At 38.4% G+C, this 72,089-nt stretch overlaps 1 protein-coding gene across 4 annotated transcripts; it reads left to right on the top strand.

Moving 5' to 3' along the window:
* The first annotated feature begins 26,355 nt into the window (after window positions 1-26,355).
* On the top strand, window positions 26,356-71,521 carry tmem150c (transmembrane protein 150C). Of its 4 annotated transcripts, XM_039758799.1 has the most exons (9): window positions 26,379-26,501; window positions 28,668-28,827; window positions 30,852-30,936; window positions 44,275-44,328; window positions 50,975-51,007; window positions 54,012-54,079; window positions 60,307-60,434; window positions 70,351-70,528; window positions 70,725-71,521. In XM_039758799.1, exons 3-9 carry the CDS (start codon window positions 30,863-30,865, stop codon window positions 70,919-70,921), a joined length of 732 nt encoding a protein of 243 aa, XP_039614733.1. In that variant the 5' UTR covers window positions 26,379-26,501; window positions 28,668-28,827; window positions 30,852-30,862; the 3' UTR covers window positions 70,922-71,521. The 4 variants fall into 4 exon arrangements, with proteins under 4 accessions (XP_039614735.1, XP_039614733.1, XP_039614732.1 ...); XM_039758801.1 differs by lacking the exons at window positions 28,668-28,827; window positions 70,725-71,521 and adding an exon at window positions 65,242-65,348 and having other exon boundaries at window positions 26,356-26,501; window positions 70,351-70,522; XM_039758798.1 differs by lacking the exon at window positions 28,668-28,827 and having other exon boundaries at window positions 26,380-26,501.
* The last annotated feature ends 568 nt before the right edge of the window (window positions 71,522-72,089 follow it).

Below are 72,089 nucleotides of genomic sequence, written 5' to 3'. Positions count from 1 at the left end.
TACATGCCCCTATGAAGATCTTAAGGATGCTAATGACGCTACTCTTACCTGGATACAGCAGTGGCATGATAAGATATGATAATCAGGGGAAAATTAGGAGTTACTGGAGAATAACTACTGGGAATGCAACCTTTTTTTTTACCAACTTTTATAAATTATTACATTTGTGAGTGAAGGATGTGAAATTTTTATCAGTCTCATTGTACCCCATTTATTTGTCTATAGAGTTTCCACACATATTTCATTATATTAGTGAATAATTCACCTGAGGAAGGTGGAAAATGAAGCTGTTGATATCTCCAGAATGATACAGAGACTGTTGTGGAGAATGGACTCACTATAGCTTCAAATCAAACACTCAATGTCTCAGGATGGACAGGCAGAATAGACTTTTAATTGCAAACATGCATAAAAGAAATCTCAGTTCAACGAAGTGAGCACTGGGCATTCGGCAGTACCTTGTTTTAATACAAACTCTCATCATCTGACTCCTTCATTCATGTGTTTCTGCCTAGCCGCCAATCTATACTAATAAAAGGCAAAGCCCTCACTGACTCACTCACTCACTCACTCACTCACTCACTCACTCACTCACTCATCACTAATTCTCCAACTTCCCGTGTAGGTAGAAGGCTGAAATTTGGCAGGCTTATTCCTTACATCTTACTTACAAAAGTTAAGCAGGTTTCATTTCGAAATTCTACACGTAACGGTCATAACGGTCGACAACGTTCGCCATGTTGAACTTTCTTATATATAGCCCAATCTTCACGGTAATTGGGTAGGCTGTTTCCCTGCGCTAACCGAAACCAATGTACATACCTATTTCGGTGGTATGACACCACTGTCAGCCGCCATATTGAACTTTCCAACGGTCTTTATTACTTATGGGCCCACGTTCAAGAAATTTGGTACGCGGGGTCTCAATGCTTACTGAATCCAGCTTACGTACATATATGCGTCCATAGTTTGCAGCTCGGTCCCGGTGTGAGGCGGCATTGGGTCCCCCATCCCAACGCCTCCCACATTGTTGGCTGCCTGCCAGCCAACTCCGGCCTGCCAGCCAACTCCGTCGCTCCGGTCTCTACATTCCCTTCCTTGCTTCGCCACGGGATTCACGTCTCCCTGCTGATAACTACAGCCTTTTTATTTAATCCATGGCTTCTCCGCTGTTTTATTGTTTGTTTATTACGATTATAGTTATTGTATAGGTATTTTACACTTACTTTACATTGTTCAGGTACCCATTTCCTTTATCGTTCCAACTGTACCCCCATTAACATGTCCATCGAGGTGATCACCATCGATCAAAGAACTGTCACTTACCGAGTGGTTTCCATACCCGGAGATGCCTCCTGCCTTTTCCATTCTCTTTGTTACATATTGCACGGCCATATTAGGCTCACTCTTGATATCCGGAGGAACATTGTGTCTTATGTATTGAATGACTGGGACAGGTTCAAGGTGTGGACTGATGACGGTACAGGAGATAATTATACTACACGGTAGCACTATAAGAGTAAAATGCTTAAGCCCTTCACCTATGGTTCTGCATGTGAGTTGATGGCTTAATTGTTCGGTTGTCGCTTTCAAGTGTACCGAAATGGCCAAATATTTTACACCTTTCGACAACCGCCAATGCCTCTTAAACATCTTAGATTCACAGGTGATGATTTCAGTAGTGGACACTTTGATGTTTATGAATGTTTAAACTCTCAAAAGTAGGATGTGAAGTTATCGATGAAACCGGTTGTATGCTTACAATGCTTGACAGCTGCCGAATGTCACTTCAACACAAGTCCTGCAAATACTGTCGTCATTAAAACAAACCATGAAACTCAAATCAATTATGACAGCAGCAATCCAACCTGTGAGATTTGAAACAAGATTACTGTTCACATGGCCAACTGTATGTTGCATGCTCAAGAGTAAGCTTAGCGCACAGCTTGGTCATATTACAACAAGAGGGCCGAACTAACAACGTGGTATACAAAGAGATCCTTAACAAATAATTATTGGTAAATTTTCCCTCAGTTTAAAAAGGTTTAATTTTCTTCTTAATAAAAAATTTTAAGGCAGTACTTTGCCACTGCGAAGCGTGGGTATTTTGCTAGTATTTTATAATGCCCAAAAAACACTGATAAATGTACACTGATACATGTATACATGTAATGAAGATTTTCATTACTCATAGTTTTAATTTTTAATTTCTATAAGGTCTGTCTCCTGAATCCACACATTTTATTTTGGGCAATTTTAACCAGTGTTCGCTGAACAAACACTGTGTAATTTTAACAAGTATGTGACCTTTAAGACTATGGTAACAATAGAGGTTCTTATGAATCAACAGCCATACACCACCTGGGGTTGTCAGATCACAACTGTGTATACCTTATTCCTAGCTATAAAACAGTCTTTAAAAGAGAAAACCCAGTAATTAAAAGATTAAAATTCTGGGGGCAAGAAGCCCATTGAGTGTTTGTGTGTCTCTTTTTAAAGCACTGAATGGACTGTGTTTATTAAAGAATCCTGTCCTGACATTGATGAACCAACAGCCACCATAAAACAGTTATATACAATTCTGCAAGAGCACTATAATCCCAGTTAGATCAGTCACAATATTTCCTAATAACAAGCCATGGCTAATGAAGGACTTTAAAGAACTACTAAGAAGAAGAAGAAGAATTAGAAGAAACTATACCTAAACAGTTGCTGTTGTTATCCATTCAGTCGTGTCCAACTCTTGGCAATTCTCTGGGCCATTTCTCATCATACTTTTGGTCTTGAACTTTCCATATCAGCTGTTTCATGCTTAGTCCATTTTGATATTACAAAGCCAACGTCTTTTTTGACACCCTCATGTCCTAGTTTCACTGACCAACCCAAGTATCATTGCCTTTTCCTTAGACTTTTGATTGCATGGCAACATGTCTGGCTTTATGAATTCCATAATTTGGTTAACCTCATTTGTTAACTTCACAGTCCATGGACTCCATGATGGGTTTTGCCTGAACTGAACAGAAAGAGCTGCAATAGGAGGTAAAATGTGAAATCAAATGGACAAAACTGAAGTAAAAGGATAGACTTGAGAATGAACTGCGAACTGATTACTTGGGTTCATTGTGGAATGGTATGAAGATGATGGTCAGTATTCAAAGTAAAAACAATAATTATGTGGAAATTAAAGGGGTTAAAACTAACAGTAAATTGACACAAACATTCTATAACTGCTTTTTAAAGTCTGAGACACAGAATTGTCCTTCAGAATGTATTTGTCAAAAGATCATAATTAGGACTGGAGATAAGAGTCAGACCTTCTTTGATCAAAATGATATAATAAAGGTTTTTTAACAAACAAACAAAAAAAAAAAAAATCTGGTCCAGATAAAATAAGTGGGCTCCTGCTTCACTGCTCCCCAATATCCCACTCACATTTTAAGATGGCTTTGAATTTACATCAGGTGCCCAAACTCTGGAAACAGGCAAGTGTTATTTCAATAGCTAAAACTGTACATCACAAAGCCTTCAATGAAAACAGATCTGTATTTTTAACTTGTTACATACTGTAATCTATCCATCCATCCATTTCCCAACCCATTGAATCCGCCAATTCCAGCCAACACAGGGCGCAAGGCAGGAACCAATCCTGGGCAGGGCGCCAACCCACCCACCAAGCACATTTTAGAATCGCCAATCCACCTAACCTGCATGTCTTTGGACTGTGGGAGGAAACTGGAGTACCCGGAGGAAATCCACGCAGACACAGGGAGAACATGCAAACTCCACGCAGGGAGGACCCGGGAAGCGAACCCGGGTCTCCTAACTGCAAGGCAGCAGTGCTACCACTGCGCAACAGTGCCGCCCTACTGTAATCTATTGTAAGTATATTAAGACACCACAAATAAACAAAACCCATTCCTATCTGAACCTAACCATTTTGCATGCAGACCAGAGGTGGGTGGAAGATGCCAAAGTAACACTTACATAGGAGCACCTGGAAGGTACAAATCCCCATGGAGGATTACTGGTTATTGATTTCTTCTCTTTTTATAATATAAGCCACCCTTAAATTTTAGTTGACAAACTGATTGATAAATACTATTTTCACCCTAATTTGTTGGAGTGGATTCTGGACTTTTAAAGTAACAGTAAAAAGAAAGAGTGAGTATTAATGGATGCTTTTCTTAATATTCTAACTTTATTCACTGACTCACCGCAAGGCTGTCTCCTCTTCTTCTTATTTTATATACAAATGATTGCAGGAGTTCAAATAAGGACAGGCATATCTTGAAATTTGCAGATAACATTGCCATTGCAAGTCTATTATAAGATAAGGAGAACAGCCAAGTTAAAATGAAGGCTGACTCGATTTTGTCAGTCAGTAGTCGCTTTCTTTTTCCTAAGTTTCATTTGTTGTCATCAGACTGCAGGTTTAGGCCTCCAGTGGCTCTATTGCCATCTTTGGGAAGTCAAACTTTGGACTTGCATCTGGAAAGACATTCTCTCTTTATCAGTCAACTTACATTTGTCATTTTTGCCAACAGTTATATGGGGATCCAAACACTTTATACTTTGTGTTTTTCTTACAACTGTTAAAGGTAATTATTCTTATTTGTAGAAATCGTGAGTGTATGTGTGTATTTACTATAATAATTACTGTCATATGTGGTGTTGAATTATTTTCTTATATCTGTTAGAACAAAAAACATTAGACACTGTTTTTCATGCAGTAAATACATTTCCTTCTGGGATAGTAAAGTCAACCTAAAACTAAAACAAAAGGGTAATAGGCCTAGCTATTACATAATAAAACTAAGCAGATTAGGCCAATTAATTCAAAAATGACATCAGGAAAATAAGGTAAAGGATATCTAAATATATAAACGAGAAAGTACCAAAATGCATAAAGAAAGAGTTTACTTAAAAGCATTTTCATTAAAAATATTTTACAAATCAATTCACAAAGACAAATTAAGTGGAAAGCAATAAATAAAACAAAACTAGAGACAGTGTCCCAACAAAACCATGACAGCTAAAAATGCTTTGACAGTCTTAAGAAATAAGACTGCAGAAAGCAGCAGAATGACACAAAAATAGCCCAACAGAAGCCCTGAACTGTATGGGAATTTAGCAAGCAACTGAACCAGACTTAATTCATTTTCCACTAGCTTATCCTGTCTAGGGTTGCTGCTTTCTGTGCTTGTAGCAGACAGGCACAAGTTCATCTCTGGGTGTGCTCAGGGTTGCCTGAAAATTTGTTCACATAACTCCCTTTAGGAATGCCTGTTGGCTTGGCTGATGTGCTGTGGATGGAGCAATGCTACTGAAGATACAGATATATTTACACTTCAGGTTTGGGTCTGGGATTTAAGTCAGGATCACCTGCTTGTGGTGCGGTAGACAATATTGATCCAGCTCCACCTTATGCAGTGCCAAAATGTAATCTGACGTCTACTTTATTTGCATACCACAGGGGGACTATAGAAGCACTCCACTCTCATTAAAAAGAATAGATGAGGCAGGAAAGAGACATGCTTACTAGGTACATGACAATTATTAGCCAGTGCAGCTACCTCCCATACCAGGATATGAAGCATCATCATCATCTGGATGGAAAGCAAGCACCTAAATAGTAAACCACATGAGATGTCAGTGGACAAGCTCTTTCTTGACTTCTGTGGAGATTTCCCATTTATTCTATTGTGCCATTTTACTGTTTTTTTTCCTTTTCTTTTTTTCAAATGCATGATGTTTTCACATTAAATACAGAGTTTACCACAGATTGTAAAAGGGCTGCAACCGCCCCCCTTAAGTACCTAATGGTATCTGAGAGCTTGTTGCCCACACCACCATGATGCCCCAAACTCCATTGTACAATATAAAATGCAAGTTTTGCTGACACCGGGAAGATAAGCAAAATCCATCCATCCATTATCCAACCCGCTATATCCTAACTACAGGGTCACGGGGGTCTGCCGGAGCCAATCCCAGCAAAGACAGGGCACAAGGCATGAAACAAACCCCAGGCAGGGCACCAGCCCACAGCAGGGCGCACACACCCACACACCAAGCACACACTAGGGACAATTTAGAATCGCCAATGCACCTAACCTGCATGTCTTTAGACTGTGGGAGGAAACCGGAGCACCCGGAGGAAACCCACACAGACACGGGGAGAACATGCAAACACCATGCAGGGAGTTTGGGTCTCCTAACTGCGAGGCAGCGGTGCTACCCACTGCACCACCGTGCCTCCCGATAAGCAAAATGCAGACAATAACTTCTACAAGCAGGAATCTTACCAGGCAGGTGAAGATATTGTAGATCAGCATTCTAATGTTAAGGATTCTAGCAATTACTCCAGATGAGTCAAGTTGTTTCTAACATATGAAGTTCAAACTTTTCCTGAAACATGGACACCTTCTTAATCATGTCAGCTTTTCCTGCAGAGGAGAAGAGCAATTTGTCCTGATAGGGAACCAGTAGTGTCTCAGCATCAAGGGCATGTGCGACAAAATTAAAATAGGTAGTAAACTTGCCTTTTAATAATTTAACATACTGTTAAAATGTTTAAAGCAAACTCAATGTAGTCGTCATAATCCATTTTTTTCCAGTGTTCTATGATATGCTAAATGTAATTTCTTATCTAGAAAAACTTCTCCTTGTGAATGTAAAATTTGGTTTGTGCCTGGTGCCAGTAGCCCGACTTCAGGTGGCTTTGGCAGACCCTTTGACCCTGCATTGTTCTAGTCCTAGGTGTGCATCTGTGCAGCCTAAACTTTTCAGTTCCGCCGTGAGACTTGAGGACGCAAGCCCCATAAATGAACCCATTGGTTGAGTGCTTATGATGCAATTTAAAGCGCGTATGAACTTGTACATCATGCCATTTTTAAATACTTGCTATCAGTAATCAAATCTATTACCAATCTACAATACAATGTAGCTCTTTGCACACTGATCAAAAACTGTAAAATTATAAATATTTATTTGTATTTCTGCTTTTCTGTCTAGTATTTCATATGGATATACAGTATACTGTATTTCAATACTGCCCATTGATCGTTGCAATGTATAACAGTATTTTGACAGATCTTCATTTTGAATGATTTTTTAATGACATTCTATCATTGGAGATGAAGCCTACATTTATTGTGAAATCCAGGGTCTCTCCCTTTTTTCTCCTCACTTCTTTCTGCAGTATCCACTGCCTACACATTCATGCTACCAGCTCCATCTCACATCACTTACTTCAGGTCAGAGGCAATACCATTTGCACTCACTTTCCCCAACTCCATCGACAGATCCCAGCCAGGATCCTTCCTGTGATCTCCCATATCCACATGTCAAGGCCAATGGTTTGAAGTAGCCAAGTGGGTGTTGTAGGTGCTGCTGTTTAAGTGCTTGATCATCTCCTTTTTTCAGGCTTACTTTTTATTCACAAATCAGCCATTCCTCATTGGTGTACAGCATCTTTCATTATGTGTGTGGAATTTTCCTGTACATCTTGTGGTCTCATTTTACTGCTTGCTTTTTATATTCCCAAATTCATCCTCTACTTGTAACAAATGAAGCCTTATACCCACCAATCATAAAAGAGGATGAAAACTGAGTATTGCTTTATCTGAATGACGGTGTCAAAATGTTAGGAGAACAGAATACCTGTTAGTAACTCCATAATTTGATTTTTAAGTGTATTAAATCTGTAACATAATTTTCTATTAACAGTGTGTGTCAAACAAATAAATGTAAATTTCCTTTATATGTTCTAATTTGTTTCTTAATTTTTTGCAATTAGTTCAATTTACCATCTGAAAAGTTATACTATTTAAACTATTAAGTAATGGGATCATGTTTCTGATATCTTATGAACTGATATAGGATTTTAAAGTATTTAGTATTTATTAATTAGGTTTTATATTCTGTTACCATTGTTATGTTAAACAGCGTATGCTGATAACGAGTGCATTTTTTTGTAGTAATGGTGCCATCTAGTGACCATTTCAAGTATAATATAAAAACTGAAACCTAATTGTCTGTTGAAGGACATATTGAAATACTAATAGTGATCAAGGCTTTAGACTTAAAAAAACAGTGAGGTTGTGGGTTAAAATTTTGTCACTGACACTGTGTGACCCTGAGCAAGTCACTTCACCTGCCTGTGCTCTAATTGGAAAAACAAAAGAAATGTAACCGATAGTATCTCAAAGGCAAGTTGCTTTGGATAAAGGCATTGGCCAAATAAATACATGTAAACGTACTTAGATTTCAACCCATCTAAGACTAGCAGCACAGCTAGTACAATATATAACTCTTGGGTACATTTTACAGAACTACTCAAACTAATAAACCATAACACTGGCTCAACTGGTATTGGAGTTTTACTAATTTAATAATATCTTACATGACGTCTTATAGTTGATTCTTTTATGTTTTTTTTAATTTTTTGAATCTATTGCACAAATTGCTTTTTGTTAATTGTCTTTTATGTTCTTCTTATAATGCACAGTTTTGGCTTTTAGCAACTAAGCATTTCACTTGTAAAAGACAGGGGGTGCAACGGGACCCCAAAACCCCAGACATACCACACTGAACAGACCCAAGTGCAAAAATAAACGATTTTATTTCCACAGAATAACTTATTACAACTCAAATCAACAGCCTTTCAATATACAATCCTGTTCCTTCTCCTGCTCCAGGTCAGCTTTGCCTTCTGCCTCCTGTCTCTGACTCACTAGAGGATGCTGGACGGCTCGCTTGTAAGTCAGACCCAGGAGTACTTCCAGTAACAGGACATGGCCAGATGGAAGCACTTCAAGGTCAGACAGAAGTCTTCTTAAGCAGGGAGTCCTTATCCCTGCAGCACTGTCTGGTGGCACCCAAGGATCCCGACAGGGTTGTCCCTCAGGACTATGACTCCCATAAATCCCTGTGGGTGTCCTCACTGCGTCCACACCATCTGCCATCTGTCATACTGTGGGAGCAACTGCTCTGGATGTACCACCTTCCCCATTCCATCCATTAATCTTTCGTTTGAGTGGGATATCGATTCAGCCCCATCCCGGCCACATTATGCCTCCTTTCATGTTGTCCTTCCATTACAGCTTCCCAGCCAGGTAAGGGTCCAGGAAAGCATGTGCACACACTACATAATGTACTATATGTGTAATTTTATGTAGCAAATACATTTTGATTTGATTTTATTTAAATAAAAGGCAAACACAGAAAATACAGTAACTGCCTATATTTGACAAATATAAAAAACACTTATCACAGACACTTCACATTTCAGAAATGGAAAGCTTTATGAATTTGATGTACATCTGGACTGTCAGTAAATTTTCCCAGTCAATTTGAGCTGTTGGAAAAATCCACAAAATGTTCCAGTGGATTAATGTGAATTTATATACTGTGGGTCATTTATACTAGTAATTAATTTAAAACAAACAATTATGGAGAGCATAGTTTGCACACCTTTATTTCAGCACACAATCTGAAGACATGAAAGGATATTTAATCTTTGTTTTTTTGTAAAATTTTTTTCGCCCTTTGGATTGTTTTATTAACCCTGTAAGAAACAGAAAAAATGGAAGCTTCTCAAAAACAAAGCTGTAATTGGTTTTAATAGGCACGATTATATAGAAACAATAGGTTTTAATAAGGTTTAGGCGAAAAATCTCTGAACCTAAGGCAGCTAGGTAAAGTGGTAGGTAGCTACCCTAAACAAAATGTTAACGGAACAGCAACAGCACATGGGCCATTTATCAAGACGGAATAATAATTTTGTTTTGGTGATCTGGTGAAATCAATCTTTAATGTTTTCAGAGAAACAGTAGACCCTTTTCCATTTTTGCCTCTACTGTTCTCTATGACCCATTTCTGCATGCACACCAAAGTACCTCTTGACAGCTAACTAATTATTTATAAATGAACATGACACTGAAATAGTAGCTCGTTTTTAGCATTCAGTGACATTTGCACTGGTGTCAACACTGTTTGCCAATGACCTGCGCAGAGTGTTTCTTTATACAGTCAGGCTGGGACTTGATCAGAAGTGACAGAGTGGCACTATTCTGCCAAGGGGTGACATCACCTTCTGTCCCCTATCCTATCACCCAACCTGCAAGATGAACTCAAACTATCAGGATAATGGAAAGCATGTTTGCAGCTATGCACTTAGCATATTAGTTTGTTAACTGGATTATGTTTTTGCTTTTAATAGTGTTCTCTACTAACTGTGTGTGGCAAATAATATGAAGCAAGTTCCGTTTATATATTTTAATTTGTTACTTTGTTTATTTGCCCTTAGTTTACCTTAGTATTGATGAGTTGCATCTCATTTAAACTCATACAATTCATAAACTAATAATTAATGATGTCTGTAAGTGTCTAAACTAGTTCAGAAACTAATTTCAACCAATATATAATTTCAACTAAAAGTATTTGTAAATAACATTTATATTTTGGTATGGTTAGGTTGATAAGTACAGTCTGCCATTACTCACGATTGTCCAATTTTGTATTACTGGTGTCATCTAGTGACCATTTAAAGTATTACAATTGACTTCTAATGGCTTGCTGAAGAACTTTGCAATAGGATTATGATATACTGTACTTTATTAATCCTCAAGGAGAGATTGTCTTTTTGGATGACCTTTGAGGGTTATAATGCAGGGTCAGTTATTATACAGCACCCATGGAGAAATTTTCAGGTTAAGGGCATTGCTGAAGTGCACAAGGGAGGAGGATTCACTGTTATGATGCAACTTCACTGGGACAGGATTCTTTTCTTCTAAGAATCCTTGCTGACATGCTGTTTGAAAGTTACGAATAACCTCCCTAAATTAATGAGATTAATGAGAACTCAATTCATTCTTTCAAAAAAAAATTTTAAACCTATTTTTTCAGGAAGGCATTTAACTTACATAACGTTCTGACCTTTCTTTCAGTTTAACTTCTGTCCAGGAAGATTTGTGTTTGTACCACAAATTATGTTATTTGTTCAGGGCTTCCTCGTAGTGTTTGTATTTTTGTATTCTGGTTGATGTTTCTTATTCTATTTCTATGCTTTGTATATCTTGTAGTTATCGTTACTTAATATTTTATGCAGTGTATGGGACTGTGTGTTTATGTGAACAGAGAGTGGTGTACGAACACTGCCTCAGTTGCGTGACACTGCTCCCCGCTGAAAGAGGTTTTATCAGTAAGGTGTCGGCCTTTCTACCTGCCGAGGGAATACAGTTGCATGCTGGTGGTTGCCGTCTACCTCATGCCTAGCGCAAATGCTAACCAAGCGCTATCAGAACTCTACGAGATCATCAGCAAATTGCAAAAGACGTACCTGAGGCATTTTTCATTATTGCTGGAGACATCAATCATGCCAACTTGAAGTAAGTTCTCCCAAAATTCTTCTGGAATGTGAACTTTGCTACTAGAGGGGGAAGCGTTTACACGAGTGCTCCTGATGCCTACAAGGCCCTACCCTGCCCTCACCGTGGCTCTTCAAACCATATCAGCATGTTTATGGTTCCTGCATACAAGTCCCTGCTGAAGCGCACTAAACCAGCCTGCAAGAACATCAAAGTGTGGCAGGTTGGTGCTGTTTCAGCTCTCCAAAACTACTCCGAATTGACAGACTGGGACATTTTCAGGGAGGCTGCTAAGGATGGTGACTTCATCAATCTGGAGGAGTACACAGACTCTGTGACTGGCTACATCTCCAAATGAATAATGGATGTTACTGTTACCAAGGATGTTACCACAAGAGACAACCAAAAGCCCTGGATGACAAGAGAAGTGCACAAGCTGCTCAAGATCAGAAATGCAGCCTTCAGATCTAGAGACAAGGCTGCCCTCTGGGTGACCAGAGCCTACCTGTCTCGCTCTATAAGGAGAGCTAGGTGGGCATACACGCAGAAGATTAACAAAAAATTCAGCAGCACCAGAGACACACGTCGTATGTGGCAGGGCATTCAGACAATCACAAACAACAAGCCCAACCCACACAGCAGCAATGGTGATGCCTACCTTCCGGATGAGCTGAACAACTTCTTTACATGGTCTGAGGTGCAGAACAAAGAGCATGCGAGAAAAGCAACACCTCCCTCCACTGATCAGGTACTCTGTCTCTCCATAACTGACGTGAAGAGGACTCTATCCAGAGTCAATACATCGACCTGCAGGACCTTACAACATACCTGGTCATGTGCCAGTCAACTGGCTGGTGTCCTCACAGACATCTTCAACACATCTCTGAGCCAGTCCAGTCCCAGCATGCTTCAAGTCGACCACCATCAAACCAGTGCCAAAGAAGTCGTCAGTGACATGCTTGAATCACTACCGACCAGTTGCACTCACGCCAATCATAATCAAGTGCTTTGAAAGGTTAATCATGTAACACATAAAGTCTACCTGCCTCCCTTGCCCCTCTTCAGTTTGCATACCGCTCAAACAGGTCAACTGAGGATGCCATATGCTCTGCCCTTCACCTCTCCCTGACACATCTGGATAAAAAAAACATATGTCAGGATGCTATTCATAGACTTTAGCTCTGCCTTCAACACAATCATCCCTCAAAAGCTGGTTGTAAAACTGAGCAGGTTGGGCCTGAACACCACCCTCTGCATTGGATCCTGGACTTCTTGACAGAGAGGCCCCACTCAGTTCGGATGGGCTGCAACATTCCCTGCAACATCAGACTGAGCAATGGAGCACCGCAGGGCTAGGTGCTATCCACTGCTGTTTACCCTGCTGACTCACGACTGCACAGCCACACACAACACCAACCACATCATCAAGTTGTGGATGATACGACGGTGATGGGACTGATAAACAGGGATGATGAAACAGTATACAGAGATGAGGTGGAATGGCTGTCTGCATGGTGTGAAGACAACAATCTATCTCTCAGTGTTGACAAGACAAAAGAGATAATCATGGACTTCAGAAAATCACATCCTGTCCACATCCCACTCAGCATCAACGATTTAGATGTGGAGACTGTTAGGAGTACCAAGTTCCTCGGTGTGCACATAACTGAGGAACTTACGTGGACACATAACACCTCATCACTAATCAAGGAAGCCCAGAAGAGACTACACTTTCTGAAGTGGCTGAAGCGAGAAAGTCTTCCCCCTTCCATCCTCACCATGTTCTACAGAGACACCATTGAGAGTGTTCTGACCAGCTGCATCACAGTCTGGTATGGCAACTGCAACATATCCGACTGCAAGCGCCTGCAAAGAATAGTGAAGACGGCAGAGAACATTATTGGGGTGCCTCTCCCTTCACTACAGGACATATTTTACAAACGCAGTGTCCGCAAGACCTGCAGCATTGTGCAGGACCCTTTACACACCTCACATGGACTTTTCACACTTCTGCCATCCAAGAGAAGATACTGCAGCATCAAAGCCAGATCTGCCAGGCTGCAGGAGAGTTTTTACCCCCAAGCTGTCAGACTCCTTAACACCATGCTGCCCCCTGGAATCTTCCACACTGCTTCAACCACCATGAAAAACAGAACTTTTATACATGCAAGCCACTTTCCTGCAAAGACGAGTGTGCATGTAGAGAAGAACTGAAAATCTCACACTGACCTTTAAGTATTTTGACATTCTTGATAACCTTCTGCTGTGAAACATTCTGACCTGTCGTTGTTTACACATATCTTAAAAAACTATTATCATACACTGATAATTTCTGTATTATCTATATCTATCATTTATTACTTATTTATTATATTACATATCTATTGAATATATTTAGGTATTGTAATAAGTAGAGACTTGAGGCGTGGAAAGGTTTGGGGCAGCCACCCGTTTAATGCGGTATCCTGGCTGCAAAAGTATTTGAGGCATTGTATAACAGTTTACACAACAGAGTCCAAAACAGAACTGCCTGCCAGAGCAAAGGCAGTGGGCTTTATAGTACAGAGGGCGGAAGTGATGTCGTCCTCTGGGCCAGAACTGGAAGTGACATCATCCTTGGGGCCGGAACCGGAAGTGACCTCATCCTTGGGGCCGGAAGTGATGTGTCCTTCCTGGAAATGGCGGCTCCTGGTGGGATTTCCCGGGTAAGACCTGCAGAGAACTCAGAAAGAGCGTCAGCGCACCCCGCTCCCCCCTGGGCAGATGTATAATCAGTATTTTCTAAGCCCTTCAGCTGCCCCCCATGCACACGTGTGTGACAGTATCTAGATTGAAAAAAACATACATTGCATCAATGTTCTTATTGCTAACTACACATCAATATTGCTACTTATTTATCTTGTCTTTGCACAATGTCTTGTTTGTGTTTTAATTTTAAATTTACATTTTAATTCTATTTTTAATTTATTATTTGCACGTCATGTTGTTACATTGTGGACCATGAGATTCGCAATTTCATCTGTCTGTATACTTGTTTATGGTTGAGATGACAATAAAGTTCACTTTGACTTGACTTTACTTTGATATTATTTTAATCCAATACGCTATTGTTCATTCTGAATTTCTGTGAAGCACTTTGAGCATGATAAAGGCGCTATATAAATAAAATGCATTATTATTATTTAGTAACATCCCATCATGTAGTGTCTAAAAGGCGGGACTACACTGACATGATTATGTGACACTATTGATGGCTAAAAATACATTTTCTGAAAAGAAGTGCAAAACGCAAGTAAAATGTAAACATTGGCTGCACCAAGCAGATATTGTACAATGGCACTCAACATATCAAAGATGAAGACACTAAGGTTAAGGATGCTTGGCATACCACAGGAAATTAAAGCTTAGTAACATTCTGAGTTCAGACATATCTTGAGGAGTGAACCCTCTCCTTGTCACATCGCTTTTTCTTTGGTGGAGGAAAACAAATCACATGTATTTACAGTTTGCCCTAACAGAACAAAAGAGCACTAGTAAAAGAATGGAGATCAATGCTCAGCCTTTTTATTTACAACAAAACCCAGCTCAAATTATTATTATGCTGCATAAGATGATGAGCAGCACATCAATGACTCACAACAATATTTTTCTTTGTGCTTTTTTCTGACATCGATAAGGTATTTTGCAATATATGTGAAATCTCAACATGCAGATCAACACTCAATAACATTTTTGGCTTTAAAAAAAATGGACATATTTGGTAAATGTTAAAGCCTTTTGATTCACCTATGGACGCGTGTATCAATTAGCACTATTGTAAGCTGTAAGAACAAACAAGGATTTAAAAAAAAAAAAAACACTACACTTTTAGAAAACTATTGTATGAGACAAAGTAATATATACCATGATTGTGAAGAAATAAAATCTACTTAAAAAAAATACCACCATTATCCATTAAAACAGCTGAAAACTAACAATTTGTGAAACAAAACCAATCATTCTGCTCATTAAGAGCATATGGGGGAATTGTATTGTCTTTAAAAATTATATTAGTTTTCATTCATACAGCTTTAGTTTCAGATATAGCAAACAGGGGAAAATTTGTCTTACAACATACTTTACCTGTGGATAGGACTTTATTCCCAGAATATAAAAAAAGTATTCCAAATAAAATGGAGGAAATTCTTTTCAGCTTGCCAATAATGTAAGGGTTCCAATAAAACAGGGAAATTCTTGAATAACGTTCAAGGACAAGATAGAAATATACAGTCATATGAAAAAGTTTGGGAACCCCTCTCAGCCTGCATAATAATTTTCTCTACATTCAACAAAAAAAAGATAACAGTGGTATATCTTTCATTTCCTATGAACATCTGAGTACTGGGGTGTTTTCCGAACAAAGATTTTTAGTGAAGCAGTATTTAGTTGTATGAAATTAAATCAAACGTGAAAAACTGGCTGTAATTTTGCTGATTTCAATGCATGTAACTGCTCAATGCTGATTACTTGCAACACCAAATTGGTTGGATTAACTCGTTAAGCCTTGAACTTCATAGACAGGTGTGTCCAATCATGAGAAATGGTATTTAAGGTGGTCAATTGCAAGTTGTGCTTCCCTTTGACTCTCCTCTGAAGAGTGACAGCATGGGATCCTCAAAGCAACTCTCAAAAAATCAAAAACAAAGATTGTTTAGTATCATGGTTTAGGGGAAGGCTACAAAAAGCTATCTCAGAGGTTTAAACTGTCAGTTCCAACTGTAAGGAATGTAATCAGGAAATCGAAGGCCACAGGCACAGTTGCTGTTAAACCCAGGTCTGGCAGGCCAAGAAAAATACAGGAGCGGCATATGTGCAGGATTGTGAGAATAGTTACAGACAACCCACATATCACCTCCAAAGACCTGCAAGAACATCTTGCTGCAGATGGTGTATCTGTACATCGTTCTACAATTCAGTGCAAATTGCACAAAGAACATCTGTATGGCAGGGGGATGAGAAAGAAGCCCTTTCTGCACTCACGCCACAAACAGTCGCTTGTTGTATGCAAATGCTCATTTAGACAAGCCAGATTCATTTTGGAACAAAGTGCTTTAGACTGATGAGACAAAAATTGAGTTATTTGGTCATAACAAAAAGTGCATTGCATGGCGAAAGAAGAACACCGCATTCCAAGAAAAACACCTGCTACCTACTGTCAAATTTGGTGGAGGTTCCATCATGCTGTGGGGCTGTGTGGCTAGTTCAGGGACTAGGGCCCTTGTTAAAGTTGAGGGTTGGATGAATTCAACCCAATATCAACAAATTCTTCAGGATAATGTTCAAGCATCAGTCACAAAGTTGAAGTTACGCAGGGGTTGGATATTCCAACAAGACAATGACCCAAAACACAGTTCAAAATCTACAAAGGTATTCATGCAGAGGGAGAAGTACAATGTTCTGGAATGGCCGTCACAGTCTCCTGACTTGAATATCATCGAAAATCTAGGGGATGATTTGAAGCAGGCTGTCCATGCTCGGCAGCCATCAAATTTAACAGAACTGGAGAGATTTTGTATGGAAGAATGGTCAAAAATACCTCCATTCTGAATTCAGACACTCATCAAAGGCTATAGGAGGCATCTAGAGGCTGTTATATTTGCTAAAGGAGGCTCAACTAAGTATTGATGTAATATTTTTGTTGGGGTGCCCAAATTTATACACCTGTCTAATTTTGTTATGATGCATATTAAATATTTTCTGTTATTCAAATAAACTTAATTTCACTGTTGAAATACTCCATTCATTTCCATAAGGCATGTCATATATTGAAAGGAAGTTGCTTCTTTAAAAGCTCAGCCAATGATAAACAATGAAAGCAAATGAGTCAATTTCTTTTAAAGGTATCTCTTTTAAAAATCTTTTAACTCTTTAAACTTTTTTGTGGGGGTCATAAAACCAATTATTAGCAATCATATGGGTGATTTATCATCCTACATAATATTTCGCTTTTTTTTATTGAGGAGGAATTTGTTAATGAAGATCTCGATAAAGAATTTGATTTACTGTAAATAGAACATAGTATGTGTGTCAATTATTTATTTAAGATAAAAAGTGGAACACTTCATAAAAAAGGTGATTTTTTTGACTTCTCTTTAAACAGTGTGAACGATAGGGGGCGCTCTCGCTCCCTTGAACCCCTGTCCACGACTCCAGACACCAGATAAAAGTCTTCAAGTTGACTTTATTTTGTCGCCACAGTGCACAAAGCACACTCTCCACCACAATTCTCATTAAACTCACAATAATACAATAATAACCAATCCTCCAGCTCCCAGACGCGTTGCCACCCTTCCACCCAGCTCAGCTCATTGTCTGTGAGTTCCCAAAGTCCTTTTATACCTCCTGACCCGGAAGTGTTTCTGCCCAATAGTCCACAAGTCCTTATTCCTTCCAGGTCAGGGTAAATAGTCCCTTTCTTCAACCCAGAAGTCCGTCGCTCTTCCTGTGACGAATCTCCGGGTCACAGGGCACGAAGAAGCCCTCGGTCCTCCCTGCAGCTCCCTCCTGTGGCCCCACGGCATCCAGCAGGGCTTTGCATAAAAACTCCAATGTCCATGATGCCCTGCTGGTCTTCTGGGGACCTCCACGCTGCAAGGAGGGCTCCACCTGGTGGCTTGGGGGTATTGGCCGGGATAAATGGCCGGCCATCCATCACAACAGTTAACCAGGATCTACACTCCACAGGGTAGTGTGCCGAGCCCACTTCTGTACTCCTTGTTCCCATAGGATTCTGGATACAGACACAGCTCCAAATCCCTCATTACATTTGCTGATGACACCAGCATAGGCCTAATCATCAACAATGATGACACATCAAGGATCCAGTTGGGCATGTCGTGAAGGATGCCCCCAATTCACCTCCTCCTTTGCACATCTCCCAGGGTAGAGACCTTGCCACAGACCAAAGACGCTCTGGATGGATTATCTTTCAGATGGCTTAGGAATGTCTGAGTAGTCTCAAAGAAGAGCTGGAATCTGTAGTTGGAGACAGGGAGGTCTGTGTTGACCTGCTTAGCCTGCTGCAATCCTCCTCAGGAAAGACAGTTTGAGAGGAGGTGAGAATGGGTATGCACCTCCACCTACAGTCTGCATTCAAGCTGGAAATATGTAGTTTCAGTCTCTTATTTGAAGGTTCCTTACATTCATGGAATGTAACATGAATTGGACAAAAAAAATGGTCTCAAAATAACATTCTGAGATTATCTTTCATACAATTCTTAAACAATTATATTAGGAATAACCTGGCAGGTTGTTATAGTCTTATCTTCCTGTAAAGCAACTACTGGAACATGTCTTCTTCATTTGCAAAATGTTTGACAGTTTATTTACAGGGGCATGTTTCTGTAGACAGTTACGTTTTTTTGTGTAGCAATTTTTAATAGTCATTTTCCTTTTCAATATCTAAATGCAAATGTAAAAAAGAACAACAGTGATCAATATCACTTGGCCTCTGCTCATTATGGGCAGCAGCAACATCTCCCACAGGCAATTTGTGAGTGCTTCTGGACTTCCTTGTTAATAAGAGATTAACCCTGTAAACTCAGCCACATTACTTTAGGCCTGCCCACACAACTGAACAATAATGCAAGAGTTGGGGTTTTTTTAACTGCATGTTTCCTCATAGTTATAATTAAAATGCAGTGTTTTGTCATTAAAATTCCATCTTGCATACCCTGACACCATGTTGCAATGTTTTTCTTTCTTCTCCTGAGGACAGCTGGATTGGTGTATCACAGCAACACCTGCCCCCAATTTGGCGATCTTGATCTTGATTCACTTGTGTACAATCTGCTAGGCAGGCTATTATCTACGAAATGAGAATGGTGTTTCAACTTTTCAAATGACAAGACATTCTACTATCTAAATTTCAGATATTTCTTTTCTGTATAAAGATCATCTTGAATATTGCCACTATTGGTGTTGTAATTTGGATATAGAGTACAATTTCTTTTCCAACTATACATATTCTGACATAGTAAGATCTACCCTTCAAAATAGTACAGTGCATCCGGAAAGTATTCACAGCGCATCACTTTTTCCACATTTTGTTATGTTACAGCCTTATTCCAAAATGGATTAAATTAATTTTTTTTCCTCAGAATTCTACACACAACACCCCATACTGACAATGTGAAAAAAAGTTTACTTGAGGTTTTTGCAAATTTATTAAAAATAAAAAAATTGAGAAAGCTCATGTACATAAGTATTCACAGCCTTTGCCATGAAGCTCAAAATTGAGCTCAGGTGCATCCTGTTTCTCCTAATCATCCTTGAGATGTTTCTGCAGCTTAATTTGAGTCCACCTGTGGTAAATTCAGTTGATTGGACATGATTTGGAAAGGCACACACTTGTCTATATAAGGTCCCACAATTGACAGTTCATGTCAGAGCATAAACCAAGCATGAAGTCAAAGGAATTGTCTTGAGGCGCGAATCTGGGGAAGGTTACAGAAAAATTTCTGCTGCTTTAAAGGTCCCAATGAGCACAGTGGTCTCCATCATCCGTAAGTGGAAGAAGTTCAAAACCACCAGGACTCTTCCTAGACCTGGCCGGCCATCTAAACTGAGTGATTGGGGGAGAAGGGCCTTAGTCAGGGAGGTGACCAAGAACCCGATGGTCACTCTGTCAGAGCTCCAGAGGTCCTCTGTGGAGAGAGGAGAACCTTTCAGAAGGACAACCATCTCTGCAGCAATCCACCAATCAGGCCTGTATGGTAGAGTGGCCAGACGGAAGCCACTCCTTAGTAAAAGGCACATGGCAGCCCGCCTGGAGTTTGTCAAAAGGCACCTGAAGGACTCTCAGACCATGAGAAACAAAATTCTCTGGTCTGATGAGACAAAGATTGAACTCTTTGCTGTGAATGCCAGGCGTCTCGTTTGGAGGAAACCATGCACCGCTCATCACCAGGCCAATAACATCCCTACAGTGAAGCATAGTGTTGGCAGCATCATGCTGTGGGGATGTTTTTCAGCGACAGGAACTGGGAGACTAGTCATTATAAAGGGGAAGATGACTGCAGCAATGTACAGAGACATCCTGGATGAAAACCTGCTCCAGAGCGCTCTTGACCTCAGACTGGGGTGATGGTTCATCTTTCAGCAGGACAATGACCCTAAGCACACAGCCAAGATATCAAAGGAGTGGCTTCAGGACAACTCTGTGAATGTCCTTGAGTGGCCCAGCCAGAGCCCAGACTTGAATCCGATTGAACATCTCTGGAGAGATTTTAAAATGGCTGTGCACCGACGCTTCCCATCCAACCTGATGGAGCTTGAGAGGTGTTGCAAAGAGGAATGGGTGAAACTGGCCAAGGATAGGTGTGCCGAGCTTGTGACATCATATTCAAAAAGACTTGAGGCTGTAATTGCTGCCAAAGGTGCATCTACAAAGTATTGAGCAAAGGCTGTGAATACTTATGTACATGTGATTTCTCAGTTTTTTATTTTTAATAAATTTGCAAAAACCTCAAGTAAACTTTTTTCATGTTGTCATTATGGGGTGTTGTGTGTAGAATTCTGAGGGAAAAAATTAATTTAATCCATTCTGGAATAAGGCTGTACCATAACAAAATGTGGAAAAAGTGATGCGCTGTGAATACTTTCCAGATGCACTGTACATACTGTAGATCATGGGTCTTCAGTAATGGACACTTACGTTATGGACACTTACACTAAAAACAGTAAAGGCAGAGAAAAAGGATCAAATGTTTTGTACTTTTTAAAACTAGACATTTTACATGTATTGTAATTATTTCATACCAATTCTTGTTCTGGGTGTTCCCAACACATTCTCTTACACTTGAATGGTGTTTGTAAGCTCATTTCAACACCTGTGGAAATAAGAATAACATTCAAAATGCATGTTTGGTAAAAATGTTACTGAACTTTGCAACATATTCTGCTGTAACATGTGTACAGCATAACTAATTCTCCAGCTGTATAAGGTATGTCTGGCCTTTATTTTTAGGGGTGGAACATGAATATTGAGTGAAGGATGATAAAATTATACACACAAAAAATGGATTTAGTTAACTGTGTTATGTCAACAATGTCCACAAAGCTAAATTGTGTAAATTGTAAAATGATATATTTAGTATTGTCTCCTTAAATGACTTACACTCAGTCAACACAGTGTGGTCAAGTTAGACCAAATGCATTTGCTTATGTTAAGCAGACTAAGCTAATTAACACAACCTCAAAATTGTTTTATTTGACTGGGTTTAAAAACTCTTTATATATATTTTTAGTAGTACAAACTAAAAAAAGACTTACATAAAAGATACATCACAGCATTTTGTCTTTACTTAGCTATAGATAGCAATACTAATGAATTACATCTTGTGTAATAAATATTCAAATTAAACTGTTCAATTTATTAAGTATGTAGTCATTCAATTATTACCACATAAGGTAATCAAATTATATTTTTACATCTAACATTAAATTGCTGTTTTGCAAAAATATCACTTTATGCAAAATGGGACAGTCCTGTACATAAAAATTCATTAATTTTAATTAAAAGTAAAAAATCTGTACACTCTAACTTAACAAAAACAAAATTCAACACCCATCCAAAAGAAAGAGAGAGAAGAGCCAGCCAAGAATGCAAATCTTTGAAGTAGCAAGGAAGAAAGAGTATCCTTTTCCCCAATATAGATTATATTAAAATGTTATTGGTTAGATATTGCCATATTTAAAAAAAAAACATTTTGTACATATGTTTTGAGCAAGAATTTCATTCCCCTGACCCTCAATTTCAGATAGTATAGGACATCAGTCACCTACCGCCTTAAAGGTGATGGATTGGGGGTTGTTCCAGTTGAGCAAGAGAACTCTGTGTGCTTAGTTTGTCCTTCTCCACTTTAAGCTCATCTGGGAGTACACCAAACACAGCTGTTAATGGGTTAGGAGAGATTGTGACACCAAGGCTATCTAATAGGCATTCAAAGATTTTTGTCCAAAATGTTACTTTGGGTGTGCACCAAATTAACATGTAGTCCAGAGAGGCTGGAGCTAGATTGCAACGTTCACAGATTGGATCTTGCCCTGGAACAATTTGGATAGTTTTAATCGAGATAAATGCACTTGATGGAAATTTTTAAGTTGAATAATTGAGTGAATTGTGCATATGGAGCTACAGTGTATTCTGTGCATGGCTGCCTTACACTCCTTCTCTGAGATGTTAAGTGACAGATCCTTTCCTGAGTGTGCCCTGTGATCTTTGAAAGGAAGGGGCTTCAAAACATTTTTATAAATTGTGAAGATGCTATCTGGGTCTTCAAGACTGATCAATATTTCTTCTGGAATAGAAATAGGTGGAAGGTGAAGAAAACTGGGCAGGTCTAGTTTAACAAAATGTCAAACTTGAAAGTAGTGGAAAGATTGTATTGATGAGAAGTTAAATTTGAAGTGTTGTACTGTGTTTGCCAATATGAATGTAATGAGAAGTCAAGCAAAATGACACCTTTTATAGGCTAACGAAAAAAAGATTACAATATGCAAGCTTTCGTGGCAACTCAGGCCCCTTCTTCAGGCAAAATTTTGCAAGTTTGCATATTGTAATCTTTTTTTAGTTAGCCAATAGAAGGTATCATTTTGCTTGACTTCTCACTACATTCATATTGGCAAACACAGTACAACACCCTAGTACTACTTACAGACAACCGGTAAATACAGTATGACTTGTCAAGGCTTCCATTAGACTTTGAATACAAATTAACTTTGTAATGTGCAATAAAACCCCACAAACTTACCAAAAATAGTGAAAAAAAATTATAAAAAAAAGGACAGCAACACATAGCAAATCAATCTAAAAAATATTGTGAAAAGAGTAAAGAAAAACGTAATAAGCCCCATTGTTGTATCTACAAAACAAAACTTACAATTAGTTAAAACACCTTGGCTCATATAAATACACATACTGTATATTAATACTTAAAATTCCCATAAAAAATCCCTTTAAAATAATTAAATCCTACCACATAAATGTGAACATTTGAGGCACAAATGTCGCTTCCTTACTGAAACACCAAGTTAGCTGATGCTCTCCTCAGACACCTGGCTTGTGACTGTTTCAAGGCCAGTTTATACAGGTAGGTTAATTAGTCTTTTAAAGAGATAACATCCGCCATATTCACAAGCCACATGTGCTATTAGGCCATCCATATGTATCAATTCTACATTCTTGCCCCATTTAGATGGGTTTTTAATATTAGAAGTGACAGGATCATTGGGGAAATAATCGATTAAACAGTATGTACTTGGACAAAGAGAATCACAGTTCTACTATTCCTCCCCAACCAGGAAGGCCTCTGTTCTTCCAATCTCATCCCCCAGATGATTTGTAGATTTTGGCAGATGATATGGTTTGGAATGTCTTCCTGCCGTTTCCTGAACTGACCTCCTCAAATTGGACAGCAACTGCTCAGCTCTATCAGGCGCCACAGCAACATCTTTCTTCCTTTCCAGAGGAGCTTCCAGTCCTCCGATACTGTAATATTATCCCTTAGTTGAGGTGGTGTTACCCGTACTTCACGAATGAGGAGATCTCTTTGTAGAAGCTCCTGCCATTTACGCTATGAAATAACTAAACATCCATTTTCGAAATACACTTATCCCTAGCAGGTCATATAACCGCTATAACGGATTAACCATGACATTTAACGTAATAATTTTGTGTCCGTTTATTTAAAATATCAAAATACAGGAAAGCCAAACTCTAAGCGCCAACTCAAATGCAGTACAGTAAGTATAATCCCATCTATTTGACCCTTTACCATAGCACTCAATTAAGTGCGGCATGTCAGTTAGATAGATAGATAGATAGATAGATAGATAGATAGATAGATAGATAGATAGATAGATAGATAGATAGATACTTTATTAATCCCCAAAGGGAAAGTCAAGTTTTCATCAATCCTAAATTGAAATTACAAAAAGGGAAATCGAAGATGCGAAAATACGCGTAAAAATTAGTCCTATTTCAAGAAGGATGCAACTACACGAACTTCACCATCTAGTCAAGATGTAAAATCATTTAAAATACTTAAATAACTAGGAAATTATAACACCAAAGATTTAGTTATAAATAACAAGATCCCCGTAATTATAATAAACCATAACACCCCAATTACAGTCCTTCCCGTAAATTAAACAATCGAGCAGCTTGATGGATTCAACGCAAACTCTAAGCCTGATTATTATTATTATTATTATTATTATTATTATTATTATTATTATTATTATTATTCTAAAGTTTTCGTGTCGGCAGCGCATGCTTGAACTGCTCCGCAGACAAGCAAACCGCGGCAGATTCACCTCAGTTGCCCTTTTAAACTCCGTCTGTGCTTGTGTTATCAGGGAAGCAGCACAAGTCTCGTGGGGCACACAGCTTTCCATTGCGGAAAGATTAGTTTAAACACCTAATAAGTTCAAGCTTATTAACTCCGATTCATTTTGAAATGACTATTGTGTTTATGAGTAAAACATGGGTGTGTCTGGTACTGAAGAAGTAAAGGCACTCTCAACAATGATGAGACGGCTTACAAGAGAAGGTGTGCAGCAGCTTCCAAAAACCTATCTGTCTTAAAGTGTTCTTCCAAATGCATCAACGCATATACTACCCTCATCATAATAAAACAATGCGCATCTGTGTCCTTTCGTTTCGTTTTTCGGTTTCAGCATCAATTTCTAATAATGGGAATATGTGAAATTCATGCAGCATTTATCGTACATTTACTCATAAAATTGCTATTTTGATTTCTTTTCGAATAGACTCGCTACTCTAAAAATACGACGGTTAGTAATATTAATAACAGCAATAATGATAGCATGAGAAAAGGAGCATCTATGAATATTACGATGAGTGAAATGTCATTTTCTGCATTACTAAAGATGTTGTTTGCTGCATTTTGCTTGCAAATTCACTGCTCCTTCGGATCAACGGAGCCAGATGGGCATGTCACAAGTTTGGCTCCCAGTGGGCGTGTTCGACAGTGCGGAGTCCCTAAGGCAGACTCAGGACAAGCAAGGGGGGTTGATTATCTATGTAACACGAATCGGCCCCAAAACAGGGTCTCAAAATAACATTCTGGAATTATTTTTTAAAACAGATGTCTTTCGAACAATTCTTAAGCAGCTAAGTTAGGAAAAACACCGGCAGGAATTGTTTTAGTCTTATCTTCCAGTAAAACAACTATTGGAACTTAATTGTCCATGTGCAAAATATTTGACAGTTTATTTCCAAGGGGTTGTTTCCATAGAAATAATAATGATGAAATGCAAAAGAGGGACGTTTATGAGCATTGCGATGAGTGAAATGGCTTGTTCGGCGTTACTGGACCTCTTGTTTGCTGCACGGCAAATTCCGTTTGTCGACATTAGTAATCCATCCATTTCTGTATCAGTTTATCCAGAGTAAAGTTGCGGAGCCTATCCCAGTAAGCATCGGGCGCAAGGTATTATTTTGTGTAATTTTATTTTTCGACACTAAGGATCGGAGCAAGACATCGCATCTCATTCGCCACAGCTATTCGGGCTCATCAGTATTTGCAGCTGCAGGGTTGGAGGCTCCTGGCTTCAGAGATATATACAATACTTGGCTTTCAGTGCCAGGTGTTTCACTTAATTTTATTCACTGCGTGTAATGTTACTACAAATGGCAAGGAGATGTCACCAGAGAGAGATGTGTCAATAAAGGAGCCAGGGGTTCAAGCTCCCTGCGGGGTGTTTGCGTGTCTCCTCGTGGATTTCATGCAGGTGCTCCCATGCATTATAAGTAGACGATTGGTGCCAAGTTGGCCAGCGCGCGTGTGTGTGTTTTCAACTTGTGATGGACTGGTACCCCGGGGTCAGTCCAGGGATTGTTGCCGCCTGCGCGCAATGTTTGCTGGGAAAGGCTCCAGCTTCCACGAATTGAGCTTCACGCGACGTTAGAAAATGAATGGGCGTGTGTTTGTAAACATCGAAACTGATGATTGGTCTTACTTACAGGACGCTCTCCCAACAAGTTACTGCGCATGCACGCTCTACGTCATGTTTTCTTTAGCCGTAAGCACCTTACATCCAGTTGCTGTTCCCTGGAGTTTCTGCACGAAGGTTGGTTGTGCATGGTTTACCGTTAGTGTCGGTTACGGTGGACGTTTCGTTCTGTTAATGGCGTTAATTAAACCATTCTCCAGTGCTGTTGTAAGGATCCAGCATGTCATTCAGTGTGTTTATGTTTGTTAACCAATACGTTGAATGCTGATTTATAGTATTTGTAGACAGGAACAGAGCTGGTAGATGGGCATTTCAATGCATTCGTACTTAACTTAGAATACTCATACAGTTATTTTCCTGTCTTTTAGTAACGCATTGTATATCAGTGTGCCAGTACTTTAGTTGACCCACCTGAAACGAATAACATCAGTTCTGCGTCACGCATTACACACAGGCATTAGTTGATAATAGCTTGTCATTTTAAAATCTTTATAAGATTACTTATATAAGATTTGTAATCTTATATACTTTATAAGATTATAAGACTTACTTTGTAAATCTTATGCTTTATAAGATTATTTATATGAGCATAATTCAGGGCCTTTTTGAGCAATATGGCAGAGTAATTGTCGTCTATTTAATACGTTCATATAAACAAATTAAGCGAATTTTTCAATTCATTACAATGACAGACACCCACAAGTGCTTTTGTAGCTTAATACCATGTTTACCATGTAGAATACAAGTTTGTAGCAGACACATCTGAGATGCCCATGTATGTAATAAAGCAGCCACTTTCTTTCTCTGGGATCACACACTTCAAGGTTTAATAGGTCTCGGAGACAAACCAGAATATACCTGTAAAATCACAAACTGCCATTTGCTCCAGACTTTACAGCCAGTAGACACCAAGTTTGTACTTTGGCAGTATTGTAGCTGTATAAATGTTAAATATTTTCATGTTGATGGGCTTGGAATGCGATAATTGCTAAAAGGTTGGAAAGAGTGCTGAATAGTTATTGCTGTGTATTATGATAATTGTGATGCGGAGAAAGAGATGACTGAAATGGTAAAAAAAAATATATTTTAATAAATATGCTGCACTTGAAACTGCTAAATGCAGATTACAACACAATACCCATTGATGTATAAAAAACATCCAAAACAATAGTTTACAAAGTAATACTGCTTGAATTTTTTTCTTTAAATGAAGACAGCAGGTTTATTAATCGTCTTCTGTTCTTCATGTTCATGCTGTGCTGTTTCACATTACTAATTTGATCAAAGGCACCATAAAATATTAGTGGCAGTATTTTAATAAGGTATTTTAGACTGTTAAAATTTTACCTCTTAATATATGGTCTTTTGTTTCTCAGTCTTGACGGTTGATGTCATAATATTTCTGATAGCAGACAAAGGTGGTTTGTGGATCCTCTCATGACCCTCTCCTGAGACACTCTCGGAGAGAAATGACACAACTTCTGAGGGCTGAATAATTCACGGGCCAACATCAACCAATGAATGACTGTTTTCTCTGCAAACATTATTCATATAATACTTTTATTTTTGTAGCACATTTAATGCAGTCAGAGTGCTTCATAAAAATCATGTATAGATTGATTGATAGTTGGATAAACATGGTGTCGTAGTGTGTAGGGTTGATGCCTCATTGATCCAGTGTCCTAGTTTTGAATCCCTTTCCTTAATTATTTGCAGAGCTTGCACATTCACTTTACATGTTTTGCTAGACAAATAGATATTACTTTGTGTCTTACAGAAGCTCAATAAATAGAGAAATGTAACAAAGAAGAACAATCCCCCAAACTAACCTGAGAATTACAAAAACGGAAAGAAAAAACACAAAATCCTTTGACTTGGCTAAAGATGCGAGAGGCAGTCATAGTGAGGCATTGTATGGGCTTATTGCTGTATTTATAAAGGAGCCCCAGCAGCATTTATTTACACACTTCTGTTGAAAAATTTCTTGAATAAAAGTAGTTCATGATGGTGTGTCACAAAGAGATCATATGCAACATGGCTCCTAATGACACTTAGTTTTGTTTTCATTCTTTATTTCACTACTACCTTCAGGGAGTCCTATAAATGAGCCTGCTTTCTTCATTATCCTGTTGATTGGTAGACCTGGCTTAATGTTATTTTGCCAGCCTAGCACACCGCAGTGGAAAAAATCTCTCTGGCCATCCTGAAGCTGTAAAATCTGTGAGGAGGCTACCCACACAGTCTACTGAGATAAAACAGCCTGTACTGTCCTTTGTTATATAGATCCTCTGTGTTACTTGACCAGTCCAGCCTGTCATTGATGTGGACTCCCAAGCATTTGCAGTACTACATCACCTCCATGTGCACTCTTTGAATAGTGACCAGACTTAGATGCTCTTCAGTGTGGCGAAATTCAATATACTGTTACTTGTTTTTGTTGATGGTAAGTTGGAAATAATTATTTTTATACAGAGAAACAAAATTCTCCAACTGACCTCTATACTCTGTCTCATCCCTCTCAATATAACCTATTAGAGCAGAATCATCAGAGAATTTCTCAAAGTGACATTTTCTGGTGTTGTATTTATAGTCCGAGGTGTGCAGTGTGAACAGAACAGGTGAAAGGTCAGTTCTGTGACACAGTCTTGTGCTGTCAGACTGCTGTCTGTCCAACAGATAGCCAATTAACCAGGGCACCACAGGCTCATCCTTCTGCATGTCCCTGCACCTACCCCTTAATAAGAATTCCAGGATGGTACTGAAAGTACTGGGGAGATCGAAAAACATAATTCTCTCGGTGCTACTAGCTTTGCATGTATGGGAGGGAGCCTTGTGGAGCAAACATAATTGTGTCTTCCTCTCCAGTCTTTGTCCTATTGGCAAACTGCAGTGTGTCCAAGCTGTCTTTTATAAGCGCACTCACAGAGGCATAGTACAGTCTGTGGCTTAGCAAGTCAGTTTTTTTTTTGACTGAGCCTCTTTTTGGAATGTAGCCTGTGTCTTATCTGATTAAAATGGTTAATCACCAAGTCACATTTCATAGCCATCTTCCTGTTCTACCAGCTAACAAAAAACTATAACGCAAGGACTGCCAACCATGAGGGACAGAACTTTCCACAAATGGTGAACCTTAGAGGATGAGCTTACGTGTACCAAAGAAACCAAAGGCTAGGTGCCCACAACTGCCTTTAAAACACCATAACACACCTTAACTCATTGCTTCCTCCACTGCTTGGTCTAGACGTAACTTGTTCTCTTTATATCAGGCACCCCATAGCCTAGCACATGGCCATAACAAAGGCAAGAGCAATCCCTTTTACTCCAAAGGGTGACTTGTGCTGGACTGGAAAAACTGAATACCTTAAAAGGAGATGGACTAGGGATGCTGTTAGACCAAAACTTTTTAAAATAGCAAGTGCCTGAGCAGAAGAAGAACACACATAAGGTCACCTGTTTGTCTTGCTGAAAATGGTAGCTGACTGATTACCAGCTGACCCAACAAACATGATTTTGCTAGCTACAGGAGGGCTGACATAGTGTGTTTGAATCTCAGAACTTCAGTATTACCCACAATCAGAAGGTGTGACCAAAGCAAAGAATAATACAAGCTCCTAAATCAAAGAAAGGAAAGCACGCTGAATATCCTTCTACATGTCTGGAGAAAGCCAACGAGGAGAAGGAACACTGCTTGCACCAGAACTACTGTACATCAACTCTGATTCCAAGAACTATTATTTGTAACTTAGTAGTTAGGACAAAGTCAGCTAATATATTATAGTATTGGCTTAACTGTAAGTAAAAGGTAATTGTATCTATCTATCTATCTAAATAACTGTGCAAAGGACAAGTTCTAGCTGTTACTACATTTCTTCATAAATCCAGTAAGAAAGTGTAGAGTACCAACTCATTTGATTTGCCATTCCCCTTTGTGGTTGTCCTGTTAACTGTATTAAATAACTGGCAGCATTGCCAAAGGGAAGACTGATAATTAACTGAGTGATCAATTCAACCCATCTTCTTACATTATTTTGTCACCCCTGGGGATGAGCAATTTAAAAACTCTTTTAACTACATAGACCAGGCTCAGCCTTTTGAAGGTCTTCATGATACAATATGTGAAGGCGTCTGGAAAAAATAATCAGGATGTTTTCTATAGCAGTGGCACCTTTTTGAGCCTTACTGACAAATTAAACAGGTAGAAGATGATATCACAAGCTGGTCAACACAGCCCTTAAGACCTCAAGGACTAACTTCATTAAGTCTGTGTGTAGCCTCCTCGGTTATCTCCTCAATTGGTCATGAGTTCTGGACAGCCCAAACTAAAGGAACAGACTGTTGCGTCTGTCTCAATGCTTCAGATGCTCTACTTCAGGTCTCGTTCTTGTTTTAATGTTGGCCTTTTCTATGTTCTTTCAGTGTCCCCTCATATTCCAGGTTGTAATTTATTAATTTTTTTTGTGTTTTAAGTGCAGTGAACCATGAAGAAGTTCAGTATTTGGATGTTCCTGCCCCTGGCATTTTCAGTATTTACTGTTGCTGGTCTGTGGATTATGTAAGTGATGGTTAGACATTTCTGATCTACCTTTGCAAGTTGTTTTGGGTATACTATTAAGAGTTACATTGTATACGGGGATGCTGAGGTCTCAAAATGAAGTTACTGGAAAGACTGTGATCTTGATAGTGTATAAGGATAACATATTTACAAAACAACACATAGTAAAAGTTAGTTCCACAATGAGAAGGCAGAAAAGACGGCTAGAGGCATAGGATGTTTTTCTACGTAGCCTTCATCAGGTTTGCGATTCCTTTGTACCAGGGATTCCCAAAGATTTTGTGTTTATATATACTAGAGAGCTTCGCTCGCCAACCCCCGTGTCTGGTTTTCCGGATACACACTTTTAAGATTTTTTTTTTCTTTGAATTGTTGCTATTTCATCACTTTCACTTTTATTTCAGAACTTCGTTAAAAACAATATTTGGAATCTTTTGAGTCCCAACATGCTGAATCTTTTAAATTAGGTCAGTGAGACATGAGTTTAATGACTTTGTACCATAATTCAGGATAGGTTTCTCTGTTTTGAATTTCTGCACAGACAAAACGATCTGCATTATCAGCAGTTAATAATTTTTTTTGCAAAGTAACCAATAAATGCATGTGAGGTTCTCTGACTCAAAGCCTTACAATATTTACATACTTCTGACATATCACCTATGTCCATATATTCGATCTCTGTTCGCCTTTTCGTTATTTCCCAGAGTAATAATTTCACTTTGTTTGCACTAATTCGATCTTTACTTTCTTTTTTTTTTTGACACTTTTGTTTGTTTCTGCTTTCATATTCTGTATCTTGCTCTGCATGTGTATCACACCTACATTTTTTTTTTGAGTCTTTTAAATTCCACTGTTTTCATTATCTCAAACCTGCTCTGCATGTGTTTGTCCCCCTTGTTTTTTAACCTCTTTATGATGTTTTACTTTTTTTTTTTTTGTACTCTTTCGCTTTTATTTCTGACCTCACTTTGTCCTGCTTTTTTTTCAGTGACACTTGGTCCGTGGTGATTGATTTTTCCTTTTTTTTGAGTAATAATTTCTGTTTGTTTGCATTACTGCGATCTTTACTTTCTTTTTTTTGATACTTTCTAATTGTGATACTTTCTAATTTTCCTGCTTTCATATTCTTCAACTTTCTCTGCATTTGTATTGCGGCAACCTTTTTTTAAGCCTTTCGAATTCCACTGCTTTCATAATCTCTTACCTGCTTACCTGCACAAACGTTTGTGAACGTCTTTATGAAGTTCTACTTTGTTTTTTAATTCTGAGCCCGATTGGACGTGCTTTTTTTTTCAGTTCCACTTGTTCAGGGCTGGTTATTACTTTCCTTATTTTCTGAATTTGCACCTAGATTAAGACTATTTTTCTTTTTTGCATTTTTTTTCCTCTCCAACACTTTTGAGTCTCTTTTCTTGCGCTGCTCTTTCTTCTTTGCTTAGTCGTCAACATTTTATCTGTAACATATTGTCCTTATACGGTTTATATGTGCTGAGAGCCCTGGAGCTGTGTGTGCTCAAAGCCTTTACACAATTGAGTGTTTTGCTGCCCGTGGTCTTATTTGATATTGGTTGTAAGTAGGGTGTGTCTTGCAAGAATCTCATGTTCTACGTCCCCGCGAGGCGGTCCTGAGTCAATCTCTTGGCACAAAGGCTCATGTTTAAGACATGAGATGAAAGAGATTGGCCACGGAGCATCTCACAGGTCTTTTAAGTGTCTTCCGTGATGTTCATGTTAAGATCACATCTCGTCTCCCTAGTCTTTCTCTCCCAGGATTTCATGATATTTTTTTTATTTTATATATAATATATATATATACACACACACACACACACACACACACACACACAGACATATGAAAAAGTTTGGGAACCATTCTCAGCCTGCATAATAATTTACTTTCAACAAAAAAGATAACAGTGGTATGTCTTTCATTTCCTAGAAACATCTGAGTACTGGGGTGTTTTCCTAACAAAGATTTTTAGTGAAGTAGTATTTAGTTGTATGAAATTAAATCAAATGTGAAAAGCTGGCTGTGCAAAAATTTGGGTACCCTTGTAATTTTGCTGATCTGAATGCATGTAACTGCTCAATACTGATTACTTGCAACACCAAATTGGTTGGATTAGCTTGTTGAGCCTTGAACTTCATAGACAGGTGTGTCCATCATGAGAAAAGGTATTTAAGGTGGTCAATTGCAAGTTGTGCTTCCCTTTGACTCTTTTCTGAAGAGTGACAGCATGGGATCCTCAAAGCAACTCTCAAAAGAACTGAAAACAAAGATTGTTCAGTATCATGGTTTAAGGGAAGGCTACAAAAAGCTATCTCAAGAGGTTTAAACTGTCAGTTTCAACTGTAAGGAATGCAATCGGGAAATGGAAGGCCACAGGATCAGTTGCTGTTAAACCCAAGATTGGCATATGCGAAGGATTGTGAGAATGGTTACAGACAACTCACAGAACATCTTGCTGCTGATAGTGTATCTGTACATCATTCTGCAATTCATCGCAATTTGCACAAAGAACATCTGTATGGCAGGGTGATGAGAAAGAAGCCCTTTCTGGACTCGCGCCACAAACAGAGTCGCTTGTTGTATGCAAATGCTCATTTAGAGAAGCCAGATTCATTTTGGAACAAAGTGCTTTAGACTGATGAGACAAAAATTGAGTTATTTGGTCATAACAAAAAGCGCTTTGTGTGGCGGAAGAAGAACATTGCATTCCAAGAAAAACACCTTCTACCTACTGTCAAATTTGGCGGAGGTTCCATCATGCTGTTCGAAATCTACAAAGGCGTTCATGCAGAGGGAGAAGTACAATGTTCTGGAATGGCCGTCACAGTACCCTGACTTGAATATCATCTAAAATCTATGGGATGATTTGAAGCAGGCTGTCCATGCTCGGCAGCCATCAAATTGAACTGAACTGGAGAGATTTTGTGTGGAAAATGTTTAAAAATACCTCAATTCAGACACTCATCAAAGGCGTCTACAGGCTGTTATACTTGCAAAAGGAGGCTCAACTAAGTATTGATGTAATATCTCTGTTGAGGTGCCTAAGTTTATGCACCTGTCTAATTTTGTTATGAAGCATGTTGCATATTTTCTGTTAATCCAATAAACTTAATGTCACTGCTGAATTACTACTGTTTCCATAAGGCATGTCATATATTGAAAGGAAGTTGCTACTTTGAAAGCTCAGCCAAAGATAAACAAAAATCCAGATAATTAAGAGGGGTTCCCAAATTTTTTCGTATGACTGTATATGTATAAAACTGTACTAAGCAGTTATATGGGAATAATGTGTTTTTTGAAGTTTTTTCATCTTGATTTTCATTCTACTTTTCGTTTAATTAATTCATTATTTACTAATCAGTGGGTCTGATGCTAAAGTAGTTGCAGCCTTTCTTGATTCAGTGTTGTTTGCCTGGATGTCTGCTCTGCTCATTTTTAATTGTCATTATTAAGATACAATGAAGGGAGAAAACTACACAGAGAAAGGGCAAATATAATGAAATCAACAAAAGACAGTTAAGCATTTAAAATTATAGCAAAAATAAAAATATTTCTAAATGCCTTATAAATGTAGAAATCACACTGTTTGTGCATTTCTGAATGTAGAATAAGAGGAGAAAAAATACCAGCTAATTAAATGAAATAAGTGTTATCAGTTATTGTAACCTGATTATGAATCTGGTTGAAACAAAAACCTGAAGCCACAGTGGGCCCCCAGGATTAACTCTGAGAACCCCTTCTCTGGGCAGCTAAAACAGAAACATTATGTCTCTAAACTTTGTTTTCTCAGAGTTTGAATAACCTTTGTATTTATAGATGCATTCATATGAAATTTGAAAAACAACTACAGTACCTTCTTTTTTATGTCAATGTATTTGTCCCAGAGTATGAAACTAGTTACTTCTTAGTGTAACAATTTTGTTAACATTTGATTCATTTAGTCTATAAAGAAATTTGTGAGGGAGAAAATAATTTTTTGAATAGCGATTGCTGTACAAATTGTGAAGCTCCTATTTTTAAAATCATAGGCAGGTTTACAAACTGTCTGACTTAAATTATAGAAAAACATACTGTGCGATTTTAATTACTGATTAGTTTGCTGTTTCAAATTTACCTTTTGCAACTTTTATATTTTGTATGTTTTCCTCTTTTACTCCCAATACAAGCCAGTGAAACACCAGCTAAGTTGTGTGCATCATTATCACTTCAGCCGGTTGTACAAACCTTTGTAAAATCAGCACAGTTCCCTTGCTGTCAGAAGTTGTACCAGGTAGCTTTAATGGCTTTTGCAAACATAAAAGTAAAATTTGCAAGTAAGAAAAGAAAGTTACTTAACTCTCCTAGAAATTAATGGATTGTTAAAGGAACTCTATATTTACCTTACACTAGAAACAACCTCACAGCTGAATTATCTGACGTTTTTAATGATTTACATATTTCCGTGTTATTTCTAAATTATCAACATTGTAGCACAATGACCTGAAATCTATTATGGTTTATTACAGTCAACAAGCTTGATAGTTTACTCTCCATCAAGTATCTCTTTAAAAATATATATATATTTAAGAAATAAGAACAACGATTAGCCATAGACCCTAAACAATAATCAACTAGCAATAGTGTAAAAAAATGTAATTTATACATAAGGTGTCTGTAAAAGTTATATCAGCCACCATTAGCCTTTCTGGCCCCAGTTTTTAACTACAGTACATGATACTGTAAAATGCTATTAAATGCATGTATTTTTATGTACTCTGCTAGTGCTTGAAATTACATTATATTATCACTGTTATTTTTCAGTATGAGTCATTGTTACTAAAATTTTGAATAAAATAATGTGATCTCTGTCTCTTTGAAGTTATTTTATTTTGCAGATTTTCGCTTTAGTTCTGAGTTGCTGTAACTACCTTCCTCATTCTGTTTGCTATTTTAAGACTTTTTCATTATTTAACTCTACACATGACACACTTTAAAATATATTTACTGTGAGCACAGACACAATTCACCCTTCATAACACCTCATTTAAAGCATGATTTGGGCCAGAGCACAGCCAAAACAAAACTTCCTGAAAAAAACACTAAACTAAATTTTCATACAGAAGAGCAAAGAATAGATGTAACAATCCACTAAGCAATTTTATTTATCTTTCAAATTATACACCATGGGAAAATAGCAGTGCTGCTCATGCCATACCAGGAATGTCCCAAGCACACATCTCACAGACAGGTATTTCTACAGGTGTACTTTCCAAACTTTTCCTCAGAAGCACATATGGAAAGGCTGGTGACAAAAAACACAGCATTTAGCCACATAGTGTAGCAGATGTCCAATACTGCTCTTTGAAAGCAGAGTACCGTTATCAGCGCTGTACTTGCAGAAACTATTTGACCTTCCAACAGTTTGCGGAAGTCATGTCAGAAGTTGTCTTAACTGAAAGAGCTGTGACTAAAAAGGATTCTGAGCTGGAAAGAAGGCAAGTGTCTCAACTCCACACATAAGGTACTGGGGTGCAAAAAACTGACATCAGTGCACCTGGAATGGTGTATCACATTTGAAGATGTTATTTAGGGGAGGCATCAACTGAAGGGCTAGGGAGCGCTAGATAAATTGGTGCCTGCGGGTCCCCTCCAGCTTTGGGATTGCATTTATGCAAATGGAGTTGGTTATTTTGTCAAGTAGCTCCCTTCTGAAGTACAGGCAGCTAAACCAAGAAAAGAAATTCTGCAGCAGATGGTAAGGCCCCCACAGAGCCCTAATCTCAACATCATCAAGCAATGCAATCCGAGGTTAATCTCAACATCATCAAGCAATGCAATCCGAGGTTAAATAAATAAGCAAAAAAGAAACACCAAAATGAACTGTGGCAAGTTCTCCAAGGTGCTTAGAACAGCCTACAAGATGATTACCTTAAAAAAACTGCACACAAGTGTACCCTACAGAATTAAGATTGCATGGTCACATCAGAATTTGAGTTTTGCTTACTGCTGTTTCTAGAAAGTTTATTGATTGATTAAAAACTATTCATGTCATTATTTTGAAAGCATCTTTGCTTAACAGCAGTTAATCATAAGTGCCTATCACTTGGGCAAAGTACTGTTAGTCATTTGCGTTAAAGTGTCCCTGCCAAATTTTACAGATACATTTAGCTAGTTATAGCTAGCCCATTGTTTGCCTAAAATTTAATTTAACACACTTTACTTTTATGGTTTATTGCATTTGAGCCACTTTAACCCCCAGAATATAAATGCCATGAAAATCTTTGAATGCTTCTGGTTACTGTTAGGCCTTATTTGGCCCAAACCAATAATGTCAGACATACTGTACTTGTTAATTGCATTTGGGCAGTGTATGGTACAGAATATAAACAACATTCAGCCCTTGCATATGGTTGAATATAGCGGAGTCACTTTTCGATAACTGGGGAACACTTGGTCTTGAGATAATAAATACTGCTTCTGAACACTGGCAAGGGGATGTTTCTTGATGAAGCCAGCTGATCTGTTTACTTAGCCCCCATCATCCTACACAGCACCACACTACACTCTTTAATCATGAATTCAGTTTAGAGTTACAATTTATTTTACCCAGAAATATAGAATCATGTTTCTCAAGAATTTCTTTGGCTGTTAAATTCCTTTTCCACAAATGTGTTTTTCTAGTGTAAATTGCTACACTATGCAATCTTGGTTAATGCAACTGATTACTTTTATTTTGAGTCTATTGGAGGTAACCATTGGCATTTTTGTTCTCATTTATTTTGCACCTCACATTTATTTTGTTTGGCTACGTTACTTCAATTATATATCTCAGAATGCATAAGCTTTTTGCCACTATATCAAACAGCTGCAGCCCATAAAACCAATGCATAAAAAGGTTAGTGCATTATCTATATATATAAAGGAGAGTTGGGATCCAAGAGACTGTGTTTGTGGAGGGATTGAGAGTTACGGCGGGTGGGGGAGTCACGTGATCAACTCCCTTCCCATTCACGTCATTTCATTCACTTCATTTCGCTCCGAGCTGACGCGGTCTTGCGTTCTTTTTCCTTAGTGTTTAGTCCTTTCTCCTTTACTAATTTACTGTTTAGTACACGCGGTACTCACACAGTCACTCATAAAAGGGGAGAAGACTCCGTGCAAGTATTGAAACTACCTTGGAAGACAAGCAATCAACGAGGCCATTAAACGGATCTCAAGAGAGGTCTTCTAGGTTGGAAAAAAAGCGCTTGGCTGCCAAAACCAGGCGATTAAACGAATCTCAACAAAAAACGACTTCTACGTTAGAAAAAAAAAACGATTCGCTTCCCAAATCAGGCGGTTAAACGAATCTAAAGAAGACAGGATTTCTTGATTGGAAAAAGGACGATCCGCTGCCAAAACTAACCGTTTAAACGTGCAGCGAAGCGCGCCAGGTCTGCTAGTAGTTATATAAGTTAATGTATTGTTTAATTACACATTATTAAAACATGCATATATTTTGATTGTAGTTCTAACAAAATCCAATTTTGCAATTAAACCTTTTGAAATATATAAATATTCTTAAGTTTTATCAAGACAAAACAAGAAGAAATGTTATAAGTGAGGCTTTGGCAAACATTTCTTCAGAGTTTCTAGTGAAAACAGTGGTAGAATATGAAAGGGTTTGAATTTTGTTAGATTTCAAAAAGCAGCACACTAGATTGAAGGAAGTTAAATGAAACACTGATATAAACTATGAAATCCACAACAAAACTTTCTCTAAAATGTTTTACATATATAAGTATTGCATTACTTTCTTTTAGAAAGCAGTGCTAAAATGATACAGTTGTCTTAATTGAAGACTTATTACTGCTTTTTCATATAAGTTTGTATATTCATTTTATGAAATGGCAAAGTTAAGGTTCCTGGTTTAGTCTTGTGAGATAATAATATGGAAATTCCCCTAAACTGAAAAGCAGTGTATTTTTGGTAGACCATATGGGTAATCTCTTCACTAATTAATTTTATGACAGGACTCCATTTCAGCTTCAGCCATCATACCTATGTGTCTTAAACTAGGATATGGAAAAAATAATTTGATTAATCCATTTGGTCATTAAAGCTTTTTAAGTTGCTGATTACTGAAATTATATTAAGTTACATGAAATCCTGTTCAATAATGTTTCATCATTTCCCTTTCAGGATTTTGGAAGGAAATTAGATTTGTATTTTCAAGGGAAATGTTCGTATTTCTATCGAGGGGGGCACAGTTCTACATCTTACATATGGGGCAACAAATTATAAAATTATATAAAAATTAAAAATAGATAATCACTGAAACGTTACAGAGACTACCAAGGAGGCACTCTGTGATATGGAAATTGACAAGAACATGTGTATAAAAGAACAGTCAACAGAGGTTTAGATTGAGGAGATTGTGCTTCACTAATATACTGTAATTCAGTTAGGAGGCAACAACAGCATTTGATCAGATGCATATAAAAATGATTTATCTTGATTTTCAGAAGTTTTTTTTTTAATTAGGCTTGTAATAATCTGAAAGCAGCATGTATTTAAGGCATAGTTTCTACATGGGTTCAAATTGTCATAAAAACAGGAAGCAGAGTGTTTTGGTATGGGGAATTTTTTAGAATTAGTTGATGTTAAAAGTTGTCTCTCTTGGAGATTAGTGCTGGGGCCGATGCTCTTTATATATACAATATATATAATAAATATAAACTGCTCAAAAAAATTAAAGGAACACTTTGAAAACACATCAGATCTCAATGGGAAAAAGAAATCCTCCTGGATATCTATACTGATATAGACTGGGTAATGTGTTAGGAACGAAAGGATGCCACATCGTTTGATGGAAATGAAAATGTTCAACCTACAGAGCCCTGAATTCAAAGACGCCCCAAAAATCAGAGTGAAAAAATTATGTGGCAGGCTAGTCCATTTTGCCAAAATTTAATTGCAGCAACTCAAAATTGTACGCAGCACTTTGTATGGCCCCTGTGTTCTTGTATACATGCCTGACAACATCGGTGCATGCTTCTAATGAGATGACAGATGGTGTTGTGGGGATCTCCTCCCAGATCTGGACCAGGGCATCACTGAGCTCCTGGACAGTCTGAGGTGCAACCTGGTGGCATTGGATGGACCAAACCATAATGTCCCAGAGGTGTTCTATTGGATTTAGGTCAGGAAAGTGTGGTGGCCAGTCAATGGTATCAATTCCTTCATCCTCCAGGAACTGCCTGCATACTCTCACCACATGAGGCCAGGAATTGTCGTGTACCAGGAGCCACTGTACCAGCATAGGGTCTGACAATGGGTCCAAGGATTTCATCCTGATACCTAATGGCAGCCAAGGTGCCTTTGTCAAGCCTGTAGCGGTCTGTGTGACCCTCCATGGATATGCCTCCCCAGACAATCATTAACCCACCACCAAACTGCTCATGCTGAATGATGTTACAGGCAGCATAATGTTCTCCATGGCTTCTCCAGACCCTTTCACTTCTGTCACGTGCTCAGGGTGAACCTGCTCTCATCTGTAAAAAGCACAGGGCACCAGTGGTGCATCTGCCCATTCTGGTATTCTATGGCATATGCCAATCGAGCTGCATGCTGCCTGGGCAGTGAGCTCAGGGCCCATTAGAGGACATGGGGCCCTTGGGTCACCCTCATGAAGTCTTTCTGGTTGTTTGGTCAGAGACATTCACACCAGTGGCCTGCTGGAGGTCATTTTGTAGGGCTCTGGCAGTGCTCATCCTGTTCCTCCTTGCCCAAAGGAGCAGATACTGGTCCTGCTGATGGGTTATGGACCTTCTATGGCCCTCTCCAGCTCTCCTAGATTAACTGCTTGTCTCCTAGAATCTCCTCCATGCCCTTGAGACTGTGCAGGGAGACACAGCAAACCTTCTGGCAATGACACACTTTAATGTGCCATCCTGGAGAAGTTGGACTACCTGTGCAACCTCTGTAGGGTCCAATATAGCCTCATGCTACCAGTAGTGACACTGACTGTAGCCAAATGCAAAACTAGTGAAGAAACAGTCAGAAAAGATGAGGAGGGAAAAATGTCAGTGGCCTCCACCTGTTAAACCATTCCTGTTTTGGGGGTCATCTCATTGTTGCCCCTCTAGTGCATCTGTTGTTAATTTCATTAACACCACAGCAGCTGAAACTGATTAACAACCCCTCTGCTACTTAACTGACCAGATTAATATCCCATAAGTTTCATTGACTTTATGCTATACTCTGATTAAAAAGTGTTCCTTTAATTCTTTTGAGCAGTATATGTATAAAATTATCTCAATAATGTAAATAAAGAGCTGCTTAAGTTTGCAGATGGTATGATACTAAATGTAATGTCAGATAAATGTAGAATAAGCTAAATCATTACAAATAGACATGGACTGTCAAATCTGTGGTTAAAAAAGTAATGTAAGTAACTGAAGTTTTACATGAAGTAAGTAAAAAAAATGTAAATTTGACTACACAGGGAGAGGTTTGAAACCTGAAAGTACAAAATATGTGAAGGACCTTTTTAGTCATACTGGATTATTCGCTATCTATATCCAGACACTTTAGCAGTAGTAGTACTACAGTAAAATTCTTACTTGCAGTGCAGTGATTAAGAATACTAAAAGGATATTTTGTGGAATGCCAGTTAAGAAAGATCATACTTAAGATACTGTAATTAATGCATCTAGAGCAATATGTGTTGTTTTTGGTCTCCATATTTCAATGAAGACAAAGCCACACTAGGGAAAAGCTACAGCAAAGTGTCGAGGCTGATTACGTGACTGCAAGGCATGAGCAGTAACAAAAGACTTAAGGAGCTGAAGCTTTTTAGTTTAAAGAAAGATTAAGAAGTGACATAATTGAAGATGGGTTCTTCCACAAGAGCATGATGACAGATTAAAAATGCCTGAAGATACTTTTCACAATTATTGAGTTATTCTTCACACATGTAAATGGAATAAGTTACTGTGGTGCAATTAAAGAAATCTTTTACTTCAATTAGGGTGTTCAGGCAGTTTTATTTGTGCATTTGTGAAACTTGTATTGCAGTCATTCAGGCAGATACCCAAAGAGAAGGAAAGACAATAAAACTGTAAATGTAGATTACTGAAATGAAAAAAAGAAAAGAATATTTGGGTGAACCCAGTCCTGTAGTCCACAACAGTGCTAAATTTGTCAGGGGAAAGATTTTCAAGGTTATCCCTCAGAAGCTCATACCTTGTAAAGGAATGTGGCTAAGGCCGTGTACAAGAATAATGAGCAATAACGTAATAGGCTAAAATAGAAACCAGATCTTTAACTCCACGTGCATTCACCCCCCTTTTTAATTTATTTAGCTTCACCCTAAACTAAATGGACAAACTAAAAGCGATGTTCTTTCCTACCTGCAAAATTACAAAAAGATGTGGAAAGGGAAGAAGAGGAATGTTAACAGAAACATATAATTGTGTTAACAGTTTTCTTATAAGTGACAGATAAGCAATAGATCAGTGAAGGAGTGAGCTTATGATACTTTGGAAACATCGAACTATGCTGGAAAATCATTATGCAGTCATCTAATATGACTTTTTCTTTCGTTTCTAGTCATGTAAAATGACTATATGTAATATAGATGACAAGATCAGCAACAGCAGTTGTCAAACTTCCCATGTCCCATTCTCTCCGTGTTATGTTATCTGACATTGGCCTAATTTGCACTGAGGTTGTTCAGGAAGATTCTCTTTGAGAAATTCTCAAACATACAAGTACAGTACATAGATACTCAAGGATACACAGTAGGGTAAGCTTGGACACTGAATGCAGATAAAATAAAACTAAGAACATCTAGTTGAGTCCAGTCCTGTACTCAAAGTATAGCTAACCCTGTCCATATACACTAAAGTTTTTCAAGGTCATCTGTCTGAAATGCATATTGTACATTATAGAGGAATGCAGCTAAGGCCGAATAATGAGCACTAAACTCTAAGGCAACAGATGTACACAAAAAACAAGCATTTAACTCCACATTGCCAAGTAGTTTGTTAGACAGTAGTCCTTTGTAAACGTTCAAAACTTGGGTCTGTGTTCTCTTGGAGAAATTGGGTGATTTGGATTGACAAGTTTTGTTGGGGTAAATGGCATGTTCACATCAAAATGGTTTAATCTACTGTGTAATTCCTCTTCACAAGTATGTGGGATATGTACCAAATTTTAAAAAGTGGTGGGATACTTCCTCCGTGCAATTAGGAGATGTATTTCAAGAATGACCCATGCCTTTGACATGAATAACAGAAAGAAAAATTGCTAAATGTAGAGCACATGTAACATACAATACAATACAACTTATTTTTTTTATTATGCTGTGCACTTAGTGAAGGGACAGAGTGCTGTGAACAATTCTCAGTCAAAATCTAAGTATAGATTATACTGATTACTAAATATACAGTAGAACCGTTAAACATTTAAATACAGATTTGTTAAAACACAGACATCAAGGTAAAAACTGGTTAAATATAATTCCTTCATTAATTAACTGAACCATGGCCAGTTGGCAAAGGAAGAGATTGAAATTGTTAAATAAAGTAAAAAAAGAAAGTCAAAAACAAAGTCACAGTTTTGAAGACCTTGACCAGCTTGCTGCCAGTCCCCTCCTAGGTTATCAATAATTGAACAATAATGGTGCATGAGTTGGCCAGCCCTTTAGGAATTAGTTATGGTTCAGCTAAATCCACTTTTCATGAACTATTAAACACAAGCTAGCTCTGTGCACATTGGTATAAGGAATGTTGATTCCTGAAATGCAGCATCACCACATCCAATGAATTTTGTCTGGGAAAAATGGAAGTGTTTCATTACCAAGGGTGAAATTAAAACACATTGCTACGACTTAGAGTCCACCAATGAAAACTTGCACCAAAAAAAATCCAGGTTCAAGCCAGTGACAGCAACATTGTGCGTACAGTTTGATGAAATTGAGGGTGTAGTCCCCAAACTGGAAAGCTGATTCAAATTAATTGAGTAATTAATTAAGTATTTTGATAGAATGTACAACTTTGAAACTGTCATGTCCTGCTACAGATGCAGCTGACAGGGGGAGACACTGCACATATATTGACTTGAATAATTGCATTGAATACAGCTGCAACCTGTCCACAATCTTCATCTTTTTCCTTGGATAGTCCTGGTTAACCTATCCTCAACAATAATTTTCCACCATTGTGTGAGTAAACAAACTTCTTAGGTAATCCACAAGACTTTTATAGTTCATTTTGATGGTTTTTCCTATTTAGGTTTGGGCCATTGGGCAGTATTTATGTTGTTTATTTAAACTGTAAATAACTGTTCTTCTCTGTGTTTTTCAGATATGTCATTGCCATAGAAAATAACAAAATCATCCCTCTTAACTCCAAATACATGTAAGGACTGAATTTTGATTACATTTTCCCATTATTTTATTGTATGGAAATTTGAAACGTTCTGGAAGTGCACTTATATTATGATCAATTACTGCACACAATATGAACTTGATATTTTATGTGTTACACATATGCAGTCAGGAGTGAAAGTGTGGTGGAGAAAAAGTTCATTACCAAAGCCATTGCTTATGAATTACCTTTACATTATTACAAAATGTAACATAATCTGATTCAGCAGATGAATATAAATCACATACTGCCTGGTGGCATGCATTGTTTCCTTGATAATGGTTACTTCCAAATTATGCACATTACAACATTTTTTTTTACAACAAATTTGTTAATTCTTAATGTTGTTTATAGGATGTTTAGACAATATCAAGAAAGCAAGTCAATTTGGAACCATTAGAAGGCTCAGTCTAAGAACTGTTTCATGTCAGAAATAGACTTGCAACAGTCAAGGCCAAAAAAACCAAACCGGCTTAATTAGGTAATGTGGAGATTAACAAACAACCATTGGCAGAACATACTAACAAAGACCTCTATTGCTGTTGCAAAACTGCAAAACCACAGGGATTACAGAGACACATTCTTCTTTTGTGGGCTTTATCCTTGTTAATCTTTTGAACAAAGATTTGTCATGAAGAAGGCTTTCTGCTCTGAAATTCTAAGTGTGCTACCCATCTAAAACATTGCAATTTAAGTAGTCAACATAGACCTTGGCCTTAAAGTTTGCGGTGCACCATGTAATGCATATGTCTTTCGTGAATAACAAAGGATCCATGGCAATACAAGATTTATTTTAATAAAAATGGCGCACTCAGGCTCAGAGGGATGTAGGTGCAAGCTGTAACACGGTGGGGTGGCTACAGGGTGTTGATAGGCAGTTGGCTGGCCGGGTATTCACTTGCAGGTGGGCGCAGAGGCCAATTCCCTTTAACACTTTTGGTCTGTGATAAACGCACCTGCATCCCTGTTAGCTTAAAAGGGAGTTTCAGCAGGATACTGGGAAGGTCAGATCAAAAAAAGAAACGAGACGAGGGGTAGAATCGGAAGTGAGTGGCTGTTCTGTGGAGAGGAGGCAAAGAAGTCAGTAGCCCCAAAAGGGAGTGAAGAGAACAGTACTCCGAAGGGTGTATCTTCCCTGCCAACTAGCCTGGAAGAGCGAGGGCAATGGAGTATCCTCCTAGGGATCTGGAAGACCCCTAGGGTGCATAGAGGTAAACGGAAGTCTGACTCCAAACGTTACAGCAGACACTGATGGAGGCAGTCATGATGAGAGCTGGGGAGAGGGACAGCATCTGCTGGCTTTAACACCAGCTGCATGATTTGTTGGGTGAGCTGGGGAGATGGGAGTAGAAATGCGCTCAGGGCTGAGCAGATAGGAACATGATGTCTGGATGGTTTTTATAATAAGATTTTTTAACCTATTTATTGCTTATTTCATCTTCACTGAAGAAAGCCTGTTTTTATCATGGTTTATTTATACTTAAGATTTCCACTGCAATTTAATAATGGATGGACACTGTAGTGTTTAAACATGTTTGAAATAAAAACGCTAGCCCTTTTTGCACCTAAGTCTTTCTATGATACATGTTCTCATTGTCTTTCTCATCTTGTTTCATGCCTATTGACGGATCGAGATGAAAGTTGTGTCAGGCAGTTGTAGCTAACCTGAACCATCACACTCCGTTATATGCTGTTTAGTATGGGATTCATAAAAGCAGTGTTAAATGTTTGTGATGCTATTGGAATGACAAATATAATGTATTTTATTGCTAAAAATGTTTGTTATGCACCATCTTCTGGAATGACAGGACATAGGAATTGGACAGACACTTGCCCTGTTAATAAGGTGGATTATATAATAAGGTTGAAGATTTTGGCTAATGTAATATATAAAGCTAACTCCATACTGTCGAACCTATCTCTGCCACATTTTGCATAAATTGAGGCAACTTGATTTAGGAGGCATTTTTGGAACTTTTTCAAAGGCATGCAAAGTTGGGTTTAGTCAGTAAAATTTTCAGGACAGGGAATATAATTCAAAAAAGGACAGTCATGTAAGGAAAACTACATTTAAGACTTTTGTATGTTATGTGAATTAATTAAAAAATAAAGATATAGGGAACTAAAAAAGATGATTACGGAATTGCTCAGAGCAGAACAGCCTTTTAAAACTAAAGGTAACTGCACATAAGACCCAGCATAAATACACATAAATACACAGGGATGTATACATTATATAATAAAACACAGAGGGTCTGTGTGTGTGTCCAGTCTCTCTGAGCAATCTGATTTGTAAGTTTGGCTTTGGGGATGCACTCTAAAGAGGAAATGCAAGTGTGAAATAACACAAAGAGTAGTAAAGATGTAAGTGCCACGCTGAGAGTCACCTTCAAAGACAGGAAGCATAAAAGTGGACAGGAGGTGAGCATGGTACCTTGATATGACAGTGTCTGAGATGCAGGCTTTACGGCAAGTTGCGTAACAGAGAGACCACTAGCCAAGAGAGGCTCAGACACACAGGAATGCAGAGTAAAGGAGCAGAAGGTACATGTAGGACAAGAGATATCAAATATTTTTAAAATGTATTCTATTAAATGTCTATAACAGGTAATGTTTTTAGTTATTAAATTATGTAATTAAGTTGAAAAACAAGGAAATGACATATGCACAAGTCACAAGTAAATGCAGCAAATGGACATTACACTCATCACGTATTTCTGTTGTGTACATTTTTTAAATCTTCTAATGCACCAACAATCATAATAGAAAACCTACAAATATAAAACTAATGGATCAAATGTTGCAAATCCTGACGCAGAGTATGATAACCTCTTCGTCTCATCACATGTTTTACTGGAAGGTGTGTTAACATATAATCTACAATTGGATAGTCCAGCAAGTCATAATAATGGAAAGTACTTGAAACGTGAGGAAAAAAGCATCTGAAGTTGAACTATGGCATAGAATACAATAAACTTTTAATAAGTAGAAGGAATGAACATAATAAATAATACTGAAAGAGAGCAAAGCACAAGAAAACCACCTTACATTTAGACAGTATCTAGTAAATACATCAAAGAAGTTAAAATGAAGAAAATAGCAATTTCAAATAAATGCACTGAAAATGCTGTATAAATTCCTCAAAGTCCATCCATCCATTATCCAACCCACTATATCCTAACTACAGGGTCACGGGGGTCTGCTGGAGCCAATCCCAGCCAACACAGGGCGCAAGACAGGAAACAAATCCCGGGCAGGGCACACACACATTCGGTACACACCAAGCACACACTAGGGACAATTTAGAATCGCCAAATGCACCTAACCTGCATGTCTTTGGACTTTGGGAGGAAACTAGAGTGCCCAGAGGATACTATCGGAAAATGTGGCTGAAATCGAATTGAAACCAAAGTTGCAAACTGGAAGTGCATAAGTGCACTTTAATCTCCATTCTGAAAATGATGAAAAAAGAAGTGTAGAATTATTTGAAGGATACCGAAATACAAGAGAAAACTGGTAAAAAAAAAAAAAAAACAAAACATTTTAAAATGGTATTTGTGAACTCTGATTAAGTATGGCAAGACTAACAGGTTAAATGTGTGTCATATTTCTCTGTTCTCCAACATGGGTGGTCTTCAGGTGCTCCGGTGTCTTGCTTCCGTCCAAAGACATGCAGGTTAGGTGGATTAGTGTTGCTAAATTGTCCCTAGTATGTATGTGGTGTGTGTGTGTGGCCATGTCCACCCTGCGGTGGACTGGCGCCATGTCCAGGGGTTGTTCCTGCCTTGCTCCCTGTGCTTGCTGGGATAGGCTCTGGACCTCCCCACCTCCGCAAACCTGATCTGGATTAAGCAGGCTTAGATAATAATATGGTATTTACCATGTACTGAAAGCATGGTAAATAAAAAGCCTGTTATCTTCATATTCATTTGAAATATTTATGTATTTACATTTTTTAGTGTTGTAAAAAAAGTGGCAGATTTGACACCCACCTCATTTTTCAAATACTTTTTTCTAAATAGTCTGTTAAACCTAACGTAAGAAAATCTGATCACCAAGTCTGTAAGCTTGTCAGTATATTGAAACAGCATGGTTTACTTAAGCTAATTTAAGCCTTTATATTTTTAACATAGAGTAGTTTCATTTTTAACTTTAAATTTAAAAATCTGATGCAGAAAGAGTATTTTAAAATACTGACTATACGAGGTATTTAATATCAATTACTGCCCAATAAATACAAATCAAGTAAGCCATTGTTTAAACATCCATCCATCCATTATCCAACCCGCTATATCCTAACCACAGGGTCTTGGGGGTCTGCCGGAGCCAATTCCAGCCAACACAGGGCGCAAGGCAGGAAACAAACCCTGGGTAGGGCACCAGCCCACTGCCGTGTTTAAACATCAAAGGTAATCCTTCTATATAAAAGTGGTCGGGATTGTCCTTCCGTCCTGTGGGTGCTACGCAGGCGCGGAGTTTCACACACGCCCCGTCCATTTTGCAATGCACGATGGGATTTGTAGTTTCGTTTTTCCAGGTAAAAGATGATTTTCTACTCCAGACTGTGCGATATCTTCTTCTTCTTTCTTACTATATAAAAGCGGTCGGGATTGGCCTTCCGTCCCGTGAGTGGAAAGGGTAGCGGTATTCCACTTATCACAGACTTACTACTTGCAGCTTGTGGTACGGCGACATGATGTGAGCAGAGTTCTGGTGCTCCGATCGTTCCCTTGCTTTTGTGCGCGATGCGCTGGAAAAATAGACAAAATTATGTCTCTGGAAATAATTAATGTTGCTGGAGTACAAATGCCTCACCGCGTAGTAAATATCAGGAGGGTTCAAAAGGGCGGCCTCAATATAGGAAAAAAAGTTTAAATTTCATCACAAAAATAACAAACTACGAGTATTAAAGTAATACCGCTCAAATGCAATATAACCAAATTAATGAGTTTGTATAAAATATCAAATTGAGCTACATATTGAATTGCCTTAAGAAGTGGTCAACTTCAAAGTCGGTCGCCTTAAAAGGCGGGTCAGCCTAGTTGTAATAGAATAAATGGTGCAAAGCCTGTTAGACAAAATGAAGACTAAAATTAAATGGCAAATTATGAAAGATTTTCAGGTAGCAAACCACATACTGTTTAAATTGCGAACATCAGAATATTAAATACTGTGAAAATTTTGTAATTCACTTGACAAACAAAAGCACACAGAAAATATACAAATGGCAATTGCATAAGTCACAATGAGAAAATGCTGCAAGTTTTGGCTTATCATATATTTCATTTCTGCAATGCGCTGGTGCCCTGTCCTGGGGTTGTTCCTGCCTTGTGCCTGATGCTTGCTGGGATAGGCTCCAGCTGCCCTATGACCTTGCTCTGGATGTGATGGTTTGGATGGAATGGTGGATGGATGATATATTTCTATGGCAATTGTTTTTAAAAATTTACAAATGCACCAACAAACATAATGGAATAAATAGAACATATGAGATTCACAATTATAAAATTTAGCAAATATGGAGCAGAATTTGCTAAAAACCTTTGGTTCATCACATTCTTTGTACCAGAAGTCATATTGCCATATAAGCCAAAAACTAGGAAATCTGGAAAAACCTAGTAATGAAAAATATTGGTAATATAAAGGAAAAGTGTCAACTCGGGACAGAATATTGTGTATTATAGACATAGGGTCTGAAGTGACGAGTGTTTATTGTTTATCTTTGTGTAACCTGTGCCCTATACCTCCCTAGAGCCCTTCTTTCTACAAATAAAATCCCCGTGACTAGACTGTGTGGTGTCTTTGAATCATTTTAACTGAGGGGTCAACTCAAGAGAGTCTCCAACTCTCCATAGGTCCATAGGTATTGCTGTAAACAGATCAACTTTGCTACTTGTGTTGCATTCCATTTACCTTGGAAGATGGATGTCGGAGCTGGGAATGACATCACACCCGAGTTGACCGCATTCCAGTAGAACATTCAGAAAATCAATATGGACACCTCCAGGAAAAGCTTTGTTTCTTTTTTCTTGCTTTATCTGAATAAATACCAGTTGATTACAATACATTATGAGGGATTTTGTGCATCCAAATACTGTAGCAACATGTCCACCAATAGAAGTTGTGTGTTCAATTTAATTGATTTAATGAGACACAAAAAGACAGAATTGCTAATAAACCGTGTATTTAAATATTGCAGTATACGTTGGCATTTTGGATTGACATGATAATCTGAAGTCGGACAAACTCAGACTTGACAGACCAGCACCAAGTTTCCGAGTAGGAAATCTGACTTGTGGGGGCATTCCTGTTGAAAATTTTGACTTCTCGGTTAAAGTGAAATGCAGCATAAGTACTGCAAAAATGTATAGTGTTCAGTGGAAAGAAATCGGCCTAACGAGAAAGAAAACTATACCTTTTTAAATGGCTCTGAAGTTCGGTCTTGCCAGAGTTTCAAGAGAAAATGATATATAGATAGTAAAGGTTATATGAGAACAACAACAGAAGCTGAAGATATTTTGGCAGACAGTTTATGAAAACTAATATTTAAGTAATATTTAAAATTTTGTGTTATATTTATCTTGAAGACCTTTTAGAAAATATATATAATCAATATTTAATGTATCTTTTATTCCAGGATTTCTGAAAGTAAATATCCTCCTTTTATAAGGTAATTTTCATTTATTACTTTGTCTTTTCACATGTTCACAATACTGATGGTGATTTCCTGATTCTGCATTTCAATACTTACTGTTAATCCTCTCATATAGGCATTCACTATATTTATTTTATTTTCATGTTAAGCTTTGAAGGCTCTTCTTAGTGCTTCAGTTTTGGTCCAGTGGAAGAGGATGTAGATTATAGGTTAGGAAATAACTAATTCTTATTTTAAGCAGTGCAAAATTACAGGTTGGAAATATTCAAGAAAAAATCAAGTGCCATTCTTCCATGAGAAATTTTCTTTACCATGCCTTGGTAATGGATATTAGAAACACTGTGTCCCAATACTATCCCATTGAGTAAACTAGGGCCTATAAAACATTATTGTCATCCTAATCAAACTGTTTGGCAATGAAACAATTTGTAGTGCCACTGAGATTCTTGAGGACAAGAAATAATCCTGGAACATGGAGGAACAACAACTCCACCAGGGCATTTTACCTAATCAGTACCCTTATGCATGGGTCATGCATCCCATGTAAAACATTCTTCCGTGCAATAAAAAATAGTCTCAAATTATTTTGTTTAAAGTCTTAATTCGAAAAACTGTGGGCGTAACTATGCAAATTAGGGGGTGTTTTACATTATAACATGCAAACCACCAAAGGAATATTTTCTGCAAATTTTGTACAGCTTAAAATTATTATCTGGAACTAGAACTGTGTTACCAACTTAACCTGTCAGATAGTGTTACATATTTTGAAAAGTAAGAAAATTAATAACTCAAAAATGTCTTGTTTTTAGTATTTCTAATAGGTAAATATGCACAGAAACAATGGAGGGAGTGGTTGTATAGTAAAGTAGTTTATGCAGTACATGCGTGCAGTTCAAAGTCAGCCTTGCTACTCTAGCAATGGTAATAATTCTTTAATAATTCTTTGCATTTATGTAGCGCTTTTCTCACTATTCCAAGCGCTCAGCAATTGCAGGTTAAGGGCCTTGCTCAAGGGCCCAACAGAGCAGAGTCCCTTTTTGGCATTTATGGGATTCGAACCGGCAACCTTCAGATTGCCAATGCAGATCTCTAGCCTCAGAGCCACCACTCTGCCTAATGGTGGTGACATATGCATGGCTAAATTTATAAAAGTTATCCCTGATTCTGACCCCTTAAGGAGACTGCTGCAATTGAATAGAAAGGTCTATGCTGCTGGTATGAAATGCTATATAATGTGATGCAAGTCTCGTCGAATGAAGAATATTTGAAAATAAGAAATATTTGAGATAAGACCATGCAGTCTGAAAGTGAGAAGACACCATTCAGTCTATCAATCTCATTTGTTTAGCTATTAGTTAAATCGTCTAAAGTATCTCATCCAGATACTTCTCAAAGGTTGTCAAGGTTTCTGCTTCAACTACATGACTCGGTAACTTTTTTCAGATTCCCACAACTCTTTGAGTTAAGAAGTGCTTCCTGGCTTCAGTCCTAAATGTATTTACCCATAATTTCCACTGGCATCTTTGAGTATGAGATTCACAGAGTTTTAAAGACCTGGATTCAGTACCTACACAGTTTGTTCTGCTCAAGGCTAAACAGGCTTAATTCTCTTAGCCTGTCAGAGTAGTACACTTTGTTGCTTTTCTCTGTAGAACTTCAAGTTCTGCTGTGTTTTTATAGTGTGCTGACCAGAACTGCTCACACTACTGATGAGGTCTCAGTAGTGCATTATATAGTCTAACCCTAACCCTCAACTTAAATTCAACAGATTTTACAATACAGCCTATTATATTTGCCTTTTTAATTTCTTCTACACATTACTTAGACGATGAGAATGTTGTGTAAACCCCTGATTACTTTTTGGGGGTTGCCTCCTGTAGGACAGTGTCTCCCGTCTTTTATTTATAATTGATGTTCCTTTATCCACACGTAGGACATTACGCTTTTCTACCTTAAACTACTTTTCAGTATTTGTCCAGTTCTGAATGAAGTCCAAAGCTTTTTAAATTATTTTTGATGCCTCCTCAGTATGAGCTATCTCTCCAATTTGAGCATTCACCCATGTGGTGCATTCTCCCCTTTTCCGGCCTCTTTGTCTCCTACCAGTTACCCGACCCAGTTTTGTAAGTTAACTCTGATGCCAGTAGCTTCTAGTTTCAAAGTTAATCTTCTTTGAGGAATAATTTACTGTTACAATACACTGAGATAATCATGATTTGTTGGATTTGTGTAGCTTTGTTTACAGAGTGGAAGATGAGTGCAGACTTGAGAGTAAGGATTTGAAGGGTGGGCTTTAAATCTTGATACAGAAACTGGCAAAGCTGGTTTGAGCATGTGTAGAGAAAAGCCAAGAACGACTAAGTGAAGAGAGATCACCACAATAGAGATGTATGGAGAGAAGGCAAAAAAAAATATGGAATAGATGGTGACCAACAAGAAAACACTGGATCTTCTTTCCAAAGATGCCCAAGCATACACAAAGTGGGAAAAGAAAAAATGGAGGCAACCAGTCAACCTTAATAAACTGATGCAGGCCTTTAAGTTAGTTTACCATTATTGTATCATTCATAACCAAATCAAATGGTTGCTTGCCACATTTAGAGTTTGACTCTGCAGTATTCTATAATGGTTTGTTTATATATGTTTGTTTGTCTGATATTGTAGCAAACGTGGGATAAACAAACATTTGTTTTTCCTTAAACAACAACAGTAATCATAAAATAAATGAGCCATTACCAGTTTTGACATTTGAAGCATTCGTCAAGACTTATGCATGTTATTCATGTGGCTGTGGGTGTTAGTATGTTGTTGTATTTTGTATTAGTATATTAATATTTTATTTTTTAATGTATTGAGTAAACATTTAAACACTTGTCAATAATTTTATATGCTTTTTGAAAATAGTTATTTTTACTAAGAATAAGAGTTTAGTTCTGGAATATTGCCTTGCTTGATATGCATGCTTGTTTCTATAAAGAGTATGAATGCTCTTTTAAAGACTATGAATTTTTACTCACAGTTTGGCTGGGAATAATCCACCTGCAAGCTGTGTTTTCAGCCAAGTTATGAATGTTTCTGCATTTGCAGGTAGGTGCATTTGGAATTAAAGTATCTTAAATGTGGTGCCTTGCAAAAATATTTGGATCCTTTAAAATCTTAAAATCCTACTGGATTTTAAATAATAGTTCCTCTGATTTGTTGTTTATTAAAAACTTACTTGTTTAAAAAGAAAAGTGTACAAAGCTGATTGCACCTATCGCAAACTACTAGGAGTTTTATTGCAGGAAACTGTGACACAGCCCGATATTAATGAACGGGGTCTTAGTGCTCGTGCAAGCAAAGCAGTTCACTTTTTGGCTTCAATGTATATGCTCAATAGTTACATATGTCCAGAGGTGGGTAGAGTAGCCAAAAACTGTACTCAAGTAAGAGTAGCGTTACTTCAAAATAATATTACTCAAGTAGAAGTAAAAAGTAATCATCCAAAAAATTACTCAAATAAGACTAACAATGTATTTGGTGAAAAGACTACTCAAGTACTGAGTATAACTGTTTGATCATAATAAATGATTTATTTTTCAGAAATGTTGTAATAAGACAGACAAAAATATAAAATCATGTGCAAATTCTATTTCCAAATAATAAAATAAAAAATGAGTAAAAATAAATAACATTTTTACAAAATAAAGATGCACAAATAACACAAAGTTCCCAATCTCAGTTTTTCACAACAAAGCTTTTGAAGCCAATACCAACAGTAGGTAATATGTATGTTTTAACAGTGCAAACTACTTACAGTGACAAGATATACTGTACACTGACAGTATAATACTGCATATTCACTTGCCCTCCAAATAGCACAGCTGATAGAAAATAACATTAGAACAAAGCAGCTTGTACACATACAAGAAGTCTCACTTTACCTTGACTGTCTGTGTCTGTGCATGTTTGGTTAAAACGTGCTTGTTCTTCACTCAGTGAAGTGATAGTTAAGCTTTATCAGGAGTTGGCTCTCATTTTTCATGTATTCTTTCTTTCTCTGTCCGCTGTCTGTGAGGAGTTTGTGCTGCTATGCCACAAAAGCTTGTGTGTGGTCATGTGACTGCATGGTTAGGTCTAATTTGTGAAACAGAGCCATGTGATTATTGTTGCTATGTCTGATTGGTGAAACGGAGTCTTGTGATTATTGTTGCTACGTCCGATTGGTGAAACAGTCATGACATTGATCCACTGGCGGCTTCTCTCTGGCAAAAATATAGTGTATCTAATGGAAAAGAAGTAATAATTCGAGTTTTGCCCAATGTAGCCGAGTAAGAGTAGGGTTTCTTCTTCACAAATGTACTCAAGTAAAAGTAAAAAGTATGGTGCAGTAAAACTACTCTTAGAAGTAAATTTTTTTTTAAAAAGTCACTCAAGTAAATGTAACAGAGTAATTGTAACTCGTTACTACCCACCTCTGCATATGTCTTTAATTTTTTGTGTGTTTGTAGTAAAACAAAAGGAGCAAGAGACATATCATTTGTAATATGTTAATCTTTGAAACTTTTTGAGGAGTCTAAAAGCAAAGTAAACTGAATTCTTTTCATTTAGTTATTAGCAGTAAGTCTTTGTTTTATCACAACTTTTTCAGTAATCACAAAGGTATATAATTTGTTCCTTGCAATACACAAGTGGTATTATAAAGTATGATGAGTACATGAATTAGTACATCTTGAGTGGCTTGACATCAGTACATTTATTAAAAATTGTAATATTTGATCATTTTCCTTAATAAATAAATGACCAAGTATAATATTTGTGTCTCATTTGTTTAACTGGTTTCTCTTTATCTACTTTTAGGACTTGAGTGAAAATCTGATGATGTTTTAGGTCATACAGTATTTATGCAGAAATATAGAAAATTCTACAGGGTTCACAAACTTTCAAGCACAACTGTATGGACACTGCAACAATGTGCCATTTCAGCATAGGCAGTGACTATTTAATTATTGTTTCCATTTTTGTGTCAATAACTTTAATGTCATTCCCTAAACAATATGGTGAATAGAATAAATATATATTCTCTCCTTGTATCTACTTTTTCAATTCAGAAACATTTATTTACTCTAATTTTTTTATTGCTGACAAAGCAGTTGAAATCCTCATGCAGTAAATGCTTTTTTCACTTCTTGCTTTGACTTTTGTTGTGTACATAAAACCATTCATTATAGTAGTAAGTAGATTACAAATCATCAGAACTTAACTGCCAGAGTCATGGCTTGTACCACAAGACACCACATTAATACCTTATTGATATACATATAAATATGTGTGTATATATTTATATGTATTCACAGTTTATATCAACATAAACAACATAACAAACTAACACAGATGAGGCTGTTCTTAGTTCATTTAGAGGTTTTCTGGTGTTTATTGATTTTGTAGCTTTTTTTGTTTCCCTTTTGGAATTTAAGCTTAACTTCACAGTCAGCTAATGAGAGGGGGCTAAAATGTCACTCAAGCTTTTTTGTCTCCTAATTAGTTAAAAGCTCATAAATGCTAGATGTTTACGTAACACAAATTAAGGTCTTTAGCTGTCTGGCCCAGACAACAGCTTCACAAAATCAAACATTTAAGGGTGACATCTGACATTGTATGAAGTTGCATGTTATGACTGTGGTTTCACCTGGAGGACTATGCTTGCAATGAAGTGTACTTGTTGCCTTTTCCACTTTGCCCTGTGGTTGTGTTCATAGCACTGTATTTTCTTCCTGTGCTCACTCTGAGTTCTAGGCTATTTCCCAGGTTCCCTACAACTTCAAAGGGAAAGCCATTACCCAATATTTTTTCACTGAGTTTATTATCCTGAAGTAAAGTTTCTTCTAGATTAGCAATAGTTACTGACACAAAGCTTAAGCTTGGTGGAGTAGATCGTAGATCTATATCAGGTCATCTAACTTCAAAGTTGTGTGCAGAGTAGCGTCCAAGCTTAAAGAAGGTGTATTGTGTGGGTGCCAAGATAGTTGTTGGACTTAACCTGTTCCAAAGATGATGATTAAGCTTTCCGTCTCTGAAGAGAATGAGCCAGCTTCCAGTTCCAAAGTCACAAAAGAGGTATATTAACCTAATGTTAAGGTAAGGTGTAGCCTGCGGTTACTGAATCACTTTCCCTTCTGGGTACAGAGTCAGCACCTAATAATATGTCTGTTATTTTGTCTATTGGAGTGAGGAACAACTTGGCTTGAAGTTTAAAGTAAATGTCCTTTTAGGTGGTTTTACCTGAAGACATATTTCAGCTCATCTCAGCATTGATTAATACTTCTTGTTTTCATATGAATCTCACAGAGTAAGCTGACCAAATGTTGACTGTATTCAGAGCTGCAGAACTGTGTAGAATGCAGGCAGGCGAGGTGCAGATTAGCAATGCCCACTTTATCCTGGACCAGGCAGACAATCAATATAGTATGTCCCAGCAAGCATAATGCATATCAGACAATAAAGTATATTGTAATAATTGGTTATTTCATTATTCTTGCCTCTATTACACATATACTGTACTTTGAGGGAAAACATATTTGGAATTGCGCAACATGTATGTTCTTAGTTATATCAATATTTCACCTTCAAAGTTCTGCATATAATCCCTATGCATTCTGGTGGTCAAAAAAGATATACAATTGTTAACTCACAATTAAAAGCTTTTACAAATGGAAGTACAGTGGAACCGAAGCAATTTCTCCCATAGGATTGTATGTAAATACAATTAATCCGTTCCAGACCATACGAACTGTAAATATATATTTTTTAAGATTTTTAAGCACAAATATAGTTAATTATACGATAGAATGCACATCTAATCATAAACTAAATGTAAAAACATTGAATAACACAGAGAAAACCTTGAACAACAGAGAAAACTAACATCGCACTATAGCCTTATGACCAGATCGCTGTAAACACTTTTTTTAATTAGTTTTAAGAACAGGGGAAAAAAAGGAACATTTGAACAAATCCGAACTTTATTTAAAAACCAAGAAAAGTAACATTGCAACAAATCATGCTACACACCACTCCCTGTAAACACTTTTTTTTTAATGAGTTTTAAGCACAGGGGAAAAAAAACGAACATTTGAAAAAAGAGAAAAGTAACATTGCAACAATTCACATTACGAACTGAAAAATTAACTTTTGAAAAATCCGAAATACAAAAACCATAAACCACCAAAAAAACTAACCTTTCATGAGTCGAGTTCTGGCATGAACTGGGTGGAGAGGAGGTTACAATTTTGAGGGAGAGTCCGACTCCGCGATGGAGGGATGTTTTCCTTCAGGTGTTTTCTCTGTTGTGATTTCTTGGGTTTCTGGTGTTTTTAGCTGTTTAGCTGGTGGATCAGTGTGATCAGTTTTTCACAAATTCTTTCGCAGCTTAAGCATCAGAACTAGCTGCCTCTCCATGCCTTACCACACTATGAATGCCGCTTCTTTTGCAAAACTTTTCAAACCATCCTCTACCGGCTTTAAATTTCTCACTTTCGGCAGTCGTAGAAAGATAGTTTTGCAGCAAATCGCCATGAATCTTCCTGGCTTTCTCGCATAACATCGCCTCACTTACGCTATCCCCTACAAGTTGCTTCTTGTTCAGCCACACTAGCAACAGTTTTTCCACCTCTTCCAGCACTTGAGGCCTCTGCCTGGTTAACGCTGTAACTCCTTTTGCAACATCAGCTGCTTTAATAGATTCTTTCTGCTTTTTTTCTTTCTTGTACTCGGCGGCAAGATCAGTAACACGAACGCCACACTCAAACTTTTCAATAATTTCTTTCTTTACTTCAATTTCAATTTTCTTCAAAACTTTCTTCTCACCACTCTTCACTTGCTTAGAAGCCATGGTTAACTGCAAAAGCACACAAAATACTGTAGAGCACAAAGAGATCACAGGTAAAGCACGCATGTCTGACTGAGAACAATGAACAGGCAGCGGCTCAACACGTGCTTAAATACAGTAATTGGCGCGTACGAACTGGAAGGGAAATGGAATAGAGCACAAAGAGTTCACAGCGAAAGCACGCACACACGCGCAAGCACGCACATCTGACTGAGAACAATGCAACACGTGCGGAAATCATCGGCGCGCACAAACCGAAAGGGAAACTGGCTTGTTCGTATACCGAGTGTGTGGTCGTGAACCGAGGCAAAAGTTTGGCGAACTTGTAAACCGAGTTGCGTGTACTGAGACGTTCGTGAACCGAGGTTCCACTGTATCCAATATATTTTTCTGTTACAAAATATCAAAGCCCTTAATAGTGCCTAATATCATATACATTGTCAAGAGCTGCCCACCAGATAAGATGGTATGGGCAATATACAAAAAGTGTTGCCCACAAATGATGACTGGAAAGAGTACTTAACTGACAGCCAGGGCATGTTAGGACCACTGACTAAATATGCCATGCAGCTCTGAATGCTGCCCTGAAAGTAAATCATCTGGAGGCAGAGTAAGAGAGATAGTATTGCTTGCTGGGAGTAGTTCTGTAGTATCCTTGGGTAATACTAGATGGCTGGCAACTCAGCTTGTGATTGATCGTCTGAGGGAGAGGGAGTGAGGCCAGAAGGATGAGCAGGACACCAACACAAGCTCTGTGCCTGCTGGGATCAGAGGAAGACCACCTGATATACTGTAGGTGGAGGCCTGTCACCACAAAGTGGCAGTAGGTATCCTGGAAACTGCCTTGGAGGCTTTGTGTTTGTTGTCCAAGTCTGGTCTTAGTTTTTCAGTGAACATAAGAGCTATCTCAGCCCCAAAAATGTTTTGTAGTTGGGTTCTGGATATTATTCTTCGTTGACTCACATGATTATACTAAATTTATAGCTGATTAAAGCACCTCTCTATTAATAGAATATTTCATTTAGAATCTTAACATAAGTAAGACAGGAGATTCCCTTTTAGCAAAGAAGGAAGGAAGGAAGCCAAAGAAAGAGAAACTGAAGATGAGTGGAGAAGCCAGTCTACTTATATATGTAGTATTAGAAGATGGTGAATTGAGAGGCCACCATACATGACCGGACAGGCCCAAAAGACTATTAAAGCTGGACACCACTTTACAGCTAATATTTTTTTCTGCCTTATTCTCTTCTTTTTATCGTTTGATTACCAATATTTTTTTTAGTATAGTGTTCAATGTTTGTGTGTATTTTATTAATTTATTCTCATGTCTTAAAAATAAGCATAAGTGTAAAATGTATCCAACTGTGCCTCACATTTAAATTTTTGTGGTTTAATAAGGCTTTCATAAACAGGCTCAACATTTTAATTAGTTAATTTTGTTTTGCAGCTTTTGTTATAGGAGTCTTTAGATACGTTCAAGTGAAGCCTAAAATCATTAAACCGTGGATCAACATTTCCAGCCTTACTGCTTTCAGCCTGTTCTGCATTGGAGTGTCATTAATAGGCAATTTTCAGGTAATGCTTGGTATATGCTTACAATGAAGTTTGCTATGTCACACTCAACTTGAAATATAATTATATATGCAGTGCCAATTATAACATTTTCGCTCTGTGAAGTTTACATATTTCATTTTCATACAACTTAGAAATTATAGTGGTTTTAATTTGTCTTTTTTGACACTGATCAACAGACATTGCCCTTTAATGTCAAACTGAAAACAGATCTCTGCACAGCAATAAAGTAAAAATAAATATTGAACACCAAACAATTCATTGTATAAGTATTTTTCTTCTTCATGTTAGTATTCAGCAGAGGCAGCTTTGGCAGCTTTGACAGTCTTGATCATCTGTGGACAGGTCTCTGTCAGCTTTGTATATTTGGATACTGTCATTTCCCCCCCAATTTTTTTTTTTTAAACTACTCAAGCCCTGTCATGTTGCACAAGGACTTTTAGTGTACAGCCTTCTTCAAGTCTGGCCACAAATTTCCAATGGGATTGAGATGTGGACACTGACTTAGCCACTCCAAGACATTAACATTGTTGTTTTTAAACCACTGCTGTGTATCTTTGCCTTTCTGCTTAGGGTTATTGTCTTTCTATAAAAAAAAATCTTCTCCCAAGTTTCTACTTGCAAACTGCACAAGTTTGTTTTCTGTATTTTGCTGCATTTTATTTGACCCTTACAGGTCCAGCTGAAGAGAAGCATCTCCACTACAATGCTTCACTGTGGGGATGGTACATTTTTGATAATATGCAATGTTTAGCTTACACCAAAAACACTATTTAGTCAGATCAGACCATACAACCTTCTAGCTGAACTCACAGTCTTCCTTGTTGCCTACTGGCAAACTCTACTCAAGATGGCATGTGTGTTTTTAACAGTGGTTTTCTCTTTGCTCCTCTCCTGTAAAGCTACCACTGGTGAACCACCCAGCCAACAGTTGTCTGCACAGTCTTTTCAAACTGAGGAACTGCAGCTTGTAACTCCTTCAAGGTTCTCATATGTCTCTTGGTGGCCTCCCTCACTATTCTTCTTCTTCGTGCATGACAATCCAGTTTTTGTGGATGGCCTACTCAATGTAGATTTATGGCCATACTCCGGCTATACTCTTTCCTTTCTGTAATGATTTGTTTAACTGGACAACATTGACTTCATCCATTGAGTTGTGCTTTTCAGTTATCATGGAGTGTTATTTTGTCTTCAATAGGTAGGTTAGGCCACCATTGTGACTCACCAAAAGTTGGACCTTCCAGATACAGGAGCATTTAAACTACAGTACAATCATCTGAAACCCCTTGACAGGTGAACTCAATCAAACTTATAATGTAACTTCTAAGACCAATTGGCTGTTCCAGTGGTGATTTAGGGTTGTTACATTACTGGGAATGAATATTAATATGATCTACTGTTTTGTGTTTTATATTTATAATTATTTTAGACCACTTTGCAGTGATCTTGTTTTGACCTTGACTTTGTCGACGTGTGTCACGGGAAACTGGAGTGGGTTCTGACCCAGAAACCTATAAAGGGAAACTGGGCATGTAGATGAAGGACCTACAGAAGAGAGCCAGGTTCAGAAGGGAACACATTAGGGACTTATTATGGGCTCCCGAGTAAGGGGACTGCTCACTCAAGTCCCACAAAGGAAAAACCCTTTGATAAAGATGGGAGTGCCCCGGGCTGCCAGGCAAAAAATATATTGGACTGGGAATTCAACCCAAAAAGATCCACTCAATAGCAGGCACATGAGCTGTGGAACAAGGTCAGGTGTTGGCTAAGGCCAAATAAAAGGAGTGCCCGACACATAGTTGATCGTGTAGCCTGTGCCTTGCTCGTGAACAAACTCCCTATGGAGATCACTCAGAAAGCCTGGGGACAAACATTTCACAATATGATCTTCTTAATCGGGATCATTGATCATCTTAGACCGGAAACCTACTTGGGGTATCTGGAATGGAACCCGTGTGAACCCCAACGAGTTTGTGTCTGCCTTGGAGTCCCAGTTTCAATTTGCAGAGCTAACTCCAGGAAAACCTGGTGCACAGCAGCATGCTCTGCGAGGTGACGGGGGTCTGTGGAGAGATGCGGAAGGGGGGGCAGTGTGCTTTTGCTAATCCCCTGACCTGTTTGCATATGGGAGAAGCACTATTTAATGGCCACAAGGTTGCCTCTTTATTTCGATTCCAGCAGTAACATTTCCATTGTTGCTTTCCATCTAGTATTGTTGTGGCAATGGCTCAAAGTCAATACCAGTCTAACCTGTATTTACGGGGATGTCCGATCATATGAGTCCAACGCCTGCTACATCTGCCAGGACAGAGTTTTGAGGAAAATGGTGGTGGCTGTCCTCAAAGATCCTCCCTTCCCCGTGATTTTAGGTAGAGACTGGTCAGACAAAAACCATGATATAACACTCGCTAATCCCACAAAAACACTAGGTCTTGTCATGGACGCCAAAACAGAATCCTGAGCCACCTCCACGCTATGTTTACAGTTGGAAGAGACTCAGGATTCAGCCTCTAACGATGACGTTGGAAATGGCTGGGCCATCGTAGCGCAACACAACATCTTCAAGTGCTGCTCCAGCTAAGAATGAAACCACTCCCATTGAGTTTGAAACTGATCCTCTCACCCGTCTGTAATTTCAGTTTAGGCAGATCCCAGCTTCATTTGAAAGGGAGCAATGAAATGATGACTCTCTTAAATTTGCAAAAAAAATGCAGTGGTCTTAATAGATGGCCAACACGGAATACATCCCATGCCACAAGGTCCCCACTTTGTTTTAAATAATGACCATTTGTATCAGATGGCGGAATATGAGGGGGAGGTGAGGTCCCTACTGTTAGTCCCACGGATTTACCGGTGACAAGTCTGTAAACTGGCTCACACCCACCTCCTGTGAGCCTATCTGGACCCTGAAAAAACATTAGAGCAGATCAAGATTTTTTTGGCCAGAGATTAATGAGGAGGTCTGCTGCTTTTGTATGTCCTGTCTGGAATGCAAATTGCGGCAGATTCCTAGGAGGAACCTTGCTCCTTTGAACACTTCGAGCGAATCGAGGTTGACCTGGTGGAATCCCTAGAGCCCTCAGCCAGAGGTCATAAATACATAATGGTACTGGAAGATTATGCCACTCAGTATCCTGAAGCTGTTCCCTTGCGCTCAGCAACGTCCAAGGCTATCGCACGGGAATTGGTAGAGGTCTTTGCATGAGTCGGCATCCCAAAAGAATGCCTGAAGGATCAAAGGACGTCTTTTTCCCCTGAGACGTTCAGGGAGACCGCTAAGTTACTGAAAATAAAACATTTAAAAACCTCGGTATATCATCCTCAAACCGATCGTCTAGTCAAGAGGTTTAATCAAACTCTCAAACAGATGCTACACAAGGTAGTCAATGAGGATGGAACTGGGATCAGCTCCTCCCCCTCGTCCTTTTTGCAGATTGGGAAGTCCCACAAGCCTCCACGGGGTTCTCACCCTTTGAATTATTTTTATGGACGACAACCCCTGGGTATATTGGATATACCTTTCCCTCTGTAAATATACTTGAATATATCGCACAATTATGCGATAGATTTGGTAAAATTAGGTCAATCTTAAAATTTCACATGGAAGAAAGTGCAAGCAGCCCAGGCTCGTTGTTACAACCGTGGTATGTCCCTTCGGGAGTTTTGCCCAAGGGATTGAGTCATGGTATTGGTTCCTAAGTCGCACTCCAAATTACTGGCGCATTGGCAAGGTCCATATGAAGGACAGGAAGGGTCTGGGCGATTATTTAGTTATACGACCTAATTGTTGACCCAGAGAGTGCATTTATCATGTCAAATTGCTGAAACTGTGGAAGGAAAGGAATCCTGAACCCTCTTCCAGACACCCCTGCTCACTCTTCGCTCCGAAATTGAAAATTAACTTTAATGATAATTTGACTCGCCTGCAGTGACAGAAGCTTGAAGCAGTTATCCTGTCTGTCCTGGAGGTAGTGAATGAAAAGCCCGGACGAATCTAGTTGGTTGCGCATGACATCGTGACGAAACTAGGGGTTATAGTCAGCAAACTCCCATATCGGATTCCCAATGCAAAAATTGCAGAATTGGAGCTGGAGATCAAATGAATGCTGGACCTATGTGTGATAGAGGAGAGTTATAGGAGAGTGGATAGGACATGCCAAATTTTTGACTACTCTTGATATGACAGGGGTACTGGCAGGTTCCCTTAACGTATTCCGCAAAGGAAAAAACAGCATTTAGCACCCCTAGCGGACATTGGCAGTATTGTGTACTTCCATTCGCATTACATGGGGCTCCAGCTATCTTCCAACATCTGGTGGACAAAGTGTTCCGCCCCCATAATTAATATAGTGCTGCCTACTTGGATGACATTGTCATCTATTCCAGCACCTGGAAGGAACACCTACAGCAGATTAAGGCTGTATTACGGGCACTAGCAAAAGCCGGTCTTCGTATTAATCCGAACAAATGCTACTTTGGATTGCTCAAAGCCAAATATTTAGGTTACCTAGTAGGCCAAGGTATAGTCAAACCACAATGCTTTAAAATAGATGCCATAAAAATAGATGCCATAGTGAATTGGCCCTGCCCAATAGCCAAGAGGCAGGTACAGGCCTTTCTCGGCTTAGCAGGCTACTATCCCCAGTTTTCCGAGAGAGCAACACCCTTGACAAATCTTAGAAGGAAGGGGAAACCTAATCACGTGGTATAGGGTGATACTACAGACGCTGCATTTAGTGACCTTCAGCAGGCCCTTACATCAGCTCTTATTTTGAAAGCACCTAATTTTTCTTTGCCTTTCATCCTCCAGACGGACGCTTTGGACACAGGTCTTGGAGCCATGCTGAGCCAGAGCGTCAATGGAATAGAACACCCCATTATGTATCTGAGCCAGAAACTGTTGGACTGGGAGACCAGGTATGCGGCAGTGGAGCGGGAGGCTTTGGCGATTACTCAGCTGAGGTACTACCACTTGGGACATGAGTTCACCCTGGTGACGGACCATGCACCTTTACAGTGGATGGTGTTAAACACGGATTCGAATCCGCAAGTCACAAGGTGGTTTTTGGACCTTCAGCCTTACAATTTTTCGGTCGTTTATCATAGAGGTGTACTGCGAGCCAATGTTGATGCCCTTCCCTGGAGCCACAACTAGATGGACAGATACGCCCGACCCGATCGGTCTGGGCTGTTGTGGAGGAGGGGGCGTGTCACACATGTGCGAGTAGCAAGAAGTTGACTAGACCAAGTGGAGGTAATTACCCACCAGGCCAGGGGTGGCAGGGTGCACTAATCCTACTTCTGTTATCTCTACAGGCCAAATACGGGAAAAGCTACCAGATGCACCTTGAATGACATCACTTCTGTTTTCCGGCACCATGAATGATATCACTTCCGGTTTTCTGTCACCATAAATGACATCACTTCCAGTTCTGGCACCACAGACAACATCACTTCCGGTTTTGGCCTTTAAAGCCGCCATTATTTCAATATCCCGGCAGTTCAGTTCAGGACTCAATACCATGCACGAGTGCTTTTTCTAAATCCAGCTGCAGCCAGGGACAATATATGGGTGGCTGCCACAAATCTTTGTGTGTGTCGAGGCTGTTCATTTCACAATATATGTACAGTGTATATACACAACCCCAAATCCAAATCAGAAAAAGTTGGGGCAGTATGGAAAATGCAAATTAAAAAAAAAAACACAGTGATTGTTAAATTTACTTTGACTTTTATTTCATTGCATATAGTAAGTAAGTTTATTTCAGTTGCTAATATACATTCCTTTGTTTCAGGCCTAAAATTTGGGACGGTAAAGCATTCACCACCTCATACTGTCCCATTCCTTCTCACAACAAACACTTAAAACACCTTTTGGCACTGAGGATACCAAGCGATGAAGCGTTTCAGATGCAATTTTATTCACTCTTCCTGCAAACACGTCTTAAGGTGTACAACGGTATAAGGTCTTCGTTGTCGCATATTTTGTTTCAAAATTCTCCAGACATTCTCTTTTGGGGACAGATCAGTACTGCAGGCAGGCTAAGGCTAGTCCAGTACTCTTTCCCTCTTCTTCCACAGCCACGACTTTTTAATATGTGCAGAATGTGCTTTTGAATTGTCTTGTTAAAAAATGACTGGACGTCTCTGGAAAAGATGTTGTCTCGATGGCAGCATGTGTTGCTGTAAAATCTCAATGTACTTTTCTGCATTAATGCTGCCATCATAGAAGTATAAATTACCTTTGCCAAGGGCACTGACAAAACCTTCATACCATGACAGACCCTGGCTTTTGGGCTTGTTGCTGATAACAGCCTGGATGGTAATGTTTGGCTTTGGTCCGGAGTACACGGATTCCATTTCTTCCAAAAAAGATTTGAAATACTGATTTGTCTGACCACAATACACATTTCCACTGTGTGATGGTCCATTCTACAGTAGATGCCTCCGAGCCCATAGAACTTCCACCACTTCTGAACATGGCTAACATAAGGCTTCTTTTCTGCACAGTAAAGCTTTAAGTGACATTTGTGACTGTGACTCTGTATTGTAATGCTCGATAAAGGTTTGCCAAAGTAATCCCTTGTCCATGCGGTTATAGCGGCTATTGATGAGTGACAGTTTTTGATACAGTGCTGTCTGAAGGATTAGAGATCACAGGTGTGTTCACTTTAGGCTTTTGTTCTTGCCCTTTACTCAGTGAAATTCCTTCAGATTCCTTGAATCGTTTAATGATATTATGCACTGTAGACAGAGAAATATGCAAATCCTCTACAATCTTTATTTGAGGAATTGTTTTTAAACATTTCAGTGATTTTCTTATGCATTTGTTGTCAAACCTGTGGTCCCTTGCCCTTCTTTGCTTCTCAAAGGCTGTTTGTGGATACTGCTTTGTACCAAATCATGATTACAATCACCTGTTGAATTCACATCATTATTTGATTATTTGACTTCATTACTGGCATTAGTTTGCCCCATCCTAAGTTTTGTGGAATGTGTTGCAGGCCTGAAATTCAAGAATGGATGTCTGTTAACAAATGAAATGAAGATGACCTGAAAAAAACATGAAATAATTTGTGTTTATACTGTCTGCAATGAAATAGGAATTTTTTCTGATTTGGGATTGTGTGTGTGTGTATATATATCTGTATATATGTGTGTGTATGTATGTATGTATATATATATATATATATATATATATATATATATATATATATATATATATATATATATATATACATACACACACGACTGTACAGTACAGGCTCTGAGGAAGTATACATATGGGCATGAAATACTTTTGGTAATTCCTCAGAGCCTGTACTGTACAGTCCTGGGACATGATTTAATCCTAAGTCTTCTTTTCATTTCCATGTTTGCTCCATAATTTTTGTGTTTTATCTTGGAGCTACAGTTTCCACTGAGTATTGCGGTTTTCTGCGGCTAAGATTAACAGCACCTCCAAATTGTCTTTATTTGGATGTGAGTGGACCCGCAATGACCTAGTGGTCTGTCTTGTGTTTCCTACTCTATACCTGGAGGTAGCCAGTCCCCCTATGACTGTGTATTGATTAATTAATAAATTATTTTATTTCTTGGATGCTGTGAGAAATGATACATGGGAGGTACTAATTAAGAAACCCTTTATATATAACTAACTGCACTTGTCTAATACGGGTTGTAATCCAAGTAATCAGTGTAGACTTTAGTGTTAACATTTGTAGTCTCTTGGAATGTGTCTTGTGATGCATGTAGTAATAAAATGCATTGCTTCATTACTCCAACAGATGCCCCTTTCACAGAATTAACAATAATAAAATGCATTGCTGCAAATGTTTGTGATGCACCATCTGTTGGAATGACAAATGCAATGCGTATGTCTCTGTTGTATGCCATTTAGTATGAGACTCGTTAAAGCAGAGTTGATGGTTTTGATGTGCCATCTGTTATAATGACGGAAACATACCAACCGAACGGATACAAAGACACTTCTCTTTTTATTAAGATGGATAATTCTACATACTGCAAACTGAAGATTCAATGTTTTCATAATATTTAAAACATATTTAAAAATTAAGCAGGGTAAAAGCATTTAGTTACTCAAAGATTGTTTTATTTTAGCACTTTTTTCACTAAATGTAAAATGGAGCAAAAAACCCACTGACAGCTGCTCAGCAATGGATGAGCAGTGACAGTACAGTAGTGGAAATTGTATCCGTATTTTGTTTCTGTTCAGTATTCATCCTCTGACAGATGCGGCTGTCTAGGCACAGAAAAATCAATATGTGCAAATGTAATGATTTTTTTTCTATTTGCTTGGTGAAACCAGTCGGAGATAATAAATGTGTTACATGGTTGTATTATTTATCTGGGACTGTCAAGCAAACATATAAAATAGCCAGCATCCTAGAGCAGCTCACCACTGCTGTAAAATAGTAAAAGGAAACTGTAAGATTATACTGTACAGCAGTATTTGATGGGTGGAAGGTAGACTGAATTATGTTGAATTTCATGAGATTTGTAGAAGTTTCTTTTAAAAAGTAAAATATACACAGGCAAACCTACATCCATTGTGCTGTTACGTTTAAAATAATTATGCTCGAAAACAGTTTAAATGCTTCTGGAAATATTCAATGCACAGACGGACACAAAGATGAATGGACCTGGTGATAGCATAAGCTTGTATTTTGAATGTTCATACTTAAGACTTGTTTTAGTACTAATAAAAAGAAAAAATGAAGGAATCCCTAATGAGCGCTCCTCAGTGAATGTTAAATGGTTTCTTTAAATGCTTCAGTATTCCTTGCATGTTTTTGAAAGAATAAGTTGTAATATTGTTTCATATCTTTCACAAAAGTATTTACTTCTTTAGATCGCCCCTCATAGTCCTTCAGTACAGGCCAAGATTTATGAATTACTCTCTTTGTCAAAGAATAATGTAGCTGCATTTAATGGTTAGGTTAGGAAGTGGAAAGGTGAAAAGTAATTACCGATGATAATTTACAAATGTTCTTACTCTTAAGTATTCTGCATTCACTCACATGCTCTTTTTTATTGGTATGCACAAAGTACTCTTGTTTTTTCCTTGTGGTGCAAAGAACCCTAAATTGCAGTAAATCACTCCTACCCAATGCAGCTTGAGAGGGAAATGCTGGATTAAAAGAAGCTAAACGTAATTGATGGAAATTTGTGGTTGAAAGGCAAACATGCCCACCATCACACCACCATGATAACGTCCACAGTGCTGTTTCATGATCACAATGTTGTGTTTCTTTCCACAAACTCCAGCCACGGCCCAGTGGAAATTTAGATGTCAACAGCCTGACTTATGGTGAGAAGTCTGTGGCTTAAAAAACAAAGCTGTGCACCAGATAGATAGATACTTTATTAATCCCAAGGGGAAATTCACATACTCTAGCAGCATACTGATAAAAACAATATTAATTAAAGAGTGATAAAAATGCAGGTATAACAGACAATAACTTTGTATAATGTTAACGTTTACCTCCCCGGGTGGAATTAAAGAGTCGCATAGTGTGGGGAGGAACGATCTCCTCAGTCTGTCAGTGGAGCAGGACAGTGACAGCAGTCTGTTGCTGAAGCTGCTCCTCTGTCTGGAGATGATCCTGTTCAGTGGATGCAGTGGATTCTCCATGATTGACAGGAGCCTGCTGAGCACCCGTCGCTCTGCCACAGATGTCAAACTGTCCAGCTCCATGCCTACAATTGAGCCTGCTTTCCTCACCAGTTTGTCCAGGCGTTAGGCGTCCTCCTTCTTTATGCCGCCTCCCCAGCACACCACCGTGTAGAAGAGGGCACTCGCCACAACCGCCGAACAGAGACTGTGCTTTTATATAACCAGAGATATTCTGAGAAAAAAATCTTAAAACATAAATGATTTGAAATGTTCATTTTTCAGCTTGATGGTGATGAAGAGGTACACAATTTTGGAACAGGAATGGCATTTGGATTTGGTACCTATCTTTGTTGGATCCAAACTCTAATTACCTTCCAAATCAATCTCAGAAGTGAAGGAAGAATCCTTGGATTCACACGGCTCACCCTGTCAGCTGCCATCACTTTTCTGATGGTTATATGTATCCTTTTTATAGCAGAGAAAGTTATGTCAGTAGAAATGCTGTCTATTCCAAAATATAAATAACAGCATGACATAATTCCATGAAATGTCTTTCTTCTTTGAAGTAAATTATAGTACTCTTGCTGTATTTTAGCATTTAAAAAAAGAAATGACATCTTTGTTTTCCATTGCCTCCTTGACACAGTCTGCTGCAGATTACATTTTCCTAAATTTAAATGCCATCATGCATGCTGCTCGTATACAGTGGAGTATGGTTATGCTCTTAATCACTTTTTTGGGGACATTCGCATGGGATTTCCGCTACCACAGATTTGAACTCCTTTGCACAGACACACAGGAGGCTATGCTGTGTTCACCGTTACCTGTTGAAATGTCAGAGCAGCAGGTGTGAAAACTTCATGAAAAAGGCGCTGGCATGTGCTATCCATTGGCTGCAGTAAACTGCTTATTTTCACACGTTAAATTCGACAAGAGTGACATGTTAACAGAAGAAATGAAAAATCTTGATTTGTTACGGATGCTGTAAATGAACCTTGGTTTGTATGAAAAATTCAGGTAACCTAACTTAATACTGAAATGTAACCAATGTTTGAAACGAGTAATATGTATGCACTGGCAAAGGTTTCTGTTGATTGTTGAGATGTCTGTAGAGTAAGGCTACGTCCACACTCCCACGTTTTCATTTTAAAAAATGATCTCTGTCTACACTGGCATTTCCTCATAGTTTACAAAAAGATCCCTGTCCATATTGAAATTCTCAAAAACACATATGACCCAGACCTTTGCAATACTGGGCTTGCACACATCAGCAGCAAACTCCGCAAAGGAAATGTGTAGAGAAAAATGCAGAGCCCTGTGAAAATCCGATTCCCATATGTTTTATGTGCTTTCAAAACTATTGAATAGCATGTTCCCAGCTAGCGCTGCTGCCTCGCAGTTAGGAGACCCGGGTTCGCTTCCCGGGTCCTCCCTGCATGGAGTTTGCATGTTCTCCCCATGTCTGCGTGGGTTTCCTCCTTGTGCTCCGGTTTCCTCCCACAGTCCAAAGACTTGCAGGTTGGGTGCATTGGCGATCCTAAATTGTCCCTAGTGTGTGCTTGGTGTGTGTGTGTGTGTGTGTGTGTGTGTGTGTGTGTGTGTGTGTGTGTGTGTGTGTGTGTGTCCTGCGGTGGGCTGGTGCCCTGTGTTGGCTGCGAATGGCTCCAGCAGACCCCCGTGACCCTGTAGTTAGGATATAGCGAGTTGGATAATTGATGGATGTTCACAGCATAGAACAAGAAAAGAAGTTCATTTAGAAGCTGCAGTGAATTGTCCCAGTGCCACAATAATGTGCTGATTACAGTTGAAGGCAACAGCTTTTAGAACAGTCATCTTGTTACTGAATTAAAAAAAAAAAAAAAAGCAAATGTTAAAGTGACACCTAAAGAAAGTATTTAGCTCTGTGTTCATTCATGAGATGATTGATTATAAGCAGCAGACCACAGCAATCAGAGTGCAACATTTGTAAAATTACCTCGACGGAGGAAATAAAGAAATGCGTGTGTGTCTTTCTGTCCTCT

Source organism: Polypterus senegalus, chromosome 7 (genome assembly GCF_016835505.1).
Source record: "Polypterus senegalus isolate Bchr_013 chromosome 7, ASM1683550v1, whole genome shotgun sequence".
NCBI classification, from domain to species: domain Eukaryota; kingdom Metazoa; phylum Chordata; class Cladistia; order Polypteriformes; family Polypteridae; genus Polypterus; species Polypterus senegalus.
The sequence above is the reverse complement of the archived record's forward strand: the minus strand, read 5'-3'. Positions and strand labels throughout refer to the sequence as shown.

What these genes read in the sequence shown, in the direction of transcription:
- tmem150c (XM_039758799.1), top strand. Translation starts at nt 30,863, where the DNA reads ATGAAGAAGTTCAGTATTTGGATGTTCCTGCCCCTGGCATTTTCAGTA. An exon ending in GTTGCTGGTCTGTGGATTAT is followed by an intron (nt 30,937 to 44,274) that starts GTAAGTGATGGT and finishes TGTGTTTTTCAG; the next exon opens with ATATGTCATTGCCATAGAAA. An exon ending in GAATGTTTCTGCATTTGCAG is followed by an intron (nt 54,080 to 60,306) that starts GTAGGTGCATTT and finishes TTTGTTTTGCAG; the next exon opens with CTTTTGTTATAGGAGTCTTT.